General features: G+C 41.7%; 1 protein-coding gene across 3 annotated transcripts; it reads right to left on the bottom strand.

The window, feature by feature from the left end:
- Positions 1–34,607: 34,607 nt before the first annotated feature.
- On the bottom strand, positions 34,608–51,851 carry LOC134360271 (L-xylulose reductase-like). Of its 3 annotated transcripts, none has more exons than XR_010021298.1 (8): positions 51,696–51,851; positions 46,264–46,361; positions 44,384–44,538; positions 42,946–42,988; positions 39,638–39,753; positions 38,729–38,793; positions 37,434–37,551; positions 34,608–34,760 (listed from the first exon to the last, which is right to left on the bottom strand). XR_010021298.1 is itself a non-coding variant. In XM_063074433.1 (8 exons), exons 1-8 carry the CDS (start codon positions 51,745–51,747, stop codon positions 34,657–34,659), a joined length of 735 nt encoding a protein of 244 aa, XP_062930503.1. In that variant the 5' UTR covers positions 51,748–51,851; the 3' UTR covers positions 34,608–34,656. The 3 variants fall into 3 exon arrangements, 2 of the variants coding, with proteins under 2 accessions (XP_062930503.1, XP_062930504.1); XM_063074433.1 differs by having other exon boundaries at positions 39,638–39,737; XM_063074434.1 differs by lacking the exon at positions 37,434–37,551.
- Positions 51,852–72,089: the final 20,238 nt, after the last annotated feature.

Raw genomic sequence — 72,089 nt, 5'->3', positions numbered from 1 at the left:
AAAAATAGGGTACTAATGTAGGTCTTTCGTAACAGTGAGGTTTCGAAAAGCGAACGTTCGAAAAGCGGGGGACACCTGTATTACAATGGAATGCAAGGAATCTTATCGCAAATGGTCAAGAATTTACAAAATATGTATCAGAGCTTAAGGAAAATCCTCAGATTTTATAAAAGAAACATGGTTGAAACCCAGGGTAAATGTGCAGAACTCCATCAACAAATAGAAGTACTCAATAAGAACAACTGTGAGTTGGAAAGAGATTGGATGAAACAGTACTGCATTTAAAGGAGACAATTTCTGAAGAAGATGCTTGTTGTCAAAAATTCAGTGACATGGAAAACAGATTGAAAAATGGAAGAACTTATTCCAAAGTTACAAAAGGAAAAAGAAATTTATTGCAAAGTGAATTATCTACATTTGGATTATAAAACGAAAACATGGAAACAAATGAGGAAGAACTTCAAGATTTCAGTAAACAACTGCAGGCTTTGATTCAAGAAAAGGAGAACGTGGAATGTTTTAAAATGTTAAACATGCAATAATGAATATTTTTAAGCAAGAATCTTTTAGTTTTACAAATGATTCAGATGAAATTAATGTAATTGAGACAATGCAATTACTTGGAAACCATGTGACAAAGTTTGGGAAGAAAACAGTCTGTGGCATTGCCATCTAGTGAGCACATACAGCATTTGCAAGTGGAACTATAATTCATTTACCGTCCTGTGGAGGGCAGTAATACGCCTAGATGCGTCTAAACTGTCTGAAATAGAAGAAGAAGAAGAAGTAGGATTCCTGGCTGGACTGTTCCCTTCCCCTTCCTTCTGAATCCTCACCTGCTACCTTCGTCTGCCACTTTGTCAGAATCCCCATCAAGTTAACCCACCAGAGAGAGACTGGAGTCTTGTCGCGTCAAGATAAGGAACAATCTGTCGTTGACTTTGGAACTGTCTCTTTGTGTTCTCGTGTTTAGTGTTCCATGTCTAGAAGAGTCCCGGCCCTATGTCCTGTTCCCAAGGAGGTGTCCTGATTCTGTGTAGAGTCCCAGCCCTAAGTCCTGTACCCAAGGAGGAGTCCTGGCTCGGTGTTCCATGTACGAGTCCTGGCCCTATGTCCTGTTCCCAAGGAGGGGTCCCGGCTCTGTGTTCTGTCCTGTGTTCCAAGTTCCAGGTGCCATGTTCCAGCCCTGTCCAAGTCAAGGCTTCGTGTTCTCGCTCAGTCCAGAAGTGCCTCGCCCAAGTACCTCGTCCAGTCTCGGTCAAGGCTTGGTATTCCCAGTACTATCTAGTGTCTTGTCCGTTCCTAGTCCCGAGTCCTCGCCTGGATCCGGGTTCCGAGCCCGAGTCAAGACCCATGTTCCGGGTCCCTGGCCCGGAGTCCTAGTCCAAGCTCCTAGTTCCAAGATCCTCGTCCAGGTCCCGGTTTCCTAGTCTTAGTCCTAGCCCAAGCCCGGTGTCCTTGTCTCGTCCAGGGCCTGTGTTTATGTCCAGCGTTGTTTCTTCCCTTGCTTTCTTGACAAACCTAGTCCTGTTCCTAGAACTTCAGTGTCTGTGTCTTGCATTTGCGTCCGCTCCCAACGCCCCCCTTGCAACAGGGGAAGCCGGTAGCTTCAGCTTGTCGCAGCCGGGACTGGGAAATCTCTTATGCCCACAAGGGTGGGTTAAATGTCGGCACGGAGTGCATAACGAATGTGTGACTGTCACTTCGTACAATCCATAGGCGTGGATTTTGGGATATCTTGTGGACCATTTTTGTAGCCCTTGCCTGGGTATGTTGTGTGATAACCACTGGAAGACGATATTCCCGTGACAGGTCACTTCCGGTGATAATTCGTGGATTTGGAACGACACGTCGGACAAGACCTACGGCGACTGTTATCTCGTTTTACCATCGTGGAATCTGTGGAATACTTTGTACTTGTCATGGTCCAGATCGGGTTCCCTTTAAATTTACTTTGTTTGTGTTATGATCCGGACCGTTGACTCCCTGTTTCCCTTTGGTTTCCTGTTTTCCCGTGTCCCTCAGGCTTGGTGATTAGAGGCAATTTACTCTCGGTTGAACTAGCAGTGTATAAGTCTCCAGCTTTCAGCCGTTCTGCGTGAGAGTGTTAACGAAGTCACGGAAGGTGGTGCGAGCCAATGTCATCTGGTCGGAGCCAACTAAGTTTCTTGCCAGAGCAAGCCAAGTCTCCTACTGGAGCAAGTGCCAGCAAGCCGCCTTCCCTTGCCAGAGCACGTCCGTCCGTTAACCCAGTGGGGTGAGGAGCTCGCTGCTGCTTGGAGTATACTTGCGCCCAGTTATAGTGCCGTCTATCATTGTGTGGTCTCCGTATCCATGTCCTTTCTCCTTGTTGCTTTTTAGTTGCCTTCTGTTGATTTTTAGAAGCTGCCCAATCCTCTAATTTCCCATTAATTTTTGCTAGATAAAGCTGTTGAAGCAGGAGATCCGCCATGATATTGTTGAATGCAGAACCAGGCTCAAAGCATTGAATAACCTACAAACGTTTGTACTTGAGCTCTATTTCATATTTTCTGAACAGTCATTGACATGAATCTAGCAGAAGGAAAGTACCTTATTTATGATGGCTAGAAATAGGTCAACAACATACAAGTTGCTGATTATTTCTGGACGCACTGAACATCGATCTTTTCAGACACTGTTATGTTTAGATTTTTTTAGAGGCCAGATTCAGCATGATTCCATGAATTAATCTTGCTATGGAAAACACTTATACATTAATCTATAATTAGTTCTCTCCATAGCCAGAAATAATTAATCGATACAAAACAAATCTTTGCCCAGAAATTGCAGTACCTTTGAAGTACTTGAAGTCCATATTAATGACTGCTATTTTGTCACCATTGGAAGGAAAGAAGCCTTTCACACACATTCACTGGTTTGGAGACCAACAGGGCAGTTCCAATCCATGATCACTAAAGCCTTCCTTAGATTTTGGTTGCAGTGTTTTTTAAAATTCTCACTCCAACCTGTGAATATGAACTGCTTCCTACCGGTGTCTTTGATTTATTCAGAGTGTTGCTGTACTCAGTTACAAACTTAACCTTGCAAAACTGTCTTTTTTATTTTTAGCATAACAACCTAATGTGGAAACACCAATGCCCAAGAATGGAAAAGCATACAAAAGTGGTCAACACAACTGAGTCCATCACAGGAAGAAACCCTTCCCACCATTAAATACATCAACAGGGAGCTCTGCCATAAGAAAGCAGCATCCATCACTAAGGACCCCTACCATCCAAGCCATGTTCTCTTCTCGCTGCTGCCATCAAGGGAAGGAGGTACAGGAAGCTTAGTTCCCACACCACCAGGTTCAGGAACGGTTATTACCCTTGAATCATCAGGTTCCTGAACCAACATGGGGATCTTAACTGACCTGAACACTGAACGTATTCTACAACCTATGGACTCACTATCAAGGAATCTACAACTCATGTTCTTAATATTTATTTATTTATCTATCTATCTATTTATTGGCACTGTTTGTCTACTTTTGCACACTGATTGTTTGTCAGTCTTTCTGTGTAGTTTTTCATTGATTCTGTTGTCTTTCTTTGTTCTACTGAAAGTGAATCTCATGAGAATATATAGTGATGTATGCACACTTTGACAATAAATTTACTTTGAACTTTGAATGGTTTTCATTATGTAAGTGAGAAGCTAACACTTCAGTAAAAGGAAAACAGTGAGATATTGGATGGGGCAAGTGTTGCATCTGCTCCCTCCCAAGGAACCTAAAAACTAACAAAAACTGCAGATGACAGAAATCTGATTCATTGGGCAGAAGGAAACTTGAGAAAAAGTACCACCAGACCAAAGGACAGCTTTTATCAGACTGTCATCACACTCTTGATCTCTCAACAACCTCTCTATGGCCCTTGCACTTGTTCACCTGCACTGCATTTTCTCTGTAGCTGCTACATTATTTGCTGTATTGCTTTCTTTTTGCTACCTCAATATACTTACAGATGCTTGGAGTGCATGCAAACAAACTTTTTTTACTCTATCTTGGTACATGTGACAACAAAAATAATAATAACTTAATAGAAAAGCTAAGAAAATATCAGGTCCATACAAGATATAATCAACCTAACAAAAGCATTGTAGAATTTGTACATTAATACAAAAGTGGACCCGAAAAAGCCAGACTGAATAGATATATATGCCATATGAAGAAAATAGAATTATCACTTCAGGAACAAAGAAAAGATTTATACAGGACACTGAAACTAAATTTGATGCACCAAAATTTCACCAACCCTAGCACAGAATTACCACCAAACACAATCAACTTTTGGTCTAATATCTGGTCAAACCGGATGACAATCAAGAAGCAAGCTCGTTTAGGGAGAAATAAATAACACACTCACACAATTGAAGATGGGCAAACACCTGAAGTTACAATGGATATGTGAAAAGTGATTATAAAAAATACCCACAACTGGAAAAGAACTGGTAGTGATAATATTCATAATTATTTACTTGCCTTCATCTGTACCTATCAATATATATCAATAATTTTCTTTAAAATCCAGAAAAATAGCCCAATTTTTGGACACTAGGTGAAACATAACTCTTAATGAAAGGAGAAATCACAAATGACCCTTCAAAATATCGCCATATTACTTGTTTACAAACTACATATAAAATTTAAACATCATGCATCTCGCAACTAATCACCAATCAGATAATCATTATATACTTACAGAAGAGCAGAAAGGACGCTGCAAGGAAAGGAAAGAAATATGCTGAATTAAAAGAGGAAATTGAAAGACTATGGAACATGAACAAGGTATGTATTGACCCAATAGTAATATCTACAACTGGTATCTTTTCAAAGTCACTACATAATAGCATTAAACAATTAGGCCTGCACAGAATTATTTATGTAAATCTTCAGAAAGCCATAATATTAAGCGCCCCGAGAATAGCCCAAAAATTCCAAGCAATTGAGAAATAAGTGTGATTGGCTATGCCTCTACCTCAGGTTTTACCAGCTTGAGCTGAGAAAAAATAAAAATATAATGATAATACACAAATACAAACTGCGTACAGAGCTACTCTATTACTCTGTGCAGTATTCGGGAACAGGAACCATTTGGTAACTATAAAGGAAATTTCAGATTGATTTATTTATCACACACTGTATATTGATCCTACATTTATAGATGTGAGACGTGGACACTCACCAAGACGATGCGAAAGTCTCTAGATGGTTGCTATACACGAATGCTCTGGATGGCTCTTGATGTGAGTTGGCAACAGCACATGATGAATGTCGAATTCTATAACAACCTACCGATGCTCACCACTAAAATCGAGCTGAGAAGACTACAACTAGCGGGGCACTGTCTACGCCACCCCGAGCTACCTGCCAGCCTAGTCATCATATGGGAGCCCAAGCATGGGAGGATGAACCCTGGGCGCCCTCCCAAGACTATGGTCAACACGCTCCTAGAAGACAGCGGCGCGGCTAATGTAGATGAACTGAACACACTGATGAGGGAGAGGGAGAAGTGGAGAGTCCGTCATCGTGCCCGACGCCGGCCCCCTAGGCCTGAGTCGACGTAGTAGTAGTACATTGATACATACGGTGAAATGTGTTGTTCGCATTAACAACCAACACAACCCAAGAATGTTCCGAGTTGGCCAGCAACTGTCACCACACAGTCTGGCATGAACAAAGCATTCCTACGATGTTCGGCAGCACAATAACAGCACAGCAACAGCAAAACAAGCCCCTTTCTCTGCTCCCATCCACTCACACACGCACAGAGACCTTCAATCGCAGGACAGGCCAGCTCCAGTCCCTGACCTGGATTTGCAGACATCAGGCCTCTGACTTACGAATTCTTTGAACTAGGGGCATCAACCCATGATCACGGGAATCTGAACTTTCTGCCTCAAACTCTGGACTTTCGAGACTCCAATGCTGGACTCACCAACCCGGGGATAACCATCCTCATGTCTCCTGCCCACTCTGACTTACCTCCAATCCCAGACCTGCTGACCTGAGGTGGAGGGAGGAGGTCACCAGCCCATATCCATGGGGCTTGCCAAGCTCAGTCATTGATCCAGGACTCACTAGTTTTCATCCTCAACATCCATCCAAGGGGTTCACTGGCCTTCTGCTATCTAGTGTTATGGCCTGGACACCTGCTCCTGCCCCTGACTCTCTGTTTACTGTTCCTGGTCTCTAACTGCCCTCATCCCTGTCCCTGAACCCTAACTTGTCTCTTAACTCCCCGTGCTGACCCTGCAACAATCCCTGTGAACCTAAAGGAGCAACTAAGTCTGAGCCACGACCTCAGACCGTGCAGTCCATGCCATAGTGACTGGAAGTGTAAAGAATGTAGAAACTCGTGGACTTGATGTACTGTCAGTAATCACAAAGCAGCATTCACTGGTCACTAACATCTTGTACCTTTACAAAACTAACACTGTACATCTAGCAACAAAATAAAAGTCTTTGAGAGTTGATAAAATAAAAACAAGAATCTTTGTATAGTCCTACAAGCCATTAAACAAAAAGATTATGTATACATAGAAATATTTATGTTTTATTTTGATTTAGAAATGCAAAGAACTCAAGTTTATTCTGGATGTGCCAAATTTACATCTTTTTCATTGAGGAATGACATGCCTTTGTTAAGCCCTGTACCTCAGAATCTTTTCTGGTTGAAGTAATGGGGTCTCCTTTTAGTTTACAATGGGAATAAACACATAATTGTTGAAGAGATCAACTGTAGCAGAGGTAATCCTGAAGGTATTCTAAAATTACTGCCAGGAATCTGTAAAAAGTGCTGTAGCATTATAAACATCTGTATCAAGAGTTTACAGGGTTTAAATGGTGTTAGGTGCATTGAATGGTGTGGACTTCAACTTGAAATACTGTGAGTCTCCTAATCTCGGTTGAACGTTTTACAACCAGAAGAACCAGCCAAATTAATCTGTTAAAGGAAGGGAAATTAAAAGTAAATTTATTATCAAAATACATATAAAACATCATATACTACCCTGAGATTAACTTCCTTGCAGGCATTTACAGGAATGAGGAAAGATAATCGCGCTTTATGAACAGCAAGAGGTAAACAGGAAAAGTCTGAAAGACAACCAATATGTAAAAAAACACTAAGTATGCAAATAAAAATAATACTGAGAGCATGAGTTGTAAAAAGTCCTTGAAAGTTAGTCTGTAGGCTGTAGAATCAGTTCAGGGCAGTGATGATTGAAGTTACTTGTTCAGGAGCCCAATGTCTATAGGGTAAAAGGTATTCCTAAACCTGGGTGTGTGGGACCCAAGGCTCCTGTACCTTCTCCTTGATGGTGGTTATGAGAAGGTGGTAGGGTCTGGACGGTGGAGGTTTTTGCTGATGGATGCTGCTCTCTTCAGTGTTGCATTGGTTAACTCCAACATGAGACAAGTGACCTTAAGATTATCTTAGATAATCTAACAAATATTTAACAACAAATCAATAGAACAAGGGTATAGTGACATTTTCTCCAGTGAAACCTGCGACACAGCTTTCACATTATCATGAAACAATCTGAAAATTAAAAAGGTGTCAAAAAGATTTCATAATAAGATAACGAATAAAAATGTGGATATAATATGTGTCCTACAGGCTATCCCAGTACTGTAGATTACCAGTTCGGTTTTCTCGAGGACAGATCAATCATCACAACATTTAGAAGCAGGATGGTTGTTTAAACAGAACAGTGAATTGGATAACACTCAAACAGTAGCTTCTTCTGCGTTCAAATTCCATTGGATACATCTATACTCACATACCTGCCAATTCTTGATTGGTAACTGCAAGTGGGACTGCTAAACAAGATAAGAGTCCATGATACTACAGTACTGGAAAGGATAGAAGATTGGCTAATAGGCAGAGGCAAAAGTGGGAATAAAAATGGCCTTTTTTGGTTGGTTGCTGGTGTCTTGTGGCGTTCCACAGGGGCGGTGTGGGTCAGTTACTTTTCACGTTATATATTCATGAGCTGGATGACGGAATTGATGGCTTTGAAGTCAAGCTTGCAGACAATACTAAGATAGGTGAAGGGTTAGATAGCATTAATAAAGCATGGAGTCTGCAGTGGGGCTTGGGCAGATTAGGAGAACGGGCAAAGAAGTGACAGATGGAATACAGAGTAGGGGAAGTGTATGGTCATGCAGTTCAGCAGGAGGAATAAAGGTGCAGACTGTTTTACAAACAGAGAGCCAATATAGAAATTGGAGGTGCAAGGTGACTTGGGAGTCCTAGTGCATGAATCCCTAAAGATTAACTTGTAAGTTGAATCAGTAGTAAGCAAGGAAAATGCAATGTTAGCACTCATTTCGAGAGGACTAGTATATAAAAGCAAGGATGTAATGCTGAGGCTTTATAAGACATTCTTCAGACCACATTTGGAAAGTGACCTGGGCTGATCTTTGGAAAGCCGTACCACATTGCATCCAATTTCTCATCCAGGCAGTGTACGATGTGCTTCCAAGCCCATTAAACCTGCACACATGGGGCAAGGCAGAGGCAAAGGTTCTGAACTTAAAGAGGCGTAACTTTGAAGGTATGAGACGTGAATTAGCTGAGATAGACTGGCAAATGACACTTAAAGGATTGACGGTGGGTATGCAATGGCAAGCATTTAAAGATTGCATGGATGAACTACAACAATTGCATGGATGAACTACAACAAAAGGATAAATCAAGGAAGGTAGTGCACCCGTGGCTGACAAGAGAAATTAGGGATAGTATCAATTCCAAAGAAGAAGCATACAAATTAGCTAGAAAAAGTGGCTCACCTGAGGACTGGGAGAAATTCAGAGTTCAGCAGAGGAGGACAAAGGGCTTAATTAGGAAGGGGAAAAAAGATTATGAGAGAAAACTGGCAGGGAACATAAAAACTGACTGTAAAAGCTTTTATAGATATGTAAAAAGGAAAAGACTGGTAAAGACAAATGTAGGTCCCCTACAGACAGAAACAGGTGAATTGATTATGGGGAGCAAGGACATGGCAGATCAATTGAATAATTACTTTGGTTCTGTCTTCACTAGGGAGGACATAAATAATCTTCCAGAAATAGTAGGGGACAGAGGGTCCAGTGAGATGGAGGAACTGAGCGAAATACATGTTAGTAGGGAAGTGGTGTTAGGTAAATTGAAGGGATTAAAGGCAGATAGATCCCCAGGGCCAGATGGTCTGCATCCCAGAGTGCTTAAGGAAGTAGCCCAAGAAATAGTGGATGCATTAGTGATAATTTTTCAAAACTCGTTAGATTCTGGACAAGTTCCAGAGGATTGGAGGGTGGCTAATGTAACCCCACTTTTTGAAAAAGGAGGGAGAGAGAAACCGGGGAATTATAGACCGGTTAGCCTAACGTCGGTGGTGGGGAAACTGCTGGAGTCAGTTATCAAAGATGTGATAACAGCACATTTGGAAAACGGTGAAATCATCGGACAAAGTCAGCATGGATTTGTGAAAGGAAAATCATGTCTGTCGAATCTCACAGAATTTTTTGAGGATGTAACTAGTAGAATGGATAGGGGAGAACCAGTGGATATGGTATATTTGGATTTTCAAAAGGCTTTTGACAAGGTCTCACACAGGAGATTAGTGTGCAAACTTAAATCACACGATATTGGGGGTAAGGTATTGATGTGGATAAAGAATTGGTTAGCAGACAGGAAGCAAAGAGTGGGAATACACGGGAACTTTTCAGAATGGCAGGCAGTGACTAGTGGGGTACCGCAAGGCTCAGTGCTGGGACCCCAGTTGTTTATAATATATATTAATGACTTGGATGAGGGAATTAAATGCAGCATCTCCAAGTTTGCGGCTGACACGAAGCTGGGCGGCAGTGTTAGCTGTGAGGAGGATGCTAAGAGGATGCACAGTGACTTGGATAGGTTGGGTGAGTGGGCAAATTCATGGCAGATGCAATTTAATGTGGATAAATGTGAAGTTATCCACTTTGGTGGGAAAAATACAAAACAGATTATTTTCTGAATGGTGGCCGATTAGGAAAAGGGGAGGTGCAACGAGACCTGGGTGTCATTATACACCAGTCATTGAAAGTGGGCATGCAGGTACAGCAGGTGGTGAAAAAGGCAAATGATATGCTGGCATTTATAGCGAGAGGATTCGAGTACAGGAGCAGGGAGGTACTACTGCAGTTGTACAAGGCCTTGGTGAGACCACACCTGGAGTATTGTGTGCAGTTTTGGTCCCCTAATCTGAGGAAAGACATGCTTGCCATAGAGGGAGTACAAAGAAGGTTCACAAGATTGACTCCTGGGATGGCAGGACTTTCATATGAAGAAAGACTGGATGAACTGGGCTTGTACTCGTTGGAATTTAGAAGATTGAGGGGGGATCTGTTTGAAACGTATAAAATCCTAAAGGGATTGGACAGGCTAGATGCAGGAAGATTGTTTCCGGTGTTGGTGAAGTCCAGAACGAGGGGTCACAGTTTGAGGATAAAGGGGAAGCCTTTTAGGACCGAGATTAGGAAAAACTTCTTCACACAGAGAGTGGTGAATCTGTGGAATTCTCTGTCACAGGAAACAGTTGAGGCCAGTTCATTGGCTATATTTAAGAGGGAGTTAGATATGGCCCTTGTGGCTACGGGGATCAGGGGGTATGGAGGGAAGGCTGGTGCAGGGTTCTGAGTTGGATGATCAGCCATGATCACAATAAATGGCGGTGCAGGCTCGAAGGGCCGAATGGCCTACTCCTGCACCTATTTTCTATGTTTCTATGTTTCTATCTGCATGCCCACCGTGCTCCAAGCGAGGAGCCCTGGAGCACATCCTCAGCGGGTGTGCAAGGGCACTTGGTGAGGGATGGTACAGGTGGAGGCATGATCAGGTCCTGAAGACCATCGCTGAAGCCGTCAGCGCAGGAGTTGAGTGGGCGAAGCGGTCCCGACCCTCCAAGCAGACCATTGCCTTTGTCAGAGCTGGGGAGCAGCCAAAACCTGCCAAAAGAACATCTGCAGGCATTCTGACCTCTGCAACGGACTGGCAGCTGTTGGTGGACCTCGAAGGGCAGCTGAAGTTCCCCAACCATATCGCAGCCACCACCCTGTGACCAGACATTGTCCTAGTGTCTGAGTCTACTGAGCAAGTGGTGCTGCTGGAGTTGACAGTCCCATGGGAAGATAGCTTGGAGGAGGCCTTTGAAAGGAAGCTCTCCAAGTACGCAGGACTGGTCAGCAACTGTCAGCAGGCTGGATGGAGAGCGAGGTGTCTCCCAGTGGAGGTTGGTTGTAGGCGATTCATAGCCCGTTCTTTAGTTAGAGCCCTCAGCATTTTGGGCATCGAGGGAGAGAGGAAGAGGAGAGCCATCCGCAGTACCACCGATGCGGCAGAGAGGGCCTCAAGTCGGCTGTGGCTCAAAAGAGGGGAGCCATGGAGTCATAAGTAGCTAGATTCCAGGAACATCACTGAAGATGTATTCAGAAGCATCAATAGCTGTATGTACACAGGAGTAATGAGAGCAGTTTTGGGCCCATGTCGAGTAAACGATATGCTGGTATAGGAGACTCCACAGAAGATTTATGAGAATGAAGGGGTTAACCTATGAGAATTGCTTGATGGCTCTGGGTTTGTACTTACTGTTTAGAAGAATAAGAGAGAATCACATTGAAATCTACCGAATATTGAACGAGCCAGGTAGGATGGACATGGGGAGGATGATTCCAGTACTGGGAGAGATGGGGACTATAGGGAACTGCCTCAGACTAAAGGAAGCCCTTTCAGAATTGTCAAAACTTGCAGTCGATTTTTAAGAAAACTAAGGGATAGTCAATGCTTTGGGTCATGTTATGTTATGTCCCAAGACTATGGTCAACACGCTCCTAGAAGACAGTGGCGTGGCTAATGTAGATGAACTGAACACACTGATGAGGGAGAGGGAGAAGTGGAGAGTCCGTCATTGTGCCCGATGCCGGCCCCCTAGGCCTGAGTCGACGTAGTAGTAGTAGTAGTAGTAGTAGTAGTACATTGATACATACGGTGAAATGTGTTGTTCGCATTAACAACCAACACAACCCAAGAATGTTCCGAGTTGGCCAGCAACTGTCACCACACAGTCTGGCATGAACAAAGCATTCCTACGATGTTCGGCAGCACAATAACAGCACAGCAACAGCAAAACAAGCCCCTTTCTCTGCTCCCATCCACTCACACACGCACAGAGACCTTCAATCGCAGGACAGGCCAGCTCCAGTCCCTGACCTGGATTTGCAGACATCAGGCCTCTGACTTACGAATTCTTTGAACTAGGGGCATCAACCCATGATCACGGGAATCTGAACTTTCTGCCTCAAACTCTGGACTTTCAAGACTCCAATGCTGGACTCACCAACCCGGGGATAACCATCCTCATGTCTCCTGCCCACTCTGACTTACCTCCAATCCCAGACCTGCTGACCTGAGGTGGAGGGAGGAGGTCACCAGCCCATATCCATGGGGCTTGCCAAGCTCAGTCATTGATCCAGGACTCACTAGTTTTCATCCTCAACATCCATCCAAGGGGTTCACTGGCCTTCTGCTATCTAGTGTTATGGCCTGGACACCTGCTCCTGCCCCTGACTCTCTGTTTACTGTTCCTGGTCTCTAACTGCCCTCATCCCTGTCCCTGAACCCTAACTTGTCTCTTAACTCCCCGTGCTGACCCTGCAACAATCCCTGTGAACCTAAAGGAGCAACTAAGTCTGAGCCATGACCTCAGACCGCGCAGTCCATGCCATAGTGACTGGAAGTGTAAAGAATGTAGAAACTCGTGGACTTGATGTACTGTCAGTAATCACAAAGCAGCATTCACTGGTCACTAACATCTTGTACCTTTACAAAACTAACACTGTACATCTAGCAACAAAATAAAAGTCTTTGAGAGTTGATAAAATAAAAACAAGAATCTTTGTATAGTCCTACAAGCCATTAAACAAAAAGATTATGTATACATAGAAATATTTATGTTTTATTTTGATTTAGAAATGCAGAGAACTCAAGTTTATTCTGGATGTGCCAAATTTACATCTATTTCATTGAGGAATGACATGTCTTTGTTAAGCCCTGTGCCTCAGAATCTTTTCTGGTTGAAGTAATGGGGTCTCCTTTTAGCTTACAATGGGAATAAACACATAATTGGTGAAGAGATCAACTGTAGCAGAGGTAATCCTGAAGGTATTTTAAAATTACTGCCAGGAATCTGTAAAAAGTGCTGTAGCATTATAAACATCTGTATCAAGAGTTTACAGGGTTTAAATGGTGTTAGGTGCATTGAATGGTGTGGACTTCAACTTGAAATACTGTGAGTCTCCTAATCTCGGTTGAACGTTTTACAACCAGAAGAACCAGCCAAATAAATCTGTTACAGGAAGGGAAATTAAAAGTAAATTTATTATCAAAATACATATAAAACATCATATACTACCCTGAGATTAACTTCCTTGCAGGCATTTACAGGAATAAGAAAAGATAATAGCGCTTTATGAAAAGCAAGAGGTAAACAGGAGAAGTCTGAAAGACAACCAATATGTAAAAAAACACTAAGTATGCAAATAAAAATAATACTGAGAGCATGAGTTGTAAAAAGTCCTTGAAAGTTAGTCTGTAGGCTGTAGAGTCAGTTCAGGGCAGTGATGATTGAAGTTACTTGTTCAGGAGCCCAATGTCTATAGGGTAAAAGGTATTCCTAAACCTGGGTGTGTGGGACCCAAGGCTCCTGTACCTTCTCCTTGATGGTGGTTATGAGAAGGTGGTAGGGCCTGGACAGTTGAGGTTTTTGCTGATGGATGCTGCTCTCTTCAGTGTTGCATTGGTTAACTCCAACATGGCACAAGTGACCTTAAGATTATTTTAGATAATCCAACAAATATTTAACAACAAATCAATAGAACAGGGGTACAGTGACATTTTCTCCAGTGAAACCTGCGACACAGCTTTCACATTATCATGAAACAATCTGAAAAGTAAAAAGGTGTCAAAAAGATTTCATAATAAGATAACGAATAAAAATGTGGATATAATATGTGTCCTACAGGCTATCCCAGTACTGTAGATTACCAGTTCGGTTTTCTCGAGGACAGATCAATCATCACAACATTTAGAAGCAGGATGGTTGTTTAAACAGAACAGTTAATTGGATAACACTCAAACAGTAGCTTCTTCTGCGTTCAAATTCCATTGGATACATCTATACTCACATACCTGCCAATTCTTGATTGGTAACTGCACGTGGGACTGCTAAACAAGATAAGAGTCCATGATACTACAGTACTGGAAAGGATAGAAGATTGGCTAACAGGCAGAGGCAAAAGTGGGAATAAAAGGGGCCTTTTTTGGTTGGTTGCTGGTGTCTTGTGGCGTTCCGCAGGAGCGGTGTGGGTCAGTTACTTTTCACGTTATATATTCATGAGCTGGATGACGGAATTGATGGCTTTGAAGTCAAGCTTGCAGACAATACTAAGATAGGTGAAGGGTTAGATAGCATTAATACAGCATGGAGTCTGCAGTGGGGCTTGGGCAGATTAGGAGAACGGGCAAAGAAGTGACAGATGGAATACAGAGTAGGGGAAGTGTATGGTCACGCAGTTCAGCAGGTGGAATAAAGGTGCAGACTGTTTTACAAACAGAGAGCCAATACAGAAATTGGAGGTGCAAGGTGACTTGGGAGTCCTAGTGCATGAATCCCTAAAGATTAACTTATAAGTTGAATCAGTAGTAAGCAAGGAAAATGCAATGTTAGCACTCATTTCGAGAGGACTAGTATATAAAAGCAAGGATGTAATGCTTCCTCAGACCACATTTGGAAAGTGACCTGGGCTGATCTTTGGAAAGCCGAACCACACCGCATCCAATTTCTCATCCAGGCAGTGTACGATGTGCTTCCAAGCCTGCACACATGGGGCAAGGCAGAGTCATCTGCGTGCCCACTGTGCTCCAAGCGAGGAACCCTGGAGCACATTCTCAGTGGCTGTGCAAGGGCACTTGGTGAGGGACGGTACAGGTGGAGGCATGATCAGGTCCTGAAGACCATCGCTGGAGCTGTCAGCGCAGGAGTTGAGTGGGCGAAGCGGTCCCGACCCTCCAAGCAGACCATTGCCTTTGTCAGAGCTGGGGAGCAACCAATACCTGCCGAAAGGACATCTGCAGGCATTCTGAGCTCTGCAAGGGACTGGCAGCTGTTGGTGGACCTCGAAGGGCAGCTGAAGTTCCCCAGCCATATCGCAGCCACCACCCTGCGACCAGACATTGTCCATTGTCCTAGTGTCTGAGTCTACTGAGCAAGTGGTGCTGCTGGAGCTGACAGTCCCATGGGAAGATAGCTTGGAGGAGGCCTTTGAAAGGAAGCTCTCCAAGTACGCAGGACTGGTCAGCAACTGTCAGCAGGCTGGATGGAGAGCGAGGTGTCTCCCAGTGGCGGTTGGTTGTAGGTGATTCATAGCCTGTTCTTTAGTTAGAGCCTTCAGCATTTTGGGCATTGAGGGAGAGAGGAAGAGGAGAGCCATCCGCAGTACCACCGATGCGGCAGAGAGGGCCTCAAGTTGGCTGTGGCTCAAAAGAGGGGAGCCATGGAGGCATAAGTAGCTAGCCATCTGGACACAAGCTGGGGTCTGATCAGCCCCGGCTGGGTCACCTGGAGGAGGTTGTATGATGTTGAAAGACCCTAAACACTGGATGATTCCAGGAACATCACTGAAGATGTGTTCGGAAGCATCAATAGATGTACGTACACAGGAGTAATGAGAGCAGTTTTGGGCCCATGTCGAGTAAACGATATGCTGGTATAGGAGACTCCACAGAAGATTTATGAGAATGAAGGGGTTAACCTATGAGAATTGCTTGATGGCTCTGGGTTTGTACTTACTGTTTAGAAGAATAAGAGAGAATCACATTGAAATCTACCGAATATTGAACGAGCTAGATAGGATGGACATGGGGAGGATGATTCCAGTACTGGGAGAGATGGGGACTATAGGGCACTGCCTCAGACTAAAGGAAGCCCTTTCAGAATAGTGAAAACTTGCAGTCGATTTTTAAGAAAACTAAGGGATAGTCAATGCTTTGGGTCATGTTATGTTTTGTAACTTCAAAACATTGAATTAATTCAAAGGAGACATGAGAGTCCAGAATTACAGGTATACTTTGAGCTTACTTTAAGCGAGGCACACATGTATCACATGGTAGTGTGATGACATATAAAATTAACATATTTTTACACAAAGCTTGGGGGTGTTGTGGATAGTGTGGAAGGCTGTCAAGAGTTACAATAGGACATTGATAGGATGCAAAATTGGGCTGAGAAGTGGCAGATGCATTTCAACCCAGATAAGTGTGAGGTGGTTCATTTCAGTAGCTCAAATATGATGGAGAATATAGTATTAATGGTAAGACACTTGGCAGTGTGGAGGATCAGAGTGATCTTGGGGTTCGAGTCCGTAGGACACTCAAAAACGCTGTGCAGGTTGACTCTGTGGTCAAGAAAGCATAAGGTGCATTGGCCTTCATCAATCGTGGGATTGATTTCAGGAGCCAAGAGGTAATATTGCAGCTATATAGGACCCTGGTCTGACTACACTTGCAGTACTGTGCTCAGTTCTGGTTGCCTCACTACAGGAAGAATGTGGAAACCATAGAAAGGGCGCAGAGGAGATTTACAAGGATGTTGCCTGGATTGGGGAGCATGCCTTATGAGAATAGCTTGAGTGAACTCGGCCTTTTTTCCTTGGAGCATCAGAGGATGAAAGGTGACCTGATAGAGGTGTATAAGATGATGAGAGGCATTGATCGTATGGATAGTCATAGGCTTTTTCCCAGGGCTGAATTGACTAACATGAGAGGGAACAGTTTTAAGGTGCTTGGAAGTAGGTACAGAGGAGATGTCAGGAGTAAATTTTTTATGCGGCGAGTGGTGAGTGCGTGGAATGGGCTGCGGGCGATGGTGGTGGAGGCAGATACAATAGGGTCTTTTAAGAGACTCCTGGACAGGTACATGGAGCTCAGAAAAAAGAAGGGCTATGGGTAACCCTAGCTAATTTCTAAGGTAAAGACATGTGGGCTGAAGGGCCTGTATTGTGCTGTAGGTTTTCTATGTTTCTATGTTTCCATGTTACACATAATCTGTAATGATTTACACAGTCCTGCATCACTCTCATCATTATCAGATTTTTCATTAACAGCATGCAGATTAGTGCTGTATTTGAAACTGCAGCATGACATTTTTAGCCTTTTCTCTTCTCTGTGCAGCCTATTTATTTTTATCTGCTTGGCAGGCTCTTTGTATGCATCCTACTTTGATGCATTTTCTGCAAGTTTTGCCTTTAAATCTGCATTGGTGTGGTGTACATGAGCCCCTGCCACAACTGCAACACAGTTTGTTCAGCCAGGCCAGCTTCTGTTTACGATGCAATTCTGTTCACACTCACTTTCATTCCTGACTACCACTCAGATGGAAACGGATGGAAACTCTGTCCGCAGTTTCCATTGAAACAGTCATTTCCACTGCTCATTTCAATGTAAGTTTTGCTTCAGCTAGGAGCTTTTTTTGAAAGCTTTCTTTTAAGATTCCACAAACTACACAATCTCTTCGTATAACATTAAGCACATTACCAAAGCAACAAAATGCTCAGACAATCTCTTCAATTCAGCCACATACGCTGAAATGGACTCCCATTCCTTTTGATTCCACTTATGAAACCTGAAGTGTTCTGCAATCAACACTGGCTTTGGTTCTAAATGTTCCTGCATCACTTTGACAATATCAGGAAAGCTCATCTCTGCAGGTTTGGTTTGACCAGTGAAACTTCAAAGCAAACTGTAGGCCTTTAAGCCCAATGCACTTAGCAAAATTGGCATCCGTTTCTTATTGGCTATTTCATTAGCTTCAAAATACTCTTCCAATAGTTCAGCATACATGAGCCAATTGCCCATTAGTAATAAACTCGTCCATCTTTCCAATGTAGCCAGCCATTTCTGATTTTTTAAGTAATTATTATCATCCAGTACTCAGTCTTTATGAACCCCAAATTCTTCCATTTACGGCCTGTTACTCAATCATGTCTTCCCTTCGAAAGAACACGTGCTGTTTTGACTTTGCTCTTGCTGAGTTTTATTTAGTATGTCTCACTGCACTTTCAACAGCTGTCTCAGGTTCATTTTAAAAATACCTCATTGTCAATATTATGTTTTGTAACTTCAAAACATTAAACTAATTCAAGGAAGACACAGGAGTCCAAAGCACAGACGTAACTTGGTCTTTACTTTAAACAAAGCACGCACATATCGTGTGGTAGCCCGATGACATATGCAATTAACGTAGATTTACATAGAACTCAAAATGATGTAAATGAACAAGTGTGCTTAATCAAACAATATATATACACAAGATGATGCAAATACTTAAATATTAAATACACAACATTGATTATCAATGGGACTGGTATAAGATTGGCTATGGTCAGAGAGTGGGGCATCACTCCTGGCCTCAGCTGGATAAGGTACTCTTCTTTCAGTGTCTCCAGGCCTGTGGGAAACTCTGGGCAGTGCTTCTGCCATTGAACATTGTTTAGCGAATCCAACCTTGCCATAAGGTTCAGCTTCTCAATGGCCTCTTATCCCAGTAGTGATGAGAAGAGATTCTGAACAATGTAGACACCCTCTTTTAACTGTTTCTTATTTTTACAGATGAAAGTAGTAAACATTTCTTTCACACTGAGCTTATGTTTCCCTGGCCCCATGAGCAGTTTTTTGTTTGGTTTAGCATAATGCCTGTTTCATTCACCAGCTTTGTGAACAGACACTCGGGGATGGTTATGATATCTGCCCCAGTGTCCATTTTGAGGGTCACTGCCTCATTTTGCAACTGAAAATTTTATACACCAGCCTTGTCTATTTGAGTCTAGAGCCTCAAGGAAAGCTCTCTCTTTGTCTGTATCGTAGTCTCCCTTGACCTTCTGAAGAACTGTTTTTGAGTGACACTGGCTTTTATAATGGCCAACTCTATTGCAATGGTGGCATTTCACTTCTTTTCAGGACATGGAAAGGACACTTGCTGCATCTCCTGCAGTTGGGTATTTTACCTGCTCTTCGTGCACTTGTCTTTTGTTTGACTTGAGCTCTACTGTCATCACTTTCTGTCGTTTTTCTGACTTCACCTTGTTTCCTCTCAGATATTACATGTCAATATCCTGTGAAATATTCTTTGAATTTGTCCTGTACTGTTTTGTTCTCCTTTTCCTGAACATCTGTTGGTCCTAATCCACCCATGATGTCATATGCTTCGCAACCATGTAGTATATCAGCATGATGCTCTTCTGAAGTCTGAGTGAAATTGATTGTATCCCTAAATCTCTCAAAGCATCTCAGCCATCTCCCAAAGTCCCCTGGTTTATAGAAATCAAATGTCTTGTTGGGGGGGGGGTGGCTTTATTAGGTAAGTAGATGTAAGTAGTGCAGGTATTTGCTCCATTTTCTTGTTTGTTTATTTATTTCTTATTTATGTATTTGGATTACAAACATATTTGTTTCTCTCCCTGAGAGTTTGACTGACTTCTCTGCTGTGTCTGCGCCTCTATGCACTTCCCCAAGCTAGCGGTGCACAGATTATTACAATGTATCTGCTTTTAGCTGCAGCCTGGAGGGATGGCCTAGCAACCCAGGCCAGTGCTTAGCACACTTACAAACTAGGATAGGCAGTTTAAGTTATTAAGGTATTTTCCATACTTATATATACAGTATATATATATGTAAACAAGAATAGTCTTACTGTAAAGTCTTTCTTACTGAGATCTCCGTTAATCTTTAGCCGGAATTCATTGACAATGTAATACTTCTGACACCATGTTGTGTTTGTTAATGAGGGATAGTACAGCAGGCAGGATATCCAACTGAACTTTATTGATACCACTGCTTGTAGAGAATGTCAACTCCTCCCGTGTGAGAGTGGCTAACTATGTACATATGTGGTGGTACTGGCATCTGTTAGTCTCGCGAGACCATGGATCTGCACCTGGAAAGTCTTGCTTCAGTCTCCTCTCCAGGGCGCAGGCCAGGGCAAGGTTGTATGGAAGACCGGCAGTTGCCCATGCAGCAAGTCACCCCTCTCCACAACACCGATGTTGTCCAAGGGAAGGGCAAGGGCCGATGCAGCTTGGCACCAGTGTCGTCGCAGGAGCTGCCAGAATAAGGTTGAAGGTAATGTCAGACTGCCTTAGGGACTCCAGCTCTGGATTTGAAGTGTTTACTCTTGAACCCTTTCCCATGAGTGGGTATGGCCGCAAGGCAGCGGAGGTTTGAAATCAGAGTTTTCCCTCTCTTAGATGGACTGCCTTCCCAGGCTGACGAGCTCCATCTACCTGAAGCACTGGTTTTAAGGCACCAGGACCCACCTTCACCCCTTCTCCTGTCGGTAGAAACAGTTCTCCCGGGCTTAGAGGCTAAGCCACGTGAGAAGGCCAGGAGCTGGACTTGGTTATCAGAGGCTATTTGAGGCGTGTGCCATGAGGAGCACTTTTAGGTAGTGGGAGCTTATCCCCACTACCACTCCTCGGCTTGGACAACCTTGATACATAGGATTAAGCCATTAACTATCACAACACCTATAAATCTTTTCATACAAATACCTATGCTTAAGGTTAAGATTCAGAAAATACACTGCAGCAAATTATGGCATAAATTTTAATAAATCCTTAGAGAGTGATACCCCTGATAAGTGACAAATAACTGGGAATTATTGTTGTTCTAATAGTCCAGTGTTCTTTGTACATAAATCATTAAAATATATTAATGTACAGTGCAGCAAATTGTTAGAAAAACAACTGGTATGTGTTAGCCTTATTTGCTAGAAGATGGACTGCTGTAAATATACAAGCCTTGGTAAGTATTGTGTAGAATTTTGGTCTCTTTTGCTAAGAAAAGAGGAATGCAGAATATATGTTCAATCCTTTGGTTACTGAAAGTGAGCTTTCTGAGGACCTCAGTCTTTCCATCTTCTCTTATGTTTCATTGAATGAGTTGATGGTGTACTGGAGCTCAGACTTTGATCATCTGCAAATATAAACACTACCTGCAGATCAGGATGACCTTAGTTCTGGAACGTAATCACTACAGGTTAATGCTCTCCACATCTGTTATCCAGACTAGCAAATGTTGGCTCCTTGTGTAGTTTGACACAAATCTTCTTTGGTTTGATTTGATTTGAGATCCACCCGTTCATAACAAGGCTTACATGTTATTGTGGAGCAACCATAAGGAGATGAGTTTCTGCACACAGCCAAATTTCAACCTCAGATTAATGGTGCCAAAGGCCTTAGTCAGGTAACCACCATGGATGGTAGCTGATGCTGCACCCAGAATCTATCCTGGAGTGAAGGTCATAATAACTGTATCTTTTGATGCATGGAAGCCACATTGTGAATTGTGGACCAGCTCCTTGATTATTGGGAAGGTGCGGTTGAGGAGGAGCCTGTCAATAACTTCCCTGTTGAATTCAGTAGGGAGACATCATTGTAGTTACCATTGTTGGACATTTTCTTTCCTGCTTGAAAATCATGATTACAGTTGCCCTGACATGTCATATTGTTCAGAGTTGAGATTGTGGATTTGTACTAAAACTCTTTAATGTCAAGGTTTAGAATTTCAAAAATAATTTTGAAAACTAGTTACTGTGTACTAAATAAGTCCATTTTTATCATAGTAAGAACATACAAAAAAGTGATAATAATTCTCCAAGGAGAACTTCCTTGCTGTGCTTTGAATGTAACAATAGAACCTACATGTTTAAATGAGAGGATAGGCACCTTTAGTGAACATATTTTCAGAAAGTCAGAAATTTCATTTGATGCAGCACATCTAGAATATTGTGCTTGATTTTTCAGAATTACTTCATCTGAAAAAGGGTACATTAGATAATGAAACATATGCTGAGTTCTTTCAGGTGAGCTTATATATTCATGCCTCTGGAATTGATTGGAACCAATAACTTAATTCAGAGGAATGATACCAAATTGTCAAGCAACTTTTGACTGAAGTTGAAAAGAGTATGCTAAAGTATGTATTTGAAATAGCTCATTCCAGATAACAAGACTGAAAATCCTTTTTTCTTCATTTTTAATCTTTTTTCATTTTAACAACAGTCTACATTTTAGTCAACAAGCTTTTTATGGGTCTGGTTCCGAACCGTCCAACACATCATCATTAAAGTTACATTATCTTGAATTCACAAAGTTTCAGAATCTCCACTTTTTGATTAACCAACAATATATTTGCAATATTTAAAAACAACTTTGGCATTTGCAGCTGTAAACATGAATAAGATAGCAGTTTTACATTTATATAACAATAATGTTATTAGCAAGGTTTTTTTTTGAAACCTGGCTGAACCACAACTGAACTATTGCTAAATCAAACTAATTCTCTATTTTTTCCAGTGTTGCCTGATTTACCATGTTTCTTTGGTATCGCTGTAGTTCATCAAATGTGATTGCATCATGTTGTTAATTATCAGTAATTACTGCATCATCCAATCCTGGATATCCAAGTGACTAACTCTGAAAAGAATCTATGCAATGTGCTGTTCAGCAGATTCTGAGGTTTTTTTTATTAAGTGCAATTGTGAACAATAGCCAGATCGGAAATGCTGATCAAGTCAACTAGTTCCCAAAGAGAACTCTGATAGGCCAATCAGATCGTTCACTGCTGCTCAGCAATAGAACACAAAAAAAATCATATGTACTGGGAGAATTTGTCCAGTTAAATTATGCATACATTAGTAGTTACATTTTTGTTTTGTTTTAAATCCAGCTGTGGAAGACACAGCATTATACAAAATCCAGAATTATCTACGTACAAGGTAATTTTTCTAAACTAAAAATATCATGTAGCCTTGATTTGAAAACCTAAACCAAGAGATCACTTTATAATTTACAATTCTAAAACCAAGCAACTAATTAGGAAAAGCATATAATGAAGTACTAAAATACTTCTTATCCTTCAAAGAAATTGCACACAGCAAATACAAGGAAAGGAGTCCGAAATTCCAAGTTGACAGGATGACAACATTCAACAAAATTTTGCCAAAGGTATCTGTGTAATAATCAAATAGAAAAATGAATATTGGTAATCTTAAGTGACTCCATGATTGTCTGCATGAAATCAACTCAAGTTCCTTTTTAAATTGAAGAATAGAAGAGATGGTTCAGTTCAGAAGGAATAGCTATCACACTTTGGCACACAGCTTTCACATACATTAATTCAGACACAGTCCACCAAATCCAAGTTCTAAGGAGAGAGATGACATTTTTACTACGATATTCAAGGTTTCGTTTTTAATTCTTTGGCAGAACATATGCAGGTGTAATGACTCATCTGAAAGTGATATGTGCTTCAATTACTTCTTCAATTTTCTTGGGAGTACTGTATCACAGTTTTCTTTTCCACTAGAGAAAGGCCTTTATCTCACTCCCTGCAAGCTTCCCCAAAACATCTGCAGCTGATGGAAAAAGGAGGTAGAACTATTTTCATTGATTTCTGTCTTTTGCAGGACACAAGACATCATGATAGAGGAGACAATTTATAGACTTGAACCTGGAGGAAAACATGTGGATCTTAGAGCAGGCCCTGTTATGAACAGATTCTAATTTATGACAATCTTTTTTCTGATGCACATTATGAAGAGGAAGACAGTAAGAATGAGGGGCAGAATGGCAAATGGCTTGAAATATTGGCTGAAGCTGAAAAACCCTCTGTATGCACACCTCCATGTTCCACTTACCTTTATAACTATGCATTGATGCAGGTCCCAAGAACATAACTAGTAAGGAAATATTCTTGTATATAATATTAAAGGGTAATAGGAAGATGTCACGAAAAAGACTCAAGACACTCTAACCCATTGGCAGCCTTTCACAAGGCTGAAATGGACATGGGAAAAATGAGCTGGAAAATATCAAGAGAAACGTAATCAAAGATATAGGCATGAATCTTCAGTCAAGTGATACAGAACACCAATAAATGCCTCTGAGATTTAGATCTGATGAAGTGGACTTAAAGATACATGTCACAGTTTCAGTTTGAAATACTGTGCTATTTACCTCTCATATCTTAAGAGAAAAAAATATGGAGAGTCCAAATTCTCAATCCAAGTCCTTGACACAATATTGAACAATTGTATAATGTCATGTTTCTCATCCAGTTAATTATTAAGCGGGGCACCAGAACACAAATTTAATTTTATGTTGAAAAAAGCTACAGAAACTTATGTTCACACAAAAGAAATATATACATTGTTTAAATATATTACATTGATATTGGTGATATTTTCACCCAGTTTCTCTGGACAAGAAAAGGAAAAGAATTACATGATACTTATGCTCATAGCAATTTTTTTTTTAATTTCTAACAATTGTAAGCATCTATAGTCATATTATTCTGTGTAACTTAAAACTGACCAATTGCTCATGCAATCAACAGTTAAACCCTTCTTTCTTTTTGTCTGCTTCACCCATCACATGAGTTCAAACAGAATAGGATTCTATTGTCATAGAAACATAGAAAACCTACAGCACAATACAGGCCCTTCAGCCCACAAAGTTGAGCCGAACATGTCCCTACCCTAGAAATTACTAGGCTTACTTATAGCCCTCTACTTTTCTAAGCTCCATGTACCTACCCAAAAGTCTCTTAAAAGACCCTATCATATCCATCTCCACCACCTTTGCCGGCAGCCCATTCCACGCACTCACCACTTTCTGAGTGAAAAACTTACCCCTGACATCTCCCCAGCACCTTAAACCTGTGTCCTCTTGTGGCAACTATTTCAGCCCTGAGAAAAAGCTTCTGACAATCCACACGATCAATGCCTCTCAACATCTTATACACCTCTATCAGGTCACCTCTTATCCTCCGTCGCTCCAAGGAGAAAAGGCCGAGTTCACTCCACCTATCCTCATAAGATATTCTCCCCAATCCAGGCAACATCCTTGTCAATCTCCTCTGCACCCTTTCTATGGCTTCCACATCCTTCCTGTAGTGAGGTGACCAGAACTGAGCACAGTACTCCAAATGGGGTCTGACCAGGGTCCTATATAGCTGTAACATTACCTCTCAGTTCCTAAATTCAATTCCACCATTGATGAAGGCCAATAAACCATACGTCTTCTTAACCACAGAGTCGACCTGCGCAGCTGCTTTGAGTGTCCTATGGACTCAGACTCCAAGATCCCTCTGATCCTCCACACTGCCAAGAGTCTTACCATTAATACTATGTTTGCCATCATATTTGACCTACCAAAATGAAGCACTTCACACTTATCTGGGTTGAACTCCATCTGCCACTTCTCAGCCCAGTTTTGCATCCTATCAATGTCCCGCTGTAACCTCTGACAGCCTTCCACACTATCCACAACACCTCCAACCTTTGTGTCATCAGCAAACATACTAACCCATCCCTCCACTTCCTCATCCAGGTCATTTATAAAAATCACGAAGAGTAAGATTTGAGAAAAATAATAAATAAATAAATAAACAAATAAACAAATAAGGGGTGCGGTACGAAGGGGAGGTGGGGCATTAACGGAAGTTAGAGAAGTCAATGTTCATACCATCAGGTTGGATGCTACCCAGACGGAATATAAGGTGTTGTTCCTCCAAACTGAATGTGGCTTCGTCTTTACAGCAGAGGAGGCCGTGGATAGACATATCGAAATGGGAATGGGACACGGGATTAAAATGTGTGGCCACTGGGAGATCCTGCTTTCTCTGACGGACAGAGCGTCTCCCAGCCTGCGTCGGGTCACACCAATACATAGAAGGCCACATCGGGAGCACCGGATGCAGTATATCACCCCAGCCGACTCACAGGTGAAGTGTCGCCTCACCTGGAAGGACTGTCTGGGGCCCTGAATGGTGGTGAGGGAGGAAGTGTAAGGGCATGGGTAGCACTTGTTCCGCTTACAAAGATAAGTGCCAGGAGGGAGACTGATGGGAAGGGATGGGGGGGACGAATGGACAATGGAGTTGCGTAGGGAGCGACCCCTGTGGAAAGCAGAAAGAGGGGGTTTATTTATTTATTTGTTTAACCTTTTTCTTCTCTCTTTTTTCTCCCTCGGTCCCTCTCACTATAACTCCTTGCTCATCCTCTGGGCTTTCCCCACTCCTCCCTAGGCCTCCCATCCCATGATCCTCTCCCTTCTCCAGCCTCGTATCCCTTTTGCCAATCAACTTTCCAGCTCCTAGCTCTATCCCTCCCCTTTCTGTCTTCTCCCAGCATTTTGGATCTCCCCCTCTTCCTCCCACTTTCAAATCTCTCACTATCTCCTTTCAGTTAGTCCCGACGAAGGGTCCCAACCCGAAACGTCGACACCTCTTCCAATAGATGCTGCCTGGCCTTGCGCGTTCACCAGCATTTTTTGTGTGTGTTGCTTTAATTAGATATGGTACATTTTGAATGATTCGACGTTTTAAATTGCTTACGTGTTACATTTAGATTTTGAAGTAAAAGCTGTTAACATTTTTTTCAGTTAAAGATATTATTAGTAAAATATCTGATTGATAATTAAAATGTTTGGGCAGGTGGGGCACGGCAGCTCGACTAGAAGGAAAACTCTGATTTTAAACCTCTGCTGCCTTGCGGCCTGTTACATACCTCATGGATGTCTCGTGACTGTCTTATGACCATGATGTAATTGAGTGTCTTATGAGCATGATGTAATGGTCTTGCGGAGGTCACATGATGGAATTTTCCTGCCAGTGAGGTCACGTTGTTCTCAACAGGTATATAAAGGAGACCCCAATGTGATGCAGTTAGTTTTCAGTTTAGTTTTGTGTTAGATACCCCACTTTGCTGCGTATTCGGCTTATGACGCACTTTTGTATTAAAGTGTTCTACTTTTTATTGTAAGTACTATTGGAGAGTGAAGACCTTACCAAAGTGCAGGAATTCGCCGAGTCGAGTAAAGCTGATATCGTTTGGCGGTTTTGGAGAGGATCAACCTTTATTGAATCTTCGTTCAAGAAAAAGTGACCTGCAACTGAGATATCCCCTGCTGAAATAGGAAGGATAGTGCAGTGTCTATTCTCCAGAGGAAAAGGTCAGTTCCTTTAAACCGTTTTATTTCCGTCGTTGTGAATTCTGCGGACAAGGCAGGCTCTGGCTGGGATCAGCAGTAAAGTGACGTCTTTGAAGAATTCTTTACTTCAGGAAAGTCTCCCCTAATTGACTGTATACATCTCTTGGAACTTTTGAATTTACCATTCTAAGAACTGTGTTTGAATCTACCACTTTAAGAACTTTTTTCGCATTTACCCTTTTAAGAACTGCTCCAGAGTTGCCATATAGCAGTTAACTTCCAGTTAAGTCTGTTTTTTGAATACATTTCACTACATTTTTTGAGCAGAGTTTAATAAATGTTTGTTTGTTTTTTAAAACCTGACTCAATTCTATATTCATTGTTGCCGGTCATGTGACAGGCCACACCCGCCCATGTAGGCTCCAGGGTCCCTAAGACAGTTTGTTGTTGCTTACAACTTCACTCTGGCAACCTCTGCAACGACACTGGTGCCAAGCTGTATCGGCACTTGCCCTTCCCTTGGACTACATCAGTGACGTGGAGAGGGAGAACGTACAATCATCACAGCAATATTTGATTCTGCGCTTCACACTCCCTGGATTACAAATATTAAATATCAAAAATAGTTAAAATTAGTAAATATTAAAAATTTAAATTATAAATCATAAATAGAAAAATGGAAAGTAAGGTAGTGCAAACAAAACCGAGAGGCAGGTCCAGATATTTGGAGGGTACGGCCCAGATCTGGGTCAGGATCTGTTCAGCAGTTTTATCACAGTTGGAAAGAAGCTGTTCCCAAATCTGGCCGTACGAGTCTTCAAGCTCCTGAACCTTCTCCCGGAGGGAAGAGGGACGAAAAGTATGTTGGCTGTGCGGGGCGGGTCATGTCCTTGATTATCCTGGCAGCACTGCTCTGACAGTGTGCGGTGTAAAGTGAGTCCATGGACGGAAGATTGGTTTGTGTGATGTGCTGCGCCGTGTTCATAATCTTCTGCAGTTCTTCTGGTCTTGGACAGGACAACTTCCATACCAGGTTGTGATGCACCCTAGAAGAATGCTTTCTACGGTGCATCTATAAAAATTAGTGAGGGTTTTAGGGGACAGGCCAAATTTCTTTAGTTTTCTCAGGAAGTAAAGGTTATTATAAGTAAAATGTCTCACAAATGCTGCAAAATCCCACAATACTTTGTTATATATGTTGCTAGCATACACGTAAATCTCAAAGATGGAGCATGACTCCTCTTACTATGAGAGCTTTTGAGCTCTACTTTGGGTGTAACATTGGCAGCCAAGACAAAGTCTGGGCCCCTCACATTTGTTGCATTACATGCGCTGTTGATCTTTGAGCTTGGCTCAGAGGTACTCGGAAGTTGATGCCGTTCGCTGTACTGATATGGCAAGAGCAAAAGCATCATGTGGCACACTGCTACCTCTGTCTCACCAGTATGTCTGTTTCTCTGCTAAAAACAAGAATTCCATTGAGTACCCCAATTTTCAGCTATGAGTCCTGTGCCGTCTGATGATAATCTTCCAATACAGAAGCCACCACAGACTTCTAGAGGAGGCACATGAAGATGACATGTTGAACAAATGGAAGAAGACCCTGCTACCGATACAGATTTTAAACTGTTCAACATGTTATCAGTGAGCCTTATCTGATAACTTTATGAATTAAATGACCTGGTCAGACTTGGGGTTTGTCAAAGGCAAAAGCAGAATTCCTGAGTTCAAGACTTCAAGGATGGAATCTGCTGTTACCAGATACAAAAATTTCTGTGAAGGGTTTCCATATTTGACACAGGTATTTCTCAGAATAACTGACACCAAGATTAAGAAAGGCATTTTTGACAGTCCACGTATCAAACAGGTCATCAATGACAGGCAATTTGAAAAACTTCTAGTGGGACTGGAGAAAAATCGCATGGAAGGCATTCAAGCATGTTGGTGAAAATTTTCTTACAAACAGCAGAGCACCATACTACATGCAGCAGGCTGACAACATGCTTTAAGCATACAAAACCATGAAGTACAACATGTCACTGACGATAAATTTCTGCATTCCCATTTAGACTTCTCCACTGCATATCTGGGTACCGTCAATGACGAGCATGGTGAAAGGTTTCACTAGGACATTGTTGTAACATGGTGAGACATTTTGCTATCACAAATATTCCTGAAAATACGAATACTCTATAATGTGTACGCACAGTATGCTATGCGCATTGAGCGTGTGCATCAACATGATCACAAACAGATATATGTGTAAATACAATGCGTAGAACGGTGAGCTGCTGTTCTTACAGCCACAGCTGTCACTGATAGGGAGGGCCTTGTTTTACTAAATGTTGAGAATAACTAACTCTGTGACTAGATGATCCTAACAGGTTATCCTTGCCAGTATTGCTCTAAATTAGTGGTCACCAGCTGTTCTTTCTGCTCAGTGCGCATTTGTGTATAGCTCCCCTGCTATGTACCACGGTAGAAAAGACCGGAAGTAAAACCCCGCCAACCCGGAAGCAACCTCTCTTTACAAACAGCTTTCTGTAGTGGGAGTATTGCTATTTTACCATTATCCTAATTTGTATTAACTTATCTTTATAATGCTCACATTACAACACTTCTCTCCCTTTAAATCCCAACATTCCCCAAATGTAAATAACTGAGACACAAAAAAAACAGTAGTGTCATTATCTGAAACTTGTACTAGTGTCTCAGTTAACAGTTTACCAATACAAAACACCTGAAAAACATGGTAGCTTCAACATTCAGTCTAACAAAGGAAACCGTCCATTCAAATATTCAGTCTGTCAGGAGGTTTGCGAGGGTGCTGAAAATTATGAAACCTAAGTACTGACAGACACCTCACAGACTGTCTCAGACTGGCTGTCTGTAGTTATGAGCCAAATTTCAGGGAACTAGCAGAAAGTATTCAGCCCCAGTCATCACGCTGAGTGCATCAGTCAATTTTTATTCATTTTTTGTGTTGAAGTAAAACTAAATAATGAAACATAGAATTAAAGGTGTTGTAACGTGAGCATTATAAAAATAAGTAATACAAATGAAGATAACAGTAATATAGCAATACTCCCACTACAGAAAGCTGTTTGTAAAGAGAGGTTGTTTCTGGGTTGCGGGGTTTTACTTCCAGTCTTTTCAGCTTCGTGCACATGTGTGTGACTAAACCATTTAGTAGGTCAATCTTGCCTTTCACTGAGGCCGAGGTAGGGGATCTTGGACTTAAAAGGTTGGCGACCACTACTCTAAATAGTAGTGTAAGCACATTATACTCTGGCTCAATCCATTGGTTTCAGTGGTCAGTAATCAAGATTGCCTTGAAGTGCTGCAAAGCCAGGTAGTTCTGCTATCCATGTAACAAATAAAGGTAAAATAGTAATGAACTGGAATAATGGACAAATGACTGTTGCCGTAATTCACACAGAGAAAAAGGGTAAATATATGAAATAACCCATATTCTTATTTATGAAAAATGGTCTTTTGTAATAAACGCTCAGCGATACATAGTTTTGAGATGCAAGAATACCTATAATTTCAGATATTGAGTATCTGGTGTAAAAATAGACTGCATGATGCTGGATGCTAAAACCTTTTTGCTTTCGCAACTAATATAATTGCAGCCCATCCTCTGTTCTGGTCGAAGGGCACCATTGACTTTTATTATCAGCTTGTGAAAAAGTGAAGAAATTTTCCACTTCCAATCCCTGGGAAAGTCTGCAGTGTTGAGCTACTTTACGTCTTTTTTTTGGGTGGTCCCTAATACCTTATTCTAATATAACATCCCAGCCTTAACCTAGGAAATGCTCCGGCACACCCAGAAACATCAGTGTTTATTTTTGTCTTTTATTTTTGTAATTTCTTAAATGCATTCATACAAGTTTGAAAATTTCTAATATACATTCTTAAGCTGCAAACTCTTAAACCAAAATGAATTTTAAACCTCATTGCCTTGTTTTCTTTATGATCTTTGTAATACATATGTTTTGATTATTTTTTTTAAGAATCAACTTAAAATAGTCCTTCATACCACACTGGACTCCTCAGAATCAAGGCACTGGCATTCATGCCAAGTATCAAGAATCTATTTAGACTAATATCTTATCACCGGTTAGAAAAGAATTGAGATAAACGCAAGCCCAAAGTGCAAGGAAATGTAAATAATTCAAGCAGAATCATTTTTAAAGCAGCTAATGATTAGACAGTAAGTACAGGATGCAGAGTAGTAACACTGCAAGTTTATCAAGTTTTCTGCTGCAGCATAACCTCAAACACAAAGGTTGAGTAACACTATTGTGGCGATAATGCTGGAAGCACAAGAGATTCCATCATGACTGTCATATTGGTGTTGGATTCCAGTCCAGAAAATAAATCAGCACTACCTAATATAAAGTGAAGAGTTTTGCAAACCAGACCGGCGTTTTCACTCATGATCTCGTTTGCTCTTTAAAGAAACGCTGAAAGCACAGCATGTCAGTCCATCTCTGTTTCATCAGTAAACCCTTCTTACTACAGGTCGATCTTCACTAATCCGGCACTGTTAGAGCGAGTTTTTGGGTAGATGATTCATTTACACTTAAATGACTCTGGCCACCAGACTTCTATTTGACAAAGTACTGTGGATTGAGTTCACAACAATGTGCTTCCTAAAAAGGTGTGAATACCAGATGCTTCTGGCGCTGTAGTTTGACCAGATGCTGTAGTTTCGAGGACAGTATTATCTATACTTGATAAATATTAATTGTCTTCTATGTTAGCATGTAAAATGCCAAATAAATGCATTGTGGATTTAACTTGAAATCCTAAAGGGGGTGGATACCAACCCAGACATGTTGGCATTGGAAAGAAAGGATGAAGTTAGGAGGTGTGATGTTTTGTATAAAGCTTCAAAAGGAAGCATCATCTATAACTTTTTAAGTAGTGATTGCCTTTGTGTTTAGCATATAAATATCGAGCCCACATTAGGCTAGCAGACTTTTCTACCGAAAGCGTCTCCGTCGTATGATGCCTGCTGTACCTTGTTGTGTTGAATAAAGAAGCTGCTTTGTATCCACTAGTGACTCTGTCTCTCCGGTGATTTCGACCACACTACAACAGCACCATTGGGACCTGAGGAGTGCCGGATTAGTGAAAATGCTGAAGTACAGAAGGATCACATTAAGCATAATCAGTGCCAGATTATTGAAGGAACCAGATTACAGGTCAATCTGTATTAGTGAAGGTCAATCCGTATTTGTGTTTGCTGTGCCAAGTGTCATTTTACCTCCACTGCTGGCAATGCTAACAAACAACTTTAAAGAATAGTTTCTACTGGGTAAATCAGCATCTTCATGTAACACTACTTTCAACTACACTGTTGCACTAGTTAGCTCTTGATGGTTACGAGAAACATGGTACTGCCTTCTAATAGAGCTATTGCAGCACAATCTGTAATGGAACAGTTACAGGGAATTGATGTAATACAGACATGACATTTTATAAGAATCAAGGAGTTAATCACTTCTGGTAGTCCCAAAAAAGATCATTTTAAAGGGTTGCTTTTTAAGGTTTGATGTGTGGTGACCATATTGCTACATTTGACTGCCCGAATCAAAAACGGCTTTCACTACATTATCTTCCATATCACCTCTGTGCATTCTACAATAATGACAAGGCTTCTCTTTAGGTCCCACTTCAGTTCTCCAGCCCATTCCCATCCTCCTTTGTCCTCCCACACTGTTTCAGAAGCAGCCTTTCCAGTTTGCTTCTGGTGGTCAGTTTAGGAAAAAAACAAGATCATCATGCAACATGAACTCTGTTTTCCTCTCCACAGATGCAACCCAACCCAATGATTTCAGACAAAGTTTGATATATTCCCCCCCACCCCATTTCTTGTGTACTTTAAGCCTCCTTCAAGCAATTTAGCTCTGATTTAAAAATCAACCACTCACTCCGATAATACCAAAACCAAGTCTACATCACTACTCCTGCCCTGCAAATTAAAGCACGTGCATTATCTAATTTTCATTTCTAAAGTCAGAGCTAAAACATTCATTTTCTCTCAATCTATGGGATTCATTGCCACAGACGGCTGAAGACCAAGTCATTGGGTATACTTAAAGCAGAGGCTGATAAATTTTTCATTAGGATGGGCATCAAAGGTGATGGGATGAAGGCAGGAGAATGGGGTTCAGAAAGATAATAAAATCAGCCATGATGAAATGGCAGAGAAGACTCAGTGGGCCAAATCCCCTATTCTGCTCCATTGTCGATGGTCACCAAATACCTGGGCAAATTTTTGTTTGGATTTCTTTTAATTGCAGTTTGCTTTCAGACAACTGTTCTCCATGTTGTCAGCAATTCAGAAATCAGATTGCATTGGAACCAAAACTGTTATAAATACTGATGAATCAATCTGATGCAACATTTTAATTGATTTTCTTTTAAAACACTACTCATAATGCTCTTTGTAGAGGTTTATGATCAGACTAAAGCCCACAATCTTATTTATTTAAATTAATGTAATACACAAAAAGTATTGGAATTCCTCCAAAATGCTGGAGGAACTCAGCAGGCCAGGAAGCATCTATGGAAAAGAGTGAACAGTCAACGTTTCGGGTCAAGACCCTTCATCGCGACTGGCAAAGAGAGACCAGGTCAGAATAAGGTGATGGGGGAAGGAGTTCGGCATGGACTAGAAGGGCCGAGTTGGCCTGTTTCCATACTGTAATTGTTATATGGTTAAGGAGAGGATGAAGTACAAGGTGATAGGTGAAATCGCGAGAGTGCGAGGGCTGAAGAAAAGACCTGGGAAGCCAACTGGTGAAAGAGATGAAGAACTGGAGAAGGGGGTCTCTCATAGGACAGGACAGAAGGCCATGGAAGTAGGGGAAGGGGGAAGAGGGAAATAATGGGCAGGAAAGGAGAAAAGATGAGAAGGGGAAATGAGAATGGAGAATGGTGAAGGGGGGAGGTGGGGAGGGCAATTACCGCATTTGTGAAATCGATGTTCGTGCCATTAGGTTGGAGGCTACTCAGATAGAATACAAGGTGTTGCTCCTCCAACCTGAATGTGTCCTCATCACTGCAGTAAAGGAGACTGACGTGTCAGAATGGGAATGGGAATTAGAATTGAAAAGTTCCTCCAGTAATTTGTGTGTATTACTTTGACTTAGAACACCTGCCGATTTTCTCTTGTTTGGGATTCTATTTATTGAGATACAGTGAGGAATTGGCCGTTTGAGCCAATCTGCCCAGCAATCCCCCGACTTTAATCCTAGTCTAATCACGGGACAATTTACAATACTCAAGTAGCCTCCCAACCAATACATCTTTGGACCGTGGGTACTGTGAAGGGTTGTGCTAACCACAACGCTACCATGCCGCATTAAAGACAGAAACTGAGACAGTCATTCAGCATGAACTGGAGCATTAGAAAATGTGACACACTCCAGCAACATTATAGCATAAAGTTCCCAGGAATGTCTGAAGTGAGCTCTTTGCAATGTTAAAACCATTTACAACTGGATTAAACAGAATTTTCCTTTTATGAACCCATAATTAACCCAAGAATTGTTTTATGAAGCTAGAAATCCTCCATCCACAGGCAGAGTCACTCCATTTATCATTGCACTTTTGTCACTGAGGAGGAAGATTATTGCATTCACTACATCTTCAAGTTCTGCAGGAGGAATGAGAAAAAAATGATTAATCTAAAATTTGTTGGTATACAATTTGATGGCCTTTCCCCATGAAGTGAAGATGAGCAGGAGTAGATTCAAAGGCTGTGTTCAGTGGAGCTTTACAAAGCTGAGTACTCAGTCCTGATTTGGATGTCAATGTAGGAGTCACGATAAAGAAGTTTGAGAATGATATTAACAAAATCTTTGACAAAGGCAGGTCATGCCTTACGAGCCCGAATGAATTTTTTGAGGATGTGACCGAACACATTGACAAAGGTAGAGCAGTAGATGTCGTGTATATGGATTGGACCCCATGCAAGACTTTTGAGAAAGTAAGGAGGCATGGGATCCAAGGGGACCTTGCTTTGTGGATCCAGAAGGGAAAGTGTGGTTGTAGACGAGTTATATTCTGCATGGAGGTTGGTGCCTCAGGGATCTGTTCCGGGACCCCTACTCTGTGATTTTTATAAATGACCTGGATGAGGAAGTGGAGGGATGGGTTAGTAAATTTGCTGATGACACAAAGGTTGGGGATGTTGTGGATAGTGTGGAGGGCTGTCAGGGGTTACAGCGGGATATTGATAGGACGCAAAACTGGGCTGAGAATTGGCAGATGGAGTTCGACCCAGATAAGGGTCAGGTGGTTCATTTTGGTAGGTCAAATATGATGGCAGAATACCGTATTAATGGTAAGGCTCTTGGCAGTGTAGAGGATCAGAGGGATCCTGGATTCCGAGTCCATAAGACATTCAAAGCTGCCGCGCAGGTTGACTCTGTGGTTAAGAAGGCAAAGATGGGATTGAGTTTAGGAGCCAAGAGGTAATGTTGCAGCTATATAGGACCCTGGTCAGACCCCACTTGGAGTACTGTGCTCAGTTTTGGTCACCTCACTACAGGAAGGATGTGGAAGCCATAGAAAGGGTGCAAAGGAGATTTACAAGGATGTTGCCTGGATTGGGGAGCATGCCTTATGAGAATAGGTTCAGTGAGCTCAGCCTTTTCTCCTTGGAGTGACGGAGGATGAGAGATGACCTAATAGAGCTGTATAAGGTGATGAGAGGCATTGATCGTGTGGATAGTCAGAGGCTTTTTCCCAGGGCTGAAATGGTTGCCCCAAGAGGACACAGGTTTAAGGTGCTGGGGAGCAGGTACAGAGGAGATGTCAGGGGTACATTTTTTTACTGAGGCTGGTGAGTGTGTGGAATGGGCTGCCAGCAACGGTGGCGGAGGCGGATACGATAGGGTCTTCTAAGAGATTTTTAAATAGGTACATGGAGCTTAGTAAAATAGAGGGCTATAGGTAAGCTAAGTAATTTCTAAGGTAGGGACGTGCTCAGCACAACTTTGCAGGCCGAAGGGCCTGTATTGTGCTGTAGGCTTTCTATGTTTCTATAAGGATGTTGCCTGGATTGGGGAGCATGCTTTATGAGAATAGCTTGAGTGAACTTGGCCTTTTCTCCTTTGAGCGACAGAGGATGAGAGGCGACCTAATAGAGATGTATAAGATGATCAAAGGCATTGATCGTGTGGATAGTCAGAGGCTTTTTCCCAGGACTGAAATGGCTAACATGAGAAGGCACGGTTTAAAGCGCTTAGAAGTAGGTACAGAGGAGATGTCAGCCGTAGGTTTTTTAATGCAGAGAGTGGTGAGTGCGTGGATTGGGCTGCTGGCAACGGTGCTGGAGGCGGATACAATGGGACTTTTAAGAGACTCCTGGATAGGTACATGAAGCTTAGTAAAATAGAGGGCTTTGGGTAACTCGAGGTAATTTCTAAAGTAAGGACATGTTCAGCACAGCTTTGTGAGTCAAAGAGCCTGTATTGTGCTGTAAACTTTCTATGTTTCTAAATCGCTGATGAAGGAAGACAGCTTTGAATTTACGGATAACTTTAGATAGGAAATGCTTTGGATATGGAGCAAATACAGGCTAGCTTGGGCACCTTGGTCAGCATGGACAATTTGAGCCAAAGGGTCAGTTTCTGTGATCTATATTGCTAATACTCTGATCAAAATTCTACACAAACCAATATCATTCATATATAATTGTGTTCAAAAGGGATTACCAGACATAGTGCTTAACCCTTACAACTTTCGCACATCCCAAAAAGGTGCACATTAGGTCATACCTTGAAACTAAAATTTTAATATTGGATAGTTCTTGTTTTTTTATGAATTACACAAAGTGATTGCAAGGTTTTATTTAATCCTCATCCTGTTGTTCCAGGTACCCATCATCTTCAAAGTTTCTGGCATAAATATAGCCCTAATTTCTGTATTACAAGCTTTGCAAAATGCAAAAGATATGTTTTGTCTATGATTAAGATTAAAAGATAATATATTTTGATTCAGGTAGCTTACAAGGCCCCACTGAACTTTGAAGTTCAAAAATAATATTTGTCTGCGTTCTATAATATTTATTGGTAATTAAAATTTTTTAATCATGTTTAATTTTGTTGAGACCCAGCACTTATTTGTACTGGATTCAGAAGCCACCAACTTTTAGAGCAGTCCTGCTGGTTTTATAAAACTGGAGTCAATGATGCCCAATACACACCTGGACAAAATCATGGTTCATGTTATGGTCCATGATAGTTGTGGTCAAGCTGTACCAGGTCTGTAAGTACAGCTCAGAGTGAACATCCAAAGTCTCAAACTTATCCTTGTCACTTGCCTGCAAACTTGCCCATTGGGATGCGAGACAACATTCCTGCTGCTTTTACTGGATCACTCCATCCAGCCCGACCCATTGCAGTCATCACCACTGTGGGGTTCACGGCATTCACTCTTATCTGTGCCAGATTCAAAACTGCTGCTTCATTACAACATAAATTAGGTACTTTTAGATTTTCACCATTAAAATTCCAGAAATCCCTTGCAAAATGAACAAAGTGAGAAATCTGAAACACATCTGTAAAGGTCAATGTTCCTGCTACACGGTTCAGTTTTCAAATTAGTCCATACAACATTGTGGTACAGGTAATTGCTATTAACTCTTCATACTATGTATAAGAATTATCAGTTTCAGAGGTAATCACAGGAAACTGTTGAAGTTCCTCTGCTGGTGAACTCATACAAAAATACATCCTCAGATGGTCCAAATAGCCTTGATGCACCATCAAGAATGGTAGAACATTTCAGCCATCTGTGAAGACCTCATTTTCAAATCAACCTGAAGATGGTATGAAGTATTTTCAAATTAATTCAGGCTAAACTGGTTTCTATAGTAATAATAAGCGAGCTCTGTTTGGAGCAACAAAGGACGAGAGGTGACTTGATAGAGGTGTAGAAGGTTATAAAAGGAATAGACAGAGTGCACAGACAGCACTTTTACCCCAGGGTGGTAATGACCAATAGCAGAGGACATCCATTTACGGTGAGTGGAGGAACATTTAAGACATGTCAGGCATTTCGTTTGACACAGAGTGGTAGGTGTGGATGGTGATAGAGACTGATACAACAGAGACATTTAAATGACTGTTGAATAAGTAAATGATGTAACAAAAAATGGAGGGTTATGGGCTGTGTAGGATGGAAAGTTTAGACTGATTGTGCAGTTGGTTATATTGGTCGGTTATATATGTCCTGGGTCAAAGTGCCTATACTGTGCCGTACTGTTCTGCGTGTATTCTATGTTAATAATACATTTACATTAACATAACATCCAAGGTTCAATTACCGGGCCAATGGAAGTGATGTTCCACTTTGCTGGTTGGTTCAAAACCAGATTTTAGTTAAAAACTCCATTTTGATAACAGGATTAGTAGATCTAAGGAAATGTGTTCCATGAGGAAGCTAGCAGATATTAACAAACCTGAATTGCTAATAGATGGAAGAAAAAGCCTCCATGTCAAGGTACATCAATAAACAGGGTGATTATTCTGGCTAGATCTCAGAAGAGTTTTCAGAGAAATACTCAGTATCAGATGATCACTTCCATGCTCATTGTATGGTCATGTCAGTGCTTACCTTGTGTGGTCCCAGCTCCAGTGCCATCACTTTTGTTAGCATATCGACAGCTCCTTTCGAGGCACCTTAAAAAGCAGAGGAAAACAACATAGTGAGCGACTGATAGAACCCAGGAGGAAGAGCGACTGATTGCAAAACAACAGCCAGCACTTATGGCCAATTACTCTCTGGTGCAGGGCTAACATGAGGCTTAGGACTACAGGGAGGCAACTTGATCAAAAAGGTTTATCAAAATGCTCATCCAATGGTTGAAGTGTTTCAAAGCTGCCTCTGTTAACTTGTATCTCATTTGAAGTCAGTGCACCCATGAAGTAATGGTTGTTAACAATGGTTGATTAGGTAACAACTATGGGGCCACTGAACTCCACCCATGAAACAATTTGACAGATCTGAAGCTCCCTTGGGCTAGAAGGCAAATGCAGGAGGAACTGAAATGTTTACAAGCAACAAGGAGTACTTCATGTAGTGACTGCTAACATCAACATAATTGTTGAGGGCCAGGGACGTATAATGAAACTGTCCTTCAAGTCAATTTAGTAAATCTAAGTGGGAAGTACATTTCCACTCAAGGTTTATCAGCTAGGATTCAGACCTTAGTATCGTGTTTTTCTCCCATCTCTTCTCCTTTAGACTATTCCACATCTGCAGAACACTAAGTAATACAGTCAGCATCTTTGCTGCATCTTATTCATGTTAACACAATCTTTTAAGAGTACCCAGCTTCCACAAGTGGCCTGTGCAGCAGCCACAAGAGTACCCAGAAAAAAAAGTTACGAGGTTGTGTGTAAATGTGAATTACAAAATAGTTAAGGACACATGATACCATCAAGTGTGCCTCATACATGAAATGACCAGCTCGAAATCAAAACTACTTTTCAAAGAGTAAAATAGTTGGACTGTGTTACTCACAGTATACAGTGTGATCTTTCAGTGCACACTGGGATGCCTGGCTGGAAATGTTCACTATGGAACCACCTGACCCACGGCATTTCATTCCTTTTGCAATTATCTTGGGGGAGAAAAAACTAACAATGATTACTGCACCTAATAGCAACAAGTTACTATACACTACAAAGGCAGAACAGTTTTCAATTGTTATTTTGACGCGGGAGAGGTTCTCCTGAAGGTAATTTTATAATTACAATCAGGCATCTGTAAAAGTTGCTGTAGAATATGAAAGACAGTATCAAGAGCGTATAGGGTTTAAATAGTGTTAGATGCATCTACATGGAGGATGGTTCCAGACTACCTCAATGACACATTAACACACACAGTTGCTCTGAAGCTGTCAGGAGTTTTGGGAGCAACATGCTATCCCACGCTTTTCATAGAGGAAGTCCAATCTGAACTGCAAGAAATCACTGTGAGCAATACCAAATTTTACTATGTCGTAGCATCACTAAGTAGTTCCACTGCAACCCGTGGTGAGTCAACCGGAGAGACCACCTGCACACGATAAATATGTCACTCTGAAAACTTACCTGTTACAAACTTTTAGACTGTCAGAGTTTGAGAAGGCAAAACAGTTGCTCTCCTTGCCTGGCCCATAATAGGCCTTCAGAACTAATGGACCACATGCTATCTCTCCTGGGCAATCACGCTGCTTGTTTTATTTTTAAAGATCTCTTTACACAACAAATGCCTGATCACGTTTGCAAAGCCCTCACTTATATACCTGTGAAGGACTACAGGGAACTTGCTACAATGGCCAATAGTCTATACTCAACCATGCAGAGCACCATTGTTCCTCTTCCGTTCTGTCTCAATCTCTGCCAGCAGAGCCTCCAGCAGACTCATGGTCGTGGCACCGAAGACAAAAGCGGGTCTATGCTTTTTTTACGCACACTTCAGCACTCCAAGTGCCAAGCACCAGGCAGCTTCGACAGTGCCGGGACACCACCTGTGTATGCCATGGGTTTCAGTTGCTGGAGTCATCTATTGTTTATTATGGACACCCTTTCAGGACGACATTTCCTATGCGGCATGAATGCTCAAGGGAGTGTGCTGCCAGCACCGCCCATTGAGGGTAAGGCAGAGAGCAACAGATCAGACGTATGGGACATGATGCCCAAAGGTCTGCTTCAGTGGATGACATTTAAACATGGCACTTTGTCTTGGCTAAAGTTGCCAGCTCTCTGCTCAGCACAAGGGCTAAGGATTGTTAGTAGATCTTAACAATTGCTGGCTATGGACGCAAAGTAAATTCCCCACAGTGACTGTCTAGTGTATGCACCACCAGATGTGAATTCACTCGCCTGCTGGGCAATTTCCAAACCCCACCAAGCCCACATTTTCCATTACAGTGACAAAACCTGGGGGTTAAGCACCACACTTCCACAACTAGCTGACTGGTCCATGCCTGTGCACATAGACTGATCTCAGAAAAGCTGGCCAGCATGATGGCCGAGCTTGCTAACATTGAAGTCCTCGGCACTGTACGTAGGTCGAATAGCCCTTGGGCTTCACCCTCCACGTGGTGCCCAAGTCCAATGGTGCTTGCCATCCATACAGCGATGACCGCCACCTTAACAAGACCACCACCCCCGATCATTACCTGGTGCCATATATTCAAATCTTTTCAGCACACTTAGCCGGAAAGATGATTTTTTTTTCCCCAAGTGTACTAAGTCAGGTGCTACCAGTGCCTCAGTCAGATGTCTATGTGTACTGAGGACATTCCCAAAACTGCTATTACAGCCCCGTTTGGCCTATTAGAGTTTCTGTGCATGCTGTTTGGGCTGAAAAATGCAGAACAGACTTTCCAGCAACTAACAGAATCTGTGTTAAAACATTAAAATTTGTTTTTTGTTTACCCATAGAACATACTTGTCGCCAGTGCATCTAAAACTGAACAATTGTCACAACTCCACACATCTTTCAAGCAATTAAGCCAAAGTGGCTGGTTATTAACCCCTCTAAATGCCAGTTCGGGTTGTCTACTTTTGACTTTCTCAGCCATCACATCTTCAGAAAAGATGTGACAGCTCAGCCATCAAAGGTCACCACTATTATGGATTTTCCACTGCCCTGCACTCCCAAAGCACTGCAAGAGGTTTTAGGTATGGTGAACTCCTACAACCATTTCATTCGGCAAGCTGGTGAACTTATGCTTGCTCCCCTTGTAGAGTGCCCTTAGAGGCAGTGCCCCTATTCATATGCTTGAGTGGTCAGTGGACACGACCAGAGCATTTGAAGACACCAAATGAGCGTTATCGAACGCAACCGTACTGGCGCACGTGCATCCCAATGCACCCGTAGCCAACACTACCGATGCCTTAGGCACAAACAATTGTTTGGAGGTGCATGGCAGCCGCTAACCTTCTTCAGCTGGCAGGTCCCTGCACCCCACCCTCCCAGCGCGGAAGTGGAGTGCAGCCTGTGTTGTGTGTCAGCAGGCAAAAATTAGTTGTCGTGTTCGGGCACCATCGGCACTTTCCAACATCCCTGAGCAACGGTTTGATAACCTCAACATGGACCTGGTTGGTCCTCTCTTTCCCTCCCGTGGTTTCAGGCATCTCCTTACCATGATGGACTGGGCTGTCCCACGAGTGTCGATGACGTCTGTGAACGAGGCTCAGGTATTTATCAACACCTGGGTCGCTCTCTTCAGCACGCCATCTGATATTTCTTCTGACTGGGGTCCCCAACCGAAGTCAGACTTCTGGGCCACAGTAGCCCAAAACCTCGGCATTAAATGACATAACACCACAATGTATCGCCAGCAGTCCAGCGGCCTGCGCAAGCGGTTTCACCGCTTCTTAAAGGCTTCTCTGCGGGCCTCCATAACAGACGATTGTGGGCACCATCATCTCCCGTGGGTCCTGCTGGGGCTCAGAGGAATTATTTTTTATTTAAAAACACCTATTCCTATCTCTATCATAGTTAGCAAACCCCTGGCTGAGCTGGTCTTTGTGTTGGGTGACAGATGACACATATTGTTCACAATAGAAACTGTTCTACATAATTCAAAAACACCATCACTGAGTTATTGCATTCACTCAGTGTAATGGCATCAGTGTATGGCAACTGCCTTTGTTTGTAATGGAAGTTAAGGGCTGTTAAGCACATAAAATGACTCATTTTTATTCACAAAATCCGACATCCTTCCCTCTTGACTGAACCCCAACATAGCCCAAGTCATCTTGAGTTTATCTCAGAACTGAGACCAAGCAAAGATCTGACAAATGACTATAGCATGGGTCCAGTGATGTTCTTACCTGTGAAACATGCAACACAGCTTTCACATTAACATTAAACATCCTGAAAAATTAAAAAAAAACATTCACAATATCAAAATAATGAATGACATTGACAGATATAAAACACGTCCTACAGGCTACCCCAGTGCTGAAAATTATCAGTTCAGCTTTCAGTTCTCACATTTGGAATTCAAACACACGAGGTTCTGCAGATGCTGGAAATCCAGAGTAACACACACAAAACGCTGGAGGAACTCTGCAGGTCAGGCAGATCTATGGAAATGAATCAACAGTAGACATTTCAGGCCAGCCCCCTCATCAGGACTGGAAAGGAAGGGGGTCGGGGGAAGGTGTCGGAATAAGGTGGGAGGGGGAGGAGAAGAAAGCTAGAAGGTGATAGGTGAAGCCAGATGGGTGGGTGAGGGGTGTGAAATAAGAAGCTGGGAGGTGATAGGTGGAAAAGGAAAGGGCTGGTGAAGAAGGGATCTGATAGGAGAGAAGAGTGCAACGTTGGTGAAAGGGAAGGAGGGTCAACAGGGGGAGGTGACAGACAGGTGAGAAGAGTCGGGGTAAGGTAAAGATGTGTTTGGTGGTGGAGTCACATTGAAGATGGCAGAAGCTGCGGAGAATGATGCGCTAGTTGCTCAAACAGAGCAGTTCCATGGGATAACACTCAAAACAATGACTTCTTCAGGATGCAACCTGTGGATCCACTTACACTAGCGTACCTACCAACTCTTGCTAAACTTAATATCTGCCTGTCAGCACTTGCTCCCCCATATACCCAAATACCCATTCACATTGTTGTTATTCCGCTTTGATCATCATGTTGAATGTGTCACACGCTCCACCCACTGCTGTCATCTGCATTTGGTGTGATGTTTAGATCCCCACTGCCACATAAGGAGGGGAAAGGTAGATGGATTAGGAAGCAACAACAGAAGTAAAAAAGAACTAAGTCCTCAAGCAGAAAAATATCTTCCTATATTCCTACCAACAGCAAAGTAATTATACTGACTATAGTAAACATGAATAAAACACTGGCTTTGTTGCCTGACATCTCACACTGGCTTCCCTTGCACTAACTTCATCCTTTCTGGCTAGGTTTAAAAAAAATATCCAATACTTTAAAATATAATGTTCTGCAAATCATTTTTGAAATAAATATTTTAACAAAAAAAAAGTTAAAACTTAAGTGATTATAGAATTTGCTTTCTCCAACCTTGGTTTAAGTTGAAACTCAAAAGCACTTCAGACAAAGCTCTCAACAAAAGTTTTTCCATGGCTATACAATGATAATTCATCCAAAAAAAAAAATCACAATTGATCATTAAGTGACTTGAAATTACATCTACAATTTTAGTTGCAGGGGGAAATAAATACTGCATTTTCAACCATACAAGTGAGAGTAATTAATGCTTAATCAGATTTATACTTTAAAGATATTGTCACTCACTTATCAAATGCTTCCTGGGTAACTTCGAGGAATGGTTCCGAAATGCCAACCGCAGCATTGTTCACCAAAAGATCTACCGGACCTACATCTTTCAGTGCATTTTCTGTGGCTTCCCAGTTACTCAAGTCCACACAGATTGTCAGCACATTGGGACACTGAAAGACAAAAATAAACTTTAAAAAGGGAAACCTAGTGTAAAGGATGCTGAGAAAACCATTTCACAGTTTAGATCAACAACAGAAAATGAAGTTATGTTCAGTGAAGTTAGACCAGGTTGAAATTCGGAGTACAAGATAAAATAGGAGTAAAGCAAAAACTGCAAGTCCATACTATTAACCTAAAATTTAGCTCTTAGTTGTGTTTACCTAGAGGTGGAGGAGGTCAAAGGCTAATACAATGAACTGCACATACTACTGCTAGGTTCTATCAGTGCAGGGTCAAAGCAGCGGTGTGCTGAAAAGGAACTGAATGATTTCGAATTCAGACCACTGATTTACAAATGGAAGACTGACATGGAAACAGCAAGTTCCATTTATTTGTATGGCATTAGGACCTTACAGGAAAATAACATGCAGCAGAATTCAGTTACTGTTAAGATTGTAGCATTAATGATTTTCAGAATCAGAATTATTACTGACATATGTCATGAAATTTGCTGCAGAAGTACAGAGCCTTCCTCTCCGCCGCAGTAGTTTCCATACCATGCAGCAAAGCAGCTTGTTAGGATTATCTCTTCTGCGCAACTGTACAATGACACGAGTATAGACGTGCTTTGGCCGTAATCCTTGTCCACCAAATCAAAGCAGTCCTGTAAATGCTCCTCTGCTTCCCTTGACCACACTTTCAGTTTCTGCCTATATGCTGAGAGAAGAACAGCTTTGCTAAATCACTGGTATGCACGGTAAGTGTTCTTGATGGCAGTGTAACAGTGACAGAGTGTGTGGACTCCTCTGGTTCTGCTGATAACTTGTTGGCGACATTTTGTCGGAGACTTCTTCAAGCTGGCCCCGTGATGATCAGGAAGGGATCAGAGTGCGCTGTCTTGTAACTGCTGATCACAATGGCAGCTTGACGTCCATAAGACTACAATGATGACAGTGGAGAACTCCCTCAGCAGATGGAATGGATGACACTTGACTACCAGATGCCTCAAGTTGGAAAAGCAGGAGACAGAACGCAACACCTGTCCACCACTATAAATTATTATGAAGGGGATGGCACTGCCTTTCCCTTTACCTGATGCCACTGTCTGGGCCACACAGTTCTGTGCCTGGTGTGGGGGTGAGCATGTCTCTGTGAAGTGGAGTACACAACAGTCCCTGAAGTCCCTCTGGTACTGTAGACTTTCTCTGAGGTCTTCAATTTTAATTTCCGGACTCAGTACTTTGGCCAGGAGGATGGCAGGGAGGGGTGAGGGCCTCAAGGCCCCGCATTTCATTCAGCTCTCAAATACTACATTGGGAGATTAGAACTGAGGATTAGGTTACTCTACCCACAGCCAAGTGCTGCTCACAGCACAGGACACCTCTACAACGTAGAGACTATTATTTTAATTATTTCAGATCTACAGCATATTAAGGATTTTGCTTTAAGTTTCTTCTGCAATTTTACTCTCCAACGATTTCAAAGTACTGACAGAGACAAGAGAAACTGGAAACTGGAAACAACACACAAGATGCTGGTGGAACTCAGTGGATCAAGTAACATCTATGGAGGGAAATGGTTAGTCAATGTTTCAGGTCAAAACTCCATCTATTCCACACTCAAAGTGCTGTCTCTCCATTTATGCTGCCTAAAGTGCAATCCCTTCACCAGGATTCAGAAATTGTTCACAACAGATGGTCAAAAGAAACTCTATGCTATCAATTTCATCACCTTACCTCCTGAACAAGGCTGTCCAAATCAGATTGTGTCCTGGTTACTGCAATAACTTCTGCACCACATGCTAGCAGGGCCTTTGCAGTGGCTCTACCGATACCTGCAACACAAACAAAATTTAGCCTTGAAAACGTTTGGTTCTCAATCTCCTGGAAGCAACATCTGTAGCCAGAGTATAGTCCATTCAAAATGTTTTCCCTTCCCTCGCAACACCATTCAAAAAAGCAGGAGTCAAAAATTCTCCCCAAAACTTTGGAAGTACTAGAAATAAGACAGGTTTGTTTGGACTACAAGACTTAGAAAGATGTAAGGATTTAAATATGTTTTATTACAAAGACAAAATTAAACCATTAATTTTACCATTAACAGGGATATATAAACCACAGTGTCTGTCAGCACAGCGGCACCACAAAGCTGTATGCTCAGGCCCCTGCTCTACTCACTTCACATTCCATCATGCCATATTCAGATTTGCTGATAATCAGCTGAATCAAAGGTGGTGATCAATTAGTATGCCCGCAAGAATATGAACTCCTGGGTGTTTATGGTGACATACATTAGTTTGAAAATAAATTTACTTCGAACTTTAATTCAGCATATAAGAGTGAGATTGAAAATCTGACTGAGTGGTGCTACAACGACCACCTCTTACTCAATGTCAGCAAGACCCAGGAGCTGATTATTGACTTCAGAAGGAGGAAACCAGATGACTATAAACTAATCCTCAAAGGAGGATCAGCAACTTTAAATTCATCAGTGTTATTTTGGAGGACCTGTCCTGGGTCCAGCACTTAAGCGCAATTACAAAGAAAGCACGGTAGTGCCTCGACTTCATTGGACTTGGTGAAGATTCAGCATAACATCTAAAGCTTTGACAAACTTCTATAGAATGTGCAGTGGAAAGTATATTGACTGGCTGCATCACTGCCTGTTAGGGAAACACCAATGCCCCTAAGTGGAAATCCTGCAAAAAGTAGTGGATATTGTCCAGTCCATCATGGGTAAAGCCAGCCCCACGATTGAGCACTTCTACACAAACTGTTGTTGCAGGAAAGCAGCATCCATCATCAGGGACATTTCCCACCCCACCCCCTACCCCCAGGTCACACTCTCTTCTCAGTGTTGCCATCAGAAAGGTGGCACAGGAACCTCAGGACTCACACCAGCAGGTTCAGAAACAGTTATTACCCCTCAACCATCAGGCTCTTGAACCAAAGGGGATAACTTCACTCAACTCCACTTGCCCCATTATTAAAATGTTCCCACAACCTATGGACTCACTTTCAAGAACTCTTTATCTCGTGTTCTTGATATTTATTGCTTAGTTATTTGTTAATATTATTTCTTTCTTTTTGTATTTGCACACTGCTTGAATGCCCAAGTTGGTGCAGTCCTTCATTGATTCCATTATGGTTATCATTCTATTGTGGATTTATTGAGAATGCCCACAAAAAATGGACTGTTAAATCCAATCAAAGTAAAATTCTATCAAAAATGAAAAAAAAAACAAGCCCATGTAGTACATTTACAGGAAACTCACTTAAGTGATAATGAGCATGGAAAATTAAACAGAATGGGCTTCACTGATTTGTTTTTCTCCTCATATAAATCAGGACATAGCAGAGGAGTTGCCATTCTCATCTCAAGCAAGCTAAATTTTGAAAAAGTATTCGAAATAGGAGATAAGGAGGGCAGAAACATTCTGGTAAGGGGGAATATAGACAGAAATCCAGTTACTTTATTGAATATATATGCACCCCCAGGAAGTGATATTAGTTTCTTTCAGAAAATTACTAATATTATGGTAACGGAAACAGAAGGTCTCTTGATATGTGGGGGAGATTTAAATTTACAATTACAACCAAAGTTAGACTCTTCCAATAGAAAAACTTATGAAACAAAGTCCTTAGATAAGAAAGTTAACACTCTTTTTGAGGATGTTGGTCTAATTGATATATGGAGGGATCTTTTCCCCAATAGAAGGGATTAAACTCATTGTTCTGCCCCCCCATTCCATATATACAAGAATCGACTATTTTTTCAAAATGTTATGAAATAAAGACAAAATAAACACCTGTGGAATTGGGACAATAGATGTAAGTGACCATGCACCTATATATTTATCTGTTGATTTTGACCTACAACCAAAGAATACTATTTGAAAACTAAATTCAAGTCTAGAACTCCGTTTTAAATCAAAACTGCATCATAAGGCAAATATGCAGCGGAGCGGAGTATCTGGCTGGTGTTCTAACTGGAAAACTAACTGTGTCACCCCAGAGGTCTCCTTTTATACCCGTGGTGAATATGTCATCACGTGACCTCACATCAGCAGGAAAATTACATTAGGTGACCTCCAAAAGACTATTACATCATGGTCATAAGACAGTCACAAAATATCCATGAGGTATGTAATAGGGTCATTTAGACCAATATCTGTTCTTAATGTGGATTATAGATTATTTACCTCCATCATGGCTAAACAATTAGAAGAGTTTCTACCCACAGTGATACATAATGATCAGACAGGTTTTATACAACAACACCAAACACAAGACAATATACGAAGGACACTTCACATTATGGATCATATAAAAAAATAAAATTGAAGCAATAGTGTTAAGCGTGGACGCTGAAAAGGCATTTGATTCGGTTAACTGGAATTTTCTTTACAGAGTTTTACATAATTTGATCTACATGACACAATTATTAAAACTATACAGGCACTATATGACAATCCTACTGCTAGGATTAAAATCAATGGATATTTATCTAATAGCTTTACCCTAGAAAGGGGCACGAGACAGGGTTGTGCATGGTCACCACTACTCTTCGCATTATATCTGGAACCATTAGCTCAACACATCAGACAAAATGAAGATATCAGAGGAATTACTATTAAAGGGACAGAACTTAAATTGGCCTGTTACGCGAATGACATTTTGATCTATCTAGGGCAACCAACATACTCTTCACCTAAATTGATGCAATCCTTTGAACAATATGGCCAATTATCAGGATACAAGATCAACATAGATAAAACCCAAATACCTTCATATAACTATAGCCCACCAAGAGAAACTGAAAGTAGATATCCTTGGGCAAGGCAAACAGAGTCTGTCAAATATTTGGGCATCATTATGCCAAAAGATTTGTCAAAATTATCAGAATGCAATTATCAGCCTACATATAAAAAATTAAGGAAGATATTCCAAGATGGAACCCAATTCCTTTTCTTGGTCTCAGTTCAAGGATTGAATCTATTAAAATCTATGTTCCAAACCTATTCTGGTATCTGTCCCCCACTTTTCCTTCGCTACATCGATGACTGCATTGGCGCTGCTTCCTGCACGCATGCTGAGCTCGTTGACTTCATTAACTTTGCCTCCAACTTTCACCCTGCCCTCAAGTTTACCTGGTTCATTTCCAACACCTCCTTCCCCTTTCTAGATCTTTCTGTCTCTATCTCTGGAGACAGCTTATCTACTGATGTCTACTATAAGCCTACTGATTCTCACAGCTACCTGGACTATTCCTCTTCTCACCCTGTCTCTGGCAAAAATGCCATCCCCTTCTCACAATTCCTCCGTCTCTGCCACGTCTGCTCTCAGGATGAGGCTTTTCATTCCAGGACGAGGGAGATGTCCTCCTTTTTTAAAGAAAGGGGCTTCCCTTCCTCCACCATCAACTCTGCTCTCAAATGCATCTCCCCCATTTCACACACATCTGCTCTCACTCCATCCTCCCGCCACCCCACTAGGAGTAGGGTTCCCCTTGTCCTCACCTACCATCCCACCAGCCTCCGGGTCCAACATATTATTCTCCGTAACTTCCGCCACCTCCAACGGGATCCCACCACATCTTTCCCTCCCCCCTCTCTCTGCTTTACACAGGGATCGCTCCCTACGCGACTCCCTTGTCCATTCGTCCCCCCCATCCCTCCCCACCGATCTCCCTCCTGGCATTTATCCTTGTACAATCTATGTTCCAAGTGCTACACATGCCCTTACACTTCCTCCCTTACCACCATTCAGGGCTCCAGTCCTTCCAGGTGAGGCGACACTTCACCTGTGAGTCGGCTGGGGTGATATACTGCATCGGGTGCTCCCGATGTGGCCTTCTATATATTGGTGAGACCCAATGCAGACTGGGAGATCGTTTCACTGAACACCTACACTCTGTCCGCTAGAGTAAGCAGGATCTCCCAGTGGCCACACATTTTAATTCCACATCCCATTCCCATTCTGATATGTCTATCCACGGCGTCCTCTACTGTAAAGATGAAGCCACACTCAGGTTGGAGGAACAACACCTTATATTCCGTCTGGGTAGCCTCCAACCTGATGGCATGAACATTGACTTCTCAAACTTCTGCTAATGCCCCACCTCGCCCTTGTACCCATCCGTTATTTATTTATATACACACATTCTTTCTCTCTCTCCTTTTTCTCCCTCTGTCCCTCTCACTACACCCCTTGCCCGTCCTCTGGGTTTCCCCCATCCCCCTTTTGTTTCTCCCTAGGCCTCCTGTCCCATGATTCTCTCATATCCCTTTTGCCAATCAACTGTCCAGCTCTTGGCTCCATCCCTCCCCCTCCTGTCTTCTCCTATCATTTAGGATCTCCCCCCTCCCCCTCACACTTTCAAATCTCTTATTAGCTCTTCTTTCAGTTAGTCTTGATGAAGGGTCTCGGCCCAAAACGTCGACTGTACCTCTTCCTAGAGATGCTGCCTGGCCTGCTGCATTCACCAGCAACTTTAATGTGTGTTGCTTGAATTTCCAGCATCTGCAGAATTCCTCGTGTTTGCTACTTTGTACATAGTTTTTTTCTTTTGGTTGTTCTTTCTTTCCTCTCCTTTCTATAAGTGTATACCTCAGATAAATATTATGTGGAGATTTGTGACAAATGTGACTAAATGATATATATGTACAGTATCTGAAATACATCTTATGGAAAGTTTTATTTGATGATGAACTTCAATTAAAAAATAAATTACAAAAGAGAATACCCGCAAAAAATGAATCTCAAGTTTGAATATGGATACGTGTATGTACTTCGATAATAAATTTACTTTGAGCTTTCAGATATAGAAAACAATTATCTCCTAGTTGTGGGACTAAAAGGAACCTAAATCAGCAGGGGGAGACAGACTGCGACTCCTGAGTTCACAAACGGGGCAGGAGATCGTTTATCCACTCATTGTGACCACTACATTCAGGAAAGTATAGGAAGGAATCTCTCCGGTGGGGCCACCGACCCCCGTCCCTCCCCTCTTTCTAGCGGGAGTCTGCCTTTCCTTCCAGGGGTCATCGACCCACTTCTTCCAGAAATTTGAGACCCTATCTCCCCTCCGGCCCTCGTCGACCTTATTCCCCGACCGCCAAACATTTCGTACAATTTAAAGACTTAAGACTCACTGCAAGGTTCCTCACCTTTACCAGCGCCCGTTACCAGGGCACGTTTACCGGCAAAACTAAGCTCCATTGCACCGAGACACAGAATAACCACCAAACACACTCGGCGGCTTCGGCCAATATCTGCAGCGCAGGCGCCGTCTGCTCGATTCCGAGGCCCTTCCCACCAGCTGCTCGATGTCATTGGCTTCATCGCCCGTACCAGGTGCCCGCCAAACTAGCTGCAGACCAATCGCACTAACATCAAATATATGTAAGGTAATGGAAAGGATGATAACAGAAAGCTTATCCTATGAGCTTGAGAAGAGGGGAATGCTAGCAAGTTATCAGAGTCGTTTTAGGAGGGGAAGGAATTCCATGGACTCAGTGATAGGTTAGAGACTGAAATAAGAAAATCTCAGGCAAATGAAGAGTCAGTAGTTTGCAGTGTTTTTTGACTTTGAAAAAGCCTATGATATGATGTGGAAGGGAGGATTGTTAATTAAACTGCACAAGGTGGGGGTTGGTGGGAGAGTTTTTAATTGGATTTTTTGTTTGGTAGAAAAATTCAAGTTCGGATTGGATCAGAATTATCAAAACAGTACATAGTGGGAAATGGCACACCTCAAGGTAGTGTGATTAGTCTGTTACTTTTCATCATGATGATCAATGATGTCTTCACAAAGGTACCAGTGGATATAGGTAGGTCACTGTTTGCGGATGATGGGGCCTTGTGGAAAAGAGGCTGGAACCTGGAGCGTATAATCAGGAAACTACAAGGAGCAATTGGTGGAGTGGGGTTATGATTGGGGATGTAGATTTTCCGTAGAAAAAACTCAAAATGTATTTTTCACCAGGAAAAGAATTGAGGTAAGAAAGAAGTTAAGGATATATGGGATTGAATTAGAAAGGGTTGGATCATTTAAATTTCTGGGAGTTATATTTGATTCAGGATTAACATGGGCAGACCATATCAGGAAAGTTGAGGAGAAATGTAAAAAAGTAATAAATGTGATGAGATGTTTGACTGGTAGGGAATGGGGAGCAAGTTGTTCAGCATTGAAGAGAATGTATGTGGCTTTAGTAAGAGCTGTGTTGGACTATGGAAATATAGCATATGGGTCTCTTATAAGGAAATTGGATGTAATTCAGGCTCAGGCTTTGAGAGTGTGTAGTGGGGCTTTTAAAACATCACCAGTATCAGCCCTACAGTTAAAAACAGGAGTAATGCCTTTGGAACTAAGAAGGATGCAATTGATGGCAAACTACTGGGCTAATTTCTCTCACGGTGGTGTCTGAAAAGAGGATGCTGTCTAAGTTGCATGCCATCTTGGTCAATGTCTCCCATCCACTACATAATGTACTGGGTGGGCACAGGGGTACATCCAGCCAGAGACTCATTCCACCAAGATGCAGCACAGAGCGTCATAGGAAGTCATTCCTGCCTGTGGCCATCAAACTTTACAACTCCTCCCTTGGAGGGTCAGACACCCTGAGCCAATAGGCTGGTCCTGGACTTATTTCATGATTTACCTGCATAATTTACATATTACTATTTAACTATTTATGGTTCTATTATTATTTATGGTGCAACTGTAATGAAAACCAATTTCCCCCAGGATCAATAAAGTATGACTATGACAATGACAAATTTGCAGGGGCACAATGATTCTCGTCCTGCTAAAGGAGTGTTGCAGGAGTACTGGGAAAATGGGAGGTTTCAGGGGGATAACTTTAGTCAGGTAGGGAATGATATTGCTAAAGAGTGTGGAGTGTTTGATCTAAGGATAAGTCCTTCATTAGTTTATCCGGTTGTAGCTCCATGGAAGCTTGTATGGCCTGACATTTGTTAGAGGTAAAAAGGAAAGGAAAATTTAAAATTGATTTGGTAAGTGCATTTAACTGTCATGTGATGGAAAAGTATAGTGATTATACTCAGATTTATATGGATGGTGCTAAGGAACCTGAAACAGGAGTGCAAACATGAGGAAATCTGCAGATGCTGGAATTTCAAGCAACACACATAAAAGTTGCTGGTGAACGCAGCAGGCCAGGCAGCATCTATAGGAAGAGGTACAGTTGACGTTTCGGGCCGAGACCCTTCGTCAGGACTAACTGAAGGGTCTCGGCCTGAAACGTCGACTGTACCTCTTCCGACAGATGCTGCCTGGCCTGCTGCGTTCACCAGCAACTTTTATGAAATAGGAGTGACAGGGTTTGGGGTGCCTATACCAGCAAAGAAATTGGAATCAGTAGAAGAACATCTAATAAGTTAAGGGTGTTTACAGTGGAGATGCTGACAGTGTTGGTTGCGTTGCAATGGGTGCAGAAAGCCAGACAAGCCAAAGCATCGATATGTTCAGATTCATCCTCAGTTTCTAGCAAGTTTAAGGTCTTTTCACACAAACAGTCGGCAAAATGTACTTTATGAAGTCCTTCAGTCAGTCACAAGAATTGCAAATCAGGGAGGTCAGGTAAAATTTCTGTGGGTTCCAGCACATGTAGGGGTGAAGGGGAATGAGAGGGTGGATGAGTTGGCAAAGAGGGTGTTAAAGAAAGGAAATATAGAAATGCACATTAGTATCAGTAAAGCAGAGGTTAAGTGCGTAATCTGGGAAAAAATCAACCAAATATGACTAAGAAAGATGGGACAGGGAGGGGAAAGGGAGGCATTTATATCAAATACAAAAAAGTGTTGCAGGTACTAGGGTAGGTAGTGGATACAGAAGAGAGGAAACTGTGTGGACTAGGTTAAGGCTGGGGCACTGTGCATTAAACAAAACATTGAAAATGATAGGGAAACACCAGACAGGATTGTGTGAGGAATATCAGGAAGCGGAGTCAGTAGAACATGTAGTTCTGAGTTGCAGGAAGTATGGGATACAGAGAGAGATGATGAGAATTAATCTAAGGGAATTGGGGGTGCAGGAATTCACATTAAAAGGGTTGCTGGGCATGGGTGAGAGAGCACAGGTCAGGGTATTTTTAGCTTTCTTAAGGGGTACAGGGTTTTTTTTATAGGATATGACGGATAATCAGGAATAGGGTACTAGGATGGCCAGAGATAGAAGGATAAAGTGTAGGTTAGGGTATGTGTGTGTGTGTGTGTGTGTGTGATTGGGTGAAGGGATTTAGAATGTAAGTCTATTGCACACTGGAGCAGAAGGTGGCGGTAATGCACCATTAAACTGGGTGCCAACCGCCGTAAAACAAGACGGAGAAAGAGAGAGAGGTGCCCGCCAACCTGTCCCTCCCCTGCCCACCAATCCCTTGGCTTGTTCCCCAACCCACCAACCCCTCGGCTTGTTCCCCAACCCACAAACCCACCAGCCCCTCGCCTTGTTCCCCAGCCCACCAACCCCTCAGCTTGTTCCCCAACCCTCCCTCCCTCCCACCCTCCCAACAACCCCTCACCTTGTTCCCCAAGCCCTTGGCTTGTTCCCCACCCTCCCTCCCATCTACCCTTATACCAACCCCTTGGCTTGTTCCTCCCCGCCACCACCAATCCCTTGGCTTGTTCCCCAAACCCCCCTACCCTGATTCCTAAAAACCTTCACCACCCAACACCTCAACTTATTCCCCAACACCCTATCAAGCGTCCTCACCCACCAACCCCTTGGCTTATCCCCAACCTCTCCTCACCCATCCACCAAGCCCTGGGTATGTTCCCCCCCATCCCCCCCATGTCCTGTTCCCCTAACCTGACCCCACCCACGAACCCTTTGGCTCGCCCCCCAAATGCCCCAACCCTTCCCTCCCATCAAAACACCTGTAATAATGCACAAGCACAAGAAAATCTTCAGATGCTGGAAATCCAATTGAACACACAAAATGCAGGTCAGGCAACATCAATAATATAAATATAAACCAATAATAATATTTTAAATGTGATTTAAATAAATGTGGTAATTATGCATAGATATACAGTATATGATGTAATATTGACATATTTTAATACAAGAATTAGGATTGGTGTAGATGGCCACACATACAAAATCCATTGTAGTAAAATATGGCTCAAATTTTAATGAATCTACAAATAGGGATGCTCACTTGTAAGTAACAAATTATCGCCATTCCAATGGACCTGAATGTACTTAGACTTAAATCATCAAAAAAATAATGAACAGGTGAAGAAAAAGCAATTAGTATTCGTTAGTCTTCTTTGCTAGAAGATGTTGTACTGCAAAGGTATTGTGTAGAATTTTTGTTTCCTTAGCTAAAAAGAACAAGGGATTGCAAAAGATATCCATTCGACTGGTTCCTGAAAGTCTGCCTTGTGAGGAATGATTGAACAGACTGAACATGTTCCTTTAGAGTTAAGTGAATGAAAGGTGACCTCATTGAAAGGATCAAGGATGTTTTCCCAGGCAAATGAATTTATCATTTACAATCACAACCTCAAAATTAAAGGCCTAGATAAGACATAAGACATAGGAGCAGAATTAGATAATTCAGCCCATCGAATCTAATCCGTCTTTTGATCATGGCTGATTTATTTTCCCTTTCAACCCCTTTCTCCTGCATTCTCCCTGTGACCTTTGACAGCCTTACTAATCAGAATCTACAAACTTCTATAGCCATCTGAATTCCACAGATTCACTACCCTCTGGCTGAAGAAGTTCCTCATCTCTGTTCTGAAAATGAGGCTTGTATGCTGTGGCTCTGCCCTCTGGTCCAAAACTCCTCCACTGTAGGAAACGTCCTCTCCATGTCCAGTCTATCTAGGCCTTTCAATATTCAATAGGTTTAAAATGGGATCCCCCCTCATTCTTCTAAATTCCAGTGAGTACAGGCCCAGAGCCATCAAACACTTTTCACATGCTAACACTTTTGTTCCTGGGATCATTCTAATGAATCTCCCTTGGGACTCTCTCCAATGTCACCACAACCTTTTTCAGATAAGGAACCCAAAACCAAGAGTCTCCCGGCCAAACACATCTGCACCAGGTGCATGAAGTTGCAGCTTCACAGAGAATGTATTAAGGAACTGGATTGGCAGCTTGATAACCTTTGGCTCATACGGGAGAACGAGGAGGTGGTAGATTGGAGCTACATGGAGGTAGTCATCCCTAGCTTTCAGGAGACAGGTAACTGGGTGACCGTCAGGAGTAGGAAGGGAAATACACGGCCAAGGCAGAGTATCCGTTCACCTCAATAATAAGTACGCCGCTTTAGATACTGTTGAGCGGGATGACCTACTAGGAGGGAGCCACAGTGACCGGGTCTCTGGTACAGAGTCTGGTGCTGTGGCTCAGCAAAGCAGAGAGGTGACAAGGACTGTGGTGGTGACAGGAGATTCCATATCTGAGGAACAGAGAGATGGTATGGTGCCTCCCAAGTGCCAGGGGCAGGGATGTCTCGGATCAGGTCCAGGACATTCTGAACGGGTAGGGTGAGCAGCCAGCAGTCTTGGTACCTATTGGCACAAATGACATCGGTAGAAAAGGTGAGGAGGTCCTGAATTGAGATTTTAAGCCATAGGTAGAAAGCTGAGAAATGGGAGCACTAGGATAGTAATCTCTGGTTTGCTGCCCGCGCCACATGTGAGTGATGGGAAGAATAGGATGATTTGGTAGATGAATGTGTGGCTGAGGAACAGGTGCAGGGGCACTTGATTTATGAATCATTGGGATCTTTTCTGGGGAAGGTACGGCCTGTACAATAAGGACGGGTCACATCTGAAACTGAGGAGGACCAATATCCTTGTGGGCAGGTTTGCTAGGGTTGCTCAGGTGGGTTTAAATTAATTTGGCGGGGGATGGGAACCGGAGTGATAGTGCTGAAGATGAGGTAGTTGGTTTACAAAGCGAGGCAGTGTGTAGTGAGACTGCTAGCAAGGAGAGCCTGACGATAGGGCAAAGCTACAATCAACAGGATGAGTTGAAATGTAAAAGGCAGACAAAATTGTAAAGGGTGAATACAGGACTGAAGGTGTTACATTTGAATGTAAGCAGTATACAAAATAAGGTAGATTGGCATGTATGATGTTGTAGGCATCTCTGAATCACGACTGAAAGAAGATTATAGCTGGGAGCTTAACATCCAAGGATACACATTGTATTCAAAGGACAGGCAGGTCGGCAGAAGGGGTGGCGTGGCTCTTTTGATTAAAAAATAAAATCATATCAATAGAAAGAGGTGACAAGGGGCCAGAAAGTGTAGAATAGTTGTGGATAGAGCTAAGGAAGTGCAAGGGTAAAAAGACCCTGATGGGAGTTATATACAGACCCCTAAACATAGAAAAAACATAGAAACATAGAAAATAGGTGCAGGAGTAGGCCATTCGGCCCTTCGAGCCTGCACCGCCATTCAGTATGATCATGGCTGATCATTCAACTCAGAACCCTGTACCAGCCTTCCCCCCCATACCCCCGATCCCTTTAGCCACAAGGGCCATATGTAACTCCCTCTTAAATATAGCCAATGAACTAGCCTCAACTGTTTCCTGTGGCAGAGAATTCCACAGATTCACCACTCTGTGTGAAGAAGTTTTTCCTAATCTCGGTCCTAAAAGGCTTCCCCTTTATCCTCAAACTGTGACCCCTTGTTCTGGACTTCCCCAACATCGGGAACAATCTTCCTGCATCTAGCCTGTCCAATCCCTTTAGAATTTTATATGTTTCAATAAGATCCCCCCCTCAATCTTCTAAATTCCAACAAATATAAGCTTAGTCGTTCCAGTCTTTCATCATATGAAAGTCCTGCCATCCCAGGAATCAGTAGTAAAGAGGCATTTGACAAATTACAACAGGAGATAGAAAATGCATGCCAAAAGGGCAATGTTACAATAGTCATGGGGGATTTCAATATGCAGATAGATTGGGAAAATCAGGTTGGTGCTGGATCCCAAGAGAGGGAATTTGTAAAATGCTTATGAGATGGCTTTTTAGACCAGTTCGTGGTTGAGCCCACTGCTATTCTGGATTGGGTATTGTGCAATGAACCAGAATTGATTAGAGAGCTTCAGGTAAAAAAACCCTTGGAGAGGTGATTATAATCAGAAGCTAAAGTCAGATGTATCAGTATTACAGTGGAGTAAAGGAAATTATAGAGGCCTGAGAGAGGGATTGGCCAGAATTGACCAGAAAAGAACACTGGTAGGGATATTGGCAGAGCAGCCACGGCTGGATTTTCTGGAAGCAATTCGGAAAGCACATGATATATACAACCCAAAGAAGAAGAAGTATTCTTCTATTGAAAATGTATGGTGCATCATGAAGAGGAGAATCAGACAACAGAGACCACTGTTGAGCAGCTGAAGTCTTATATCAAGCAAGAATGGACAAAATTTCCAATTGCAAATCTACTACAATTAGTATCCTCAGTTCCAAAACGATTAAAAAGCATTATTAAAAGGAAAGGTGATGTAACACAATGGTAAACATGCCTCTGTCCCAACTTTTGTTGAGTGTATTGCAGCCATCAAATTCTAAATTTGTGTATGTTAACAAAATACAATTAAGTTGGTCAGTAAAACTATTGAAAATCTTTTTTTGCACTTTTGTCAGTTAAATAAAGGTTCACGTGAATTAACATAGCACAGATTTTTGTTTTTATTGCATTTTGGAAAATATCCCAACTTTTCTGGAAATGGGGTTTGTATATTTAACATACAATGCATTATGCATACAACAAAGAAAGCTTAATCCCGGAGTTCCCAACCTGGGGCCCATAGACCCCTTCGTTTATGGCAGGTGTCCATGGCATGAAAAAGGTCAGGAACCCCTGGTTTAATCTAACAATATAGTTACAATATTACTGTAATATTTAATACACATCAAACACCACTAGTCACCGGCAGCCAATCAAAAACAAAAGCCCCCTTCATTCCCGCTCTTGTCCTCCTACTAGTCAGCTAATCTCCTATCCATGCTAGTATCTTTCCTGTAACACAATGGGCTCTTATCTTGTTCAGCAGCCTTGTGTGCAGCACCTTATCCAAGTAAATAACATCCAATGACTCTCCTTTGTTATCCCCTTAAAGAATTCCAAAATTTCCCCTTAAGGAAACCATCCTGACTTCAGCCTATTTTATCATGTGCCTCCATATACCTCAAAACCTCATCCTTAATAATGGACTCTAACATCTTGGCAACTAAACTCAGGTTAACAGGCATATAATTTCCTGTATTTTGCCTTCCTATCTTCTTGAAGGGTGGAGTGATATTTGCAAGTTTCCGTTCCTTCAGAATCATTCCAGAATCCAGTGATATTTGAAAGATCATAATGCCTCCACAATCTCTTCAGCTATCTCTTTCAGAACCCTGGGACATAGTCTATTTGGTCTAGGTGACTTATCAACCTTCAGACCTTTCAACTTCCTAAGCACTTGCTCCTTTGTAATAGTAATAACACTCACTTCTGCTCCCTGGCATATTGCTGTTGTGTTCCACAGTGATCCATCATTTGCCATCCATCATTTCTCTGTTCCCCATTACTACCTTTCCAGCAACGTTTCCCAGTGGTTGGATATCCACTCTCCCCTCTGTAGAGGTCGTTAAGAGCACCAAATTTCTTGGTGTTCCCCTGGCGGAGAATCTCACCTGGTTGATCAACACCAGCTCCATAGCCAAGAAAGCCCAGCAGCATCTCTACTTTCTGCGAAGGCTGAGAAAAGTCCATCTTCCACCCCCATCTTCACCACATTCTATAGAGAATGTATCGAGAGTATCCTGAGCAGCTGCATTACTGCCTTGTTCGGAAATTGCACCGTCTCGGATCGCAAGACCCTGCAGTGGATAGTGAGGTCAGCTGAAGGGATCATCGGGGTCTCTCTTCCCGCCATTACAGACATTTACACCACACGCTGCATCCGTAAAGCTAACAGCATTGTGAAGGACCCCACGCACCCCTCATACAAACTCTTCTCCCTCCTGCCATCTGGCAAAAGGTACCGAAGCATTCGGGCTTTCAGGCTCTCACGACCAGACTGTGTAACAGTTTCTTCCCCCAAGCTATTAGACTCCCCAATTCCCAGAGTCTAGTCTGACACCAACCTACACATACACACACTCTCTCTCTCTCTTTCTCAGCTGAACACCACTCCACTCCCTTTTCAATTTTTACTTATTTCTTTCTCAATTCCTGCTAAAACATTGTTTACATTTACATTTACATCATTTATTATCCTATTGTAATTTGTCCTTTACTGTGCCTATTGTCTTGTTTATTAATTATTGTACTGTCTTGCACTGTTTTGTGCACTTTATGTAGTCCCGTGTAGGTCTGAAGTCTAATGTAGTTTTGTGTTGTTTCACGTAGTCTAGTGTGGTTTTGTGTTGCTTCATGTAGCACCATAGTCCTGGAGGAACGTTGTTTCGTTTTTACTGTGTACTGTACCAGCAGTTATGGTTGAAATGACAATAAAAGCGACCTGACTCTTTATGTATTTTTTTTTTAAAGTTGATATCCTCTTTTATATTATCGGCTAGCTTACCATCATATTTCATCTTGTCTCTCCTTATTGCTTTTTTGTTGCTTTCTGATTTTTAAAAGCTTCCAATCCTCTAACTGTTGTTTGCTGGATAAAGGTGTTGAAGCAGAAGATCAGCCATGATATTGTTGAATGCTGACCCAGGCTCAAAGGACTGAATAACCTACTTGAGCTCCTATTTCATATGTTCTGGACAGTCATTGACATGAATCTGGCAGAAGGAATATTCCTGATTTCTTGATGGTTAGAAGTAGAGTCAACAATATAAAAAATTCTGATCACACTGCATGTTGACCTTTCCAGGCACTGTTATATTTAGATTTTGTAGAGGCTGGGTTCGGCGTGATTTCATGAATTAATCTTCCTGTAGAAAATGCTTATAGATTAAACTATAATTTGTTCTCTCCATAACCAGAAATAATTAGTCTATACAAAACAAACCTTTGCCCAGAAATTGCAGTACTTCTGAAGTACTTGAAGTCCCATATTATTGACTGCTATTTTGTCACCATTGGAAGGAAAGAAGCCTTTCACACACATTGACTGGTTTGGAGACCAACAGGGCAGTTCCAATCCATTATCACTAAAGTCTTCCTTAGATTTTGGTTGCAGCGTGCTTTCAATTCTCACCCCAACCTTGTGAACATGAACTGCTTCCTATTGATGCCTTTGATTTATTCAGAGTGTTGGTGTACTCAGTCACAAACTTAGCAAAACTAAAAATATTCTTTTAGCATCACAGCCTGGTATGGAAACAACAATGCCCAAGAACAGAAAAGCATACACAAATCCCTACTACTGACCATATCTACAAATGAGCACTGCCATCAGAAAGCAGCATCCATTATAAAGGACCCTCACCATCTAGGCCATGCTCTCTTCGCGCTGCTGCCATCAGGAAGTACGGAAGCCTTAAGTCTCCATCAGCAGGTTCAGGAACAGTTATTATCCTTCAATCATTAGCTTCCTGAACCAGCATGGATAACGCAACTCACTTCAAAACAGAACTTATTCCGCAGCCTATCGACATACTTTCAAGGACTCTACAACTCACATTCTCAGTATTATGTATTTTTTATTGATACAGTTTGTCTTCTTTTGCACATTGATTGTAGTTTTTGATTGACTCTGTTGTATTCCTTGGTCCTACTGTGAATGCCTGAAAGAAGGTGAATCTCATGAGCATATATGGTGACATATACACACTTTGATAATAAATTTACTTTGAACTTTGAATGGTTTTCAGTATTCATGTGAGAAACTAACACTTTGGTAAAAGGAAAACAGTGAGATATTGAATGGGGCAAGTGTTGGTTCTGCTGCTTCCCAGAGGAATCTAAAAACTAATAAAAATTGCAGATGATAGAAATCTGACCTGCAGGTCAGAAGGAAACTTGAGAAAAAGTACCACCAGACCAAAGGACGGCTTTTATCGGACTGTCATCACGCTCTTGATCTTTACCTCTTTATTACGCTTGCACTTGTTCACATGCACTGCATTTTCTCTCTTGCAGCTACTATTTGCGACCTCAATATACTTACGTTTAGCATGATCTGCTTCGATGGCATGCAAGCAAAAGGTTTTGACTCTATCTTGGTACATATGACAATTATAACTATAATAATAATAATTAACAAGTACTATTAATAAGAAGTCCTATTGCTTGACTATAAACTATATATAAAATAATAACATTATGCATCTCACTGCTAATCACCTCTCACTTAGACTAACTACATTATGGTTAAGAAGAGCAGAAAGGATGCTGTAAGGGTATGGAAGGGTGTAAACAACAACTAATAAGAGATTCTGTATACCTAAATCAAGCCCAGTTGAAAAGCAGAAACCTTTCTTGTTGTTATACTAACTACCAAAAAGTATTTAATTCTGTCCTATACTCTTGGTTAATAGAAGTATATATATGTGTGTGTGTGTGTGTGTATATATATACATACACATACACACACACACACACACACACACACACACACACACGTATATGTGTATGTGTCTGTATATGTGTGTGCGTATATATAAAAACTACACCCAAACCTGGTGAAATTCTTACAACTTCTGATGAACCATTGGCATACTAAAATCATCCTATCTATTAGCAACCATAGAAAAATAGCCACCATTTTCAAAGCAAACTGAGGCATTTTCCAGGGCGACTCTCTAAGCCCACTATGGTTTTGTCTGGCTTTAAGCCTGTTCTCTAATTTACTGAATTAGACAAAAATAGGGTATCAGAAAGATAGATAGATATACTTTATTAATCCCGAGGGAAATTTGGTTTCGTTACAGCCGCACCAACCAAGAATAGAGCGTAAATATAGCAATACAAAAAACCCCAACAATCAAACACCAAAATGCAAACTATGCCAGATAGAAAATACGACCAGGACCAGTTTACTGGCTCAGGGTGTCTGACCCTCCACGGGAGGAGCTGCACGTTCGATGGCCACAGGCAGGAACGACCTCCCGTGCCACCAAGTGTTGTATCAACTAACAAATTATACCCTGACACACCCGGACAATTTGAAATTATATGTTGCTTCATTAGTAAAGATGAAGCAATTATTTCAAATAGTGGAACTATTTTTTAAAGATATAAACATGACTAGATAAGTGCAGAACATTAAAAGAAACAAAGGTGCTGAGGAATTATATGCATAATTAAATGAGCTAAAACCTAACTGACTAATCGGCAGCTTGACAAGTCATGCTGTGAGAATAATGTATGAACAAAGCCGTGTTTATTCCATGAGAACTACACTGTGTACCCCTTATCAGAATATGTATGTGATATGTCAGTAGCTCCGAACAGTACTCTGGGCTCACTTGGCTACAGATTTTCTCAAACTCGGTGAGCAGAGACTCCGTGTTGCCAACTGAGCACGCAAGCTTGCTAATAAACAGTATGTACTTTTAAGTAAACTGTGTTTGACAGTTATTCCTGGGGTCTGAACCTAAAGGCCCCTGGTCGAGAGGCAGATCAACAGTGCAATAGAGCTAGTAGAATACAAAACAGAGCAGACGGTTACAATGCAACCGAATGTTGAATATGAAACATAGACTGTAAGTATCAGGGATATCAACAAGCAAAGAAAATAGAACTTTTGTTCCACAGAATTTACTTCAAGGCTTAAGACAATCTGCCAAACAGAGCTCAATAGTAAAAATAAAACAAAGGCAATAAATATTTCTGCTGTACCCATATTAATATATTCTTTTGGCATAATATATTGGTTCAAAGCTGATCTGGAAAATTTACAAAGAAAATTAAGAACTGAAATGACAAATTTTAGAAAACTCTCAAGCACACTTAGATTAATTCTACCTAGGATGGAAGGAGGAAGAGCAATAACAGTTATAAAAATTTTGCACAACAGTGTGATAAAACTTCTAAGGATATATTATCATCAACAAAAACAAGATTCAGCACTCCAGGCGAACGTATGCATTTCTGATTTAAAAAACAGAAAAATGAAGAAATTATCACTATAGAAGATAAAGTTAACCAATGGAAGAGCACGACCATGCATGGAAGACATCATCATGATATTGTGATGGGGTCCTGAATTACCCCTATGAACTGTGCTTTAGAAAAGGGAGCGAGAGAGAGTTATTTAACACCGACATGTTGTTTTGAAAGAGAGAGAGAGAGACGAAGATTAACTGTGGGACTGCCACTTTAAGGAACGAGAAAGAACTGGTTAACTGTGGGATTTCTGCTGAGTTGGAGACAGCACCGAACAGCTCGTAAGTTGCTATGGTGACCGAGGGCGTTATTAAATGGACAATTGATGTTACGATTTTCGGCAGGTCGTTGATACTTCTTCAAGGACTTTTGCCTGCTTGCATTTCTTTCACAGAGAGAAGGAGGAGGAGTTATTTGAATGACAGTTGATGCTCAGCACGGGAAGATAAAATAGGAGGTCAGATGATGGACCTCAGACACATGTTTGGACACTGAATGAGCATTGTTGTGCCCGCAGGAAAAGTGGGTTTTGGGAAGATCGATCAGGCAGATTGATCCATCACTCTTGCAGTGGAAAGGTAAAAGGGTTGATTGGTGGGGATAGCTCCACCACAGAAAACTGATCCCCTTTGTTAGAGGCACAGTCGGTAACTTTTAAAGGATTTTGAAGGACAACGAGAAGATCGACAGCATCAGCTCACCTGAAGACTCAAATCTCTCCTCTCTCTCTCCATCACTACTCAACTCAAACCGAACTGAACTGAACTTTACTCATCATCGTAAGACTTTTTCCCCTAGACTTAAAGAAGCTTGGTTTTTCATACATATATTTCCACACTTACTGATATACTTACTTCTATGTAATCATTGCTAACCTGTTTGATTTATCTACATTTATACTACTGTATTGTGTAGTTAATGATAAATATTATTTATTGCAATACTGGACTCCAAGGTGTTTTCCATCTCTGCTGGTTCTTTATTCCCGTCACGGGGTTCGTGACAATATAAGCAGCCGAGATGTCAACAAGGAAGCGAATGCCTGGCTCAGAGTTGGAGGCCTCTTCACAGAAACAGAAGGGTTCCTTGTGGCAATACAGGATCAGGTGGTTAACACAAAAGAATGATCAAAAATACATAATATCAGACCAACAAATTCAAGAAGATACATGCAGAAAATGCCAGGAGGAACCAGAACCAATTCAACATATTACAGAATCCTGCAGCAGTTTAACTCAATCATATTACTTGCACAGTACAATCAAGTGGCAAACATAATTCACCAAAATCTTGCTTTAAAATATGAACTCATAAAAGACACCGTATCCTACAATAAATACAAGCCACATCCAGTTTGTAAGTCAGGGTCCTGCAAATTATATTACAATTCTTTATTACAGATTGGGCAATCCATAATAACTGTCTGGATATAATATTATACGATAAACAAGCAAGGATAGCTTACTTAATAAACGTAGCCATTCCAAACACACGTCATGCAGACATCAATAAGTGAAAAACACCAGAAATATGCTGAATTAAAAGAGGAAATTGAAAGACGATGGAACATGAACTTGGTATACATTGTCCCTACAGTAATATCTGCAACTGGTATCATCCCAAAATCACTGCACGGTAGCATTAACCATTCAGGCCTACACAGCAATATCTATGTAAATCTCCAGAGAACCACAATATTAAACAGCACCAGAATAGTCCGAAAGCTCTTAGCAATTGAGAAATTAATGTGCTTGGCTACGCCCATATCTCAGGTTTTATCAGTTTGAGCTGAGAAAAAATAAAATGATAATGCACAAATACACACGAGTACAGAACTACTCTATTATCTGGTGCAGTATTCGAGAACAGGAACCATTTGGTGATTATAAAGGAAATTTCAGATTGATTTATTTATCACACACTATACATTGATACGTACAGTGAAATGTGTTGTTCGCGTTAACAAACACAGCCTGAGGATTTGCCGAGGACAGCCTGCAATTGTTGTCACATATTCTGGCATAAACATAGAGTGCCCACAATGTCAGCAAAACAAAAGCAACAACACAGCAAGAACAGAACAAGCCCCTTTTCTCCATCCCACCCATTTACACACACAGACAGGGCTCCAATCCCAGGACAGGCCACCTCCAGACCTCCAAGTCCATGACTTGGACTTGCAGACATTGTAAACACAAAATAATCTGCAGATGCTGGGATCAAAGCAACACTTACAGTACGCTGGAGGAACTGACGACGGGTTCTAGCCCAAAACGTCGACTCATCGTTTCCACTGATGCTGCCCGACCTTGCAGACATTGGGCCTGTGATCTCCAGATACATTGAACGAGGGGCTTCTACCATCTGTTCTTAACTGCTGGAGTCACCAACTCCAGCCTTCAATGTTCGGGCTTTGACCTTTGCTATCGGCCCCAGGACCCAAAGATCACAGTAATTTGAACTCAGAGCCGCAAATCCTGGACTCGCAAGACCTACAACCCTGGGGCTTGCCTCATGTCTGCTGCCCACTATCACTTCCAATCCCAGGACCTGGGGCCTTACTAACCTGGGGGTGGGGGAGAGGTGACCACCAGGCCTTATTCACGGGGCGTGTAGACCTCATTCGTTGACTCCATGCTCGCTAATTTTCGCCTTCAGTGCTGCTGACCCAATGTTCATCCAAGGGAATCACTGGCTTTCTACTGCAGTGTTCTTGCCTCTGACTGTTCATTTCCTGCCCTGATGCCCTGATCTCTAACTTTTTGTGACAACACTTATGTGCTGGTCCCAGGACAGATCATCTGATATCATAACACCAAGGAATTTAAAGTTACTTGCATTTTCCACTACTGATGCCCTAATGAGGACAGGCTCATGAACCTCTAGCTTCTTCCTGTCTGCAATCGATAATCAGCTGTTTGGTATGGCTGACCTTGAGTGAGAGGTTATGGTTGTACCAATGAACCAGATTTTTAATTTCCCTCCTATACGCCGATTTGTCACTACCTTTGATTTGGCCAGTGATCGAAGTGTTGTCAGCAAACTTAAATATGACATTGGAGCTGTACCCAGCCTCACATTCATAAGTATAAAGAGTACAAAGAGGGGAACATCAAGGCATTGAATAACAAGCAATACTGATGATAAAGTTTATTTTTGAATGAAGTAACACCTGCCAGAATATGCATCAAACAAGGACAGGGTTAGGTTAGGTTTAAATCTTTTGAACCTAGAGTTAGCGGAACTTTTCTACACAAGGAATATCCACTTTTTAATCTTTGCACAACATTTTGAATGTCAACCCACAGTCAGGCAACACTGATTCAGATTCAAAAGTGATTGAACTCTTTATCCATCACATCCCTAATGTATCAAGGAAAAATACTTTGCTCTGTAGACAATACTTCAGTGTTGCACTGGCTAAACTCCAACATGGCACAAGTGACTAAGATTATCTTAGATAATCTAGCAAGCAAATATTTAACTATTCAATAGAGCGTGGGTATTATGACATTTTTCCAGTGAAACGTGCAGCACAGCTTTCACATTAACATTCAACAATCTGAAAAATAAAAAGGTGTCAAAAAGAATATTCCACAGTAAGATAAAAAATGAAATTGCCAGATATAATACACATCCTACAGGCTACCCTAGTATTCTAGATTACCAGTTCAGTTTTCTCTAGGACAAATCAGTCATCCTGTAGGAGCAGGATGGTTGTTTACACAGAGGAATTAAATGGATAACACACAACCAGCAACTTCTCCTGCATGCAAATTCCATTGAAGACATCTATACTCATATGCTCGCCAATTCTTGATTGCATGGGACTGCTAAACATGATGGAAGCCCATGATATTACAAGAACAATCCTAGCACGAACGGATAGAAGATTGGCTAACAGGCAGAGGCAAAAGTGGGAATAAAAGGGGCCTTTTTTGGTTGGTTGCTGGTGACTTGTGGTGATCCACAGGGGTCGGTGTAGGTCAGTTACTTTTCATGTTATATATTTATGACCTGGATGACGGAATTGATGGCTTTGAAGTCAAGTTTGCGGACAATACTAAGATAGATGAAGGGATAGATAGCATTAATACAGCATGGAGTCTGCAGTGGGGCTTGGGCAGATTAGGAGAACGGGCAAAGAAGTGACAGATGGAATACAGAGTAGGGGAAGTGTATGGTCATGCAGTTCAGCAGGAGGAATAAAGGTGCAGACTGTTTTACAAACAGAAAGCCAATACAGAAATTGGAGGTGCAAGGTGACTTGGGAATCCTAGTGCATGAATCCCTAAAGGTTAGCTTGTAAGCTGAGTCAGGTAGTAAGGAAGGGAAATGCAATGTTAGCACTCATTTTGAGAGGACTAGTATATAAAAGCAAGGATGTAATGCTGAGGTTTTATAAGACATTCTTCAGACCACATTTGGAGTATTGTGAGCAGTTTTGGGCCCAAATCTAAGAAAGGTTATGCTGCTATAGCAGACTCCAGAGGAGGTTTAAGAGAATGAAAGGGTTAACATATGAGAAGTGCTTGATGGTTCTGGGTTTGTACTCACTGGAGTTTAGAAGAATGAGGGTCAACATCATTGAAACCTACCAAATATTGAAAGGCCTAGATAGACGGGACATGTCGAGGGCAATTCCAATACTAGGACAGTCTGGATCTAGAGGATACTGCCTCACAGTACAAGGAATGCGAGGTGGTGAATCTGTGGAATCCATTGCCACAGATGGCTGTGGAGGCCAAGTCACTGGGTGTATTTAAAGTGGAGGTTGATAGAACCTTGAATAGTATGGGTGTCAAATGGTAATGGGAGAATGTGGTTAAGAGGGAATCGGCCCTTATTGAATCAGCCATTTGGGGAGATACCATACGGTTTCCCAAGACTCGCCATTGCCACATCAGATTTGAAGTGGAAAGGTAGGATGACTAGAAAGCAATGACAGATCTCAAAGCAACAAGCTCTCAAGCAGAAAATTTTTTTGTATTCATATCCATATTCCTCTCCACAACAACCACCACCCCCACCTCTGTCCAATCAAGCTAACCAAACGACTGTTTGTGGCAAATCAGCAAACACAATGGAACACTGGTTTTGGTCCCACACATCTGCTAATGGCTTCCCTTGCTGCTAAACTAGGTTCCTCCTTCCTGGTTATGTCAGCAGGTTCAATAACTTTCAAAAAAGTTAATATTCTGTAGATTATTTTTGAAGTAAACAATTTTTAACTTTTTGCTAAACTGCAAGTGATTGTAGATCATTTTGAACATTAGTGTAACTTGCTTTCTTCAACCTTTGATCCAGTTGGAACTCACATGATTTCTTCAGGCAATGCAGTTTTTATCTCATGGAAATTGAGTTTTCATATCTACATTGATAATAGATCCAAAAACCCAGTCAAAGGGTCCTGACTTGAAATATCAACTGTTCATTTCCCTCCATTAGTATTGCCCAATTCAAAGTACTACTCTGTTTACCAGGATTCAGAAACTGTTGAATGGTCAGTAGAAACTCTCTGCTATTAATTTCATCATGCCTCCTGAACCAGGCTGTCCAAATCACATTATGTCCTGGTTACTTCAATAACTTCTGCACCACATGCTAGTAGGACCTTTGCAGTAGCTCTACTAATACCTCCAATACAAACTGTAGCCTTAACAAAAGTTATGTTCCTAACCTCCAGGAATCAATATTTTATAGCCAAAATATACTCCAAATACAGTATTCCAATAAAACAACTTCAAAGCAGAGGAGAAACAAAGTCCAATAAATGTCCCCCACCTCCTCCAGCATTTAAATAAGTGGGTCAAAAAAATCTCTCCCAAAGAATGAAAATACTGATAAATATAGATTTTTCTGATTTACAAATTTTGAAAATAGTGCAAGGATTTATAAGAATCATTTTTATAACAAGCATAACGATTTTTTTTTTACAAGGGGTGTTTTACCATTGACAGGAATATATGCAGAATTTTCAGATGTACTAAACAATTAATTTATTAGCAGTCTGCAGCGCAATAGGATCTGTGGACAATTCTAAAAGGAACAGATAGGTATAATGGTAAGTACCTGGCTGGCACAGTAACAAAAATTGCATGTGTTAATCCTGGAGGTCTAATAACAAACATAGTGTAGAAATTTTTTAGTTGTGAATTCAAAGTTTAATTATAATATTTATTTCTCATTATACATTACCAGGACACAGAAACCAAGATCTGTGACAAGAGGTTGTTTATCCCCTCACTGTGACCACTAAAATCAGAAAATTTGTGAAAGGAATCTCTTTAGAGAAGCCACTGTCTCAATTACCTCTCCCTCCCTCCAGAGGTTCTGCAATTACCTGTCCCCTCCGTCTTTCTCAAATCAACCCTCTCCCTGACTACTGATCACTTGGCTATACTTCAAGCTGAGCCCAAGGTTCCTCACCTTCGTCAGCACCCGTCACCAGGGCACATTTACAAGCCAAACTTGGCTCCAGTCTCTCATGGATTCGCAGTGAACTTGCCCCTCTGCAGATCCTCAGTGATCTGGAGTGCAGGTGTGTCTGCTCAACTTATTGGAGGTCACGGATTTGCCATGTACGCTCTGCTCAGTCAGCGCATCTCCTCCTACCAACAGCTCATTGTCTCTGCCCCAACATTCCCTCAATGCATCGCCAACCCCTCACAGTGATCTCCGTTCCTCCCCACCAGCCACTCAGCAATTTGCATTGGGAAAATCTTCATGAAGTTCTTACAAATTTACAAAACTTTAAAGTAAACACACCTAGGGCTTTGTGCATTTTTTTTTTCATTTCTCGTTCCCTATAACATTTTTCATACAAAATACCTATTATTACGGTTAAGAGTGAGAAAATGCAATGTAGCAAATTATGGCCCAAATTTTAATGAATTCTCAGAGAGTAATATCCCCTCTTAAATGACAAGTAACTGGGAATTATTGTTGTTCTTATGGTCTTGTGTGTACTTGTACATAAATCATTAAAATATACTAATGTACAGGTGTGGCAAATGGTTAGAAAAGCAATTAGTATCTGTTAGTCTTATTTGCTAGAAGATGGCTTACTGTAAATATCTTACTGCCTTGATAAGTATTGTGTAGAAATTTAGTCTCTTTAGCTAAAAAAAAGGTGCAGAATATTTTCATTACTTTGGTTCCTGAAAGTCAGCCTTATGAGGACCTAGGTCTTTCCATCTTTTCTTATGTTTCATTGAAAGAATTAACAGCGTACTGGAGCTCAGCCTTTGAGCATCCACAAATGTAAGCACTGTCTGCAGTTCAGGATGACCTCAGTTTTGGAACATAGTCACTACAGGTTGAACGGTTTTCTGTAATTTCTGAAGACCAGCTCCCTTCCTGTGGGAAGTTTGTTGGAGGCAAGACAGTGAGAAAACATTAGCACAATTGACTAGTTTAACACAAATCTTTTTTGAGTTTGGTTTGGGACCCATTGGTTTGTATCAAGGCTTGCATGTTATTGTGGAGCGAATGTAAGTAGATCCATTTCTGCAC

Source organism: Mobula hypostoma, chromosome 22 (assembly GCF_963921235.1).
Source record: "Mobula hypostoma chromosome 22, sMobHyp1.1, whole genome shotgun sequence".
Lineage (NCBI taxonomy): Eukaryota > Metazoa > Chordata > Chondrichthyes > Myliobatiformes > Myliobatidae > Mobula > Mobula hypostoma.
This window is presented reverse-complemented; position numbering and strand designations above follow the sequence as displayed.

What these genes read in the sequence shown, in the direction of transcription:
- LOC134360271 (XM_063074433.1), bottom strand. Translation starts at nt 51,747, where the DNA reads ATGGAGCTTAGTTTTGCCGGTAAACGTGCCCTGGTAACGGGCGCTGGT. An exon ending in GGTAACGGGCGCTGGTAAAG is followed by an intron (nt 46,362 to 51,695) that starts GTGAGGAACCTT and finishes TTTGTGTTGCAG; the next exon opens with GTATCGGTAGAGCCACTGCA. An exon ending in TGGAGCTGGGACCACACAAG is followed by an intron (nt 37,552 to 38,728) that starts GTAAGCACTGAC and finishes AATCTGGCACAG; the next exon opens with ATAAGAGTGAATGCCGTGAA.